The 72,089-nt window shown below is 37.0% G+C and overlaps 1 protein-coding gene across 4 annotated transcripts; it reads left to right on the forward strand.

Moving 5' to 3' along the window:
* The first annotated feature begins 2,394 nt into the window (after positions 1–2,394).
* IDE (insulin degrading enzyme) lies at positions 2,395–55,226 on the forward strand. 4 transcript variants are annotated; one of them, XM_065746720.1, is made up of 25 exons: positions 2,395–2,457; positions 11,440–11,624; positions 12,960–13,167; positions 14,062–14,231; positions 18,087–18,209; positions 20,733–20,845; positions 21,223–21,385; positions 22,024–22,116; positions 22,641–22,732; positions 23,337–23,417; positions 25,591–25,694; positions 30,936–31,038; positions 31,995–32,117; positions 34,207–34,289; positions 37,696–37,840; positions 40,400–40,510; positions 41,899–42,019; positions 43,901–43,992; positions 44,765–44,876; positions 45,899–46,066; positions 48,686–48,958; positions 51,038–51,099; positions 51,846–51,918; positions 53,792–53,859; positions 54,714–55,226. In XM_065746720.1, exons 2-25 carry the CDS (start codon positions 11,465–11,467, stop codon positions 54,807–54,809), a joined length of 2,937 nt encoding a protein of 978 aa, XP_065602792.1. In that variant the 5' UTR covers positions 2,395–2,457; positions 11,440–11,464; the 3' UTR covers positions 54,810–55,226. The 4 variants fall into 4 exon arrangements, with proteins under 4 accessions (XP_065602792.1, XP_065602790.1, XP_065602791.1 ...); XM_065746718.1 differs by lacking the exon at positions 2,395–2,457 and adding an exon at positions 2,574–2,801; XM_065746719.1 differs by lacking the exons at positions 2,395–2,457; positions 37,696–37,840 and adding exons at positions 2,574–2,801; positions 38,385–38,529.
* Positions 55,227–72,089: the final 16,863 nt, after the last annotated feature.

A 72,089-nucleotide genomic window follows, 5' to 3' on the forward strand; every position in this document is an offset into this window, starting at 1 on the left:
GAACCTTTATGGAGATCAAACAATGAAATGGTGGGTGGTGCTCTTTAGCATCTCCACCAGTGTAGATTTTTATGAAGTAGAAAAATAAACTTCTATTAGAAACATAACACGATTGCATTTGGAGTTTAACACTTGTTGCTTCAGTTTTCAACAGAAATAGAAAATTGTTATTTTGCCACATATCCTGAAGACAAATCTTCCTCTATTGGCTTCTTAATGGGAATTTCTGAATAATTTCCACAGTGACTTCAAACCTTAAGTCTAATTGATCTTTTTGACAACAGCTTTTTTTTCCCCTCTATAGCAGATAAGGAAATCAGCACCAGTTGCCTTTAAGCAATTGAGGTCCTATAGGGAAAAAAATTAAACAGCTGGGCTACATTGAAAAAGTTCTTTATTTTGGTAATGGTGTTATATTAAAAATACTTTAAAAACATGCAAAATATATAAAAAAATTTGGATGAGAGTGGTTTCTGGCTATTATATAATTAACTACTCTGTTTCAGTTTATAAGTATATTCCAATAAATATCAGTGCAATAGCACAGCCTCTAAACAAGCTTAGAGGGAGTTCAGTCAGTGAAACAGATGTAAAGTACAGTAGATGTGAGCTTTATTGTGCTTGACACATGAAGATGTGATCTTTCATCATCACAGCTGCACGAGCAGAAGCCCTCACTCTAGACGCAACTACTCCCAGAAGACCACAGTTCTGACAACGTAGTGTGCATACACAGCTTAGGCAAGATGTACAGGGAAAGGTAGTATTTACCAATACCTACTAACACAGCTGAAATAAGCAGGGCACATTAAGGTAGAAAACTCTTTCAGGACCTGAAAAAGGAAAAAACTGCTTGTATGCTTTTGTAGCTTTCACATGATAGGTTGTATCAGCTATCTGGAACTTGTAATAGCAAAAGAGGCGGAAGCATTTCTTCTGCTCCAAATCCCGACTTTTTAATCCCGTGGTTGCTTCAGGAAGAAAGCAGATCTATCATTAAGAGGCAATCACTAGGCAGAGTAAGCCTTCTGCTTGACACAGAAGTATTAACCATTCTCATTCACTGGCAGTGGTTACAGGACAGAATTAAGTCTAAAGATCTCATCACTTACCATTACTACATCCTTACCTTCTCTTTCACATACACTAAGAAATGGGAAAAAAACAACCAGATTACCTCAAACTAGAATCTCATGAGGACAACATTACACTTCATTTTTGCATGATGTACCATGTTGTGTTAAAACTAGGTTCCCACGCAATTCTAAATCCAATCAGTTAATTTAGGCAAAGACTACTGCTTTGCTCTAACCAGGCTTAGTTAACTTGTGAGACATTTCTGCATCTAAACTAAGACCACAGTGTGGGTGTGCTCGATACAGACATGACTACTTTAAATTAGGAAGTTCAGGTACAGACAGGAGCGTCTCTATAGCAGCTCAGACTTCAATGAGAACCAGCAGCTGAATGTCTATCCAAACTCCCTGACACATTTTGCTGACCATATGGAGTACCATGCTGTCATCCTAAGCAGCTAATGTTACCAAAGCCGACAGGTTTAAAGCTGTTATATACATACATCTTCAGTCCCACCTCTGGATACAGGAATAACCTGAGTTCCTGGGCTCTGAACAACAGCAGGGTCCTGAGAAGTGCTTCCAGCTGTGACCTGCCACCTGCAAAGAAGGTGGGGAGAAGTACATGGACTAAAACTGGGCACTACATGTAACAACTTGAGATATTTCTCAGTAATTTTAAGTTTTGAGACTTTGGACAGAGGAAACAAGCTACATATGAAAAAAAGAACACAAACAGGTGTTGTGGGGATTTTTTTTTTTAATTTTCTTCTCTTAAAAATGAATTAAAGCAGCCAGCCACAACCATAGCCTTCCCACTGGCAAGTATACCAACAAGAGGACAAAATATTTCGCCAGAAAGCCGAAGGCCCACCGTCACAGCGGGAGCTTAGGCACCGCAAGCACTCGGATCTCCCGAAGCAGGGCACAGCGGGGCCCGGCGCCGCATCGCTCACGGGCGGCGAGCGGAGGCCACGCGTCTCCCCCAGGACAGCTCCCAAACCTTAATTCTTCTCCCTGCGGGCAGGGAGGGTTTAGACACCCGCTCCGCGACAAGAACTGAAATCTCAGCCATTCAGGGCGGCACCAAACTCAAATTAAGAGGCATCCAATTACCTTTTGTCTCGGCTTTCGCCAGCAGGGAAGCGGCCGGGCCCCGCGCGGTCCTTTGAGGCGGCGAGGCGCTCCCGCTGCCCTTCGCGCCGTCCGCCTCCGCCGGGCGCGGCTCGGGGGCCCACCCGCCGCGACGAGTGTCGCCCCGGCTCCCCGCCCAAACACCCACCCCCTCCGCCGCCTCCGCCTCCTCCCAGAGGCCCCCCGCCCCCTCCCCAACCGCAGCCCCCGCCCCGCCGGCAGCAGAGGCAGTCCGACGCGCCCCCAGGTACGGGCCTCGCGAGGCCCGAAGCGGTGGAATCGACCCCGCCGGGCGAGGAGGGCGGACGGGACCCCGAGGGCGCCGGGGAGGGATTGGCCGGGCGGGGAGGGGAGGCGGGCGGAGAAGATGGCGCCGCCGCCGACCGTACCGCTGAGCTGAGCTGAGCTGAGCTGAGCAGCGACGCGTGCTGAGCGGGGCCGGGCCGGGCGGCGAGGAGAGGCCGGGCACGGGCGGCGGGGCCGGGATATGCGGCAGCGGCTGCTCCCTGAGCTGAGGCGGGCTCTGCTGAGCTGCGCGCGTCCCCAGGCCGCCTCGGCCTCGCAGTTCACCCCTCAGCGCGGCTTTCTCGGGTACGGTGTGCGCGTGCGAGGCGGGGGAGCGGGGCGGAGGGGACGGCGCTGCGTGAAGGAGTGGAGGTCCGTCCGCGTCGCCGGGGACACGTTGTGCGGCCGGGCCGGGCCGGGGACACGTTGTGCGGCCGCAGCAGCCCTGCCTCTGTGGGCAGGGAGGGCGGCCGGGAACGCGGGGCTTTGGAGGAGCCGTGAAGGGAGCGCGGGCGAGCGGCCTGCGTGAGCCCTGCACTGTGCCACCGGTACCGGGTCTGCTGCCCCCGTGGGGCTTTCCTTTGCATGCCGGGTGGGCTTCCTGGTGGTGGTGGTGGTGGTTGTTGTTCGGTCTTTATTTTCCTTTAAAAAAGGAGTTCTAATGTTGCTTTACTTGCCCTGTCCTCCTAAAGCATAAACATCCCAAATGGGGTGAAAATACATTGCTCCGAGTTGCCCGAAGTTGACAGGAAGGAGAAGGCAACTTTGTTTTCTTCCTTCTGTAAGTGCTGCCCTGATGTTACCCTGATGGCCAAAACTATATTTAGCGGTGCAGAAGTAAGATGGCAAAGTAGCTTTTCTTTTCCTTAGGAAAACAAAGGGCTTATGATGACTCATGCTGTCAACTGCTTGTGTGGCACAATTTGGGTGCACCGTTATTGTTTGTAATTGCTGTGTGCACCACGGCGTGAACATACAGTGTGTGTTGGCTGTTGTGGAGGTAATTCACAATGCATGTTTTGAGCCAGTGCTTTTCTGAGGATGTAGTTCCTTCTGGGTTACTTAGAGCATCTGAATGTATGCTTGGACTTTGTTATGTGTGAGTAGGCCTGTTATGTTTTCATGCTGCCTGCAAGTATGAATTAATCATCCATTTAATTGTAAATTAGGATCTACGTAAATAATAAGGAAATGTGAGGGGGCAGAGGAGGCCTAGGACTTCATATAGATTTTATTTTTTTTAGATGGAGAACGTGTGAAACTTAGGAGTCTAGTAACAGATATAATTTAATAATTGAGTATCACGGCTCATTTCCATGTTAGACTTCCTTATCTCTTCTAATCTCTCACGCAACATTGAAGCTAGAGCAGCTAATTTCAACAGAAGAGCAAATTATACCGGTGTTGGTATGTCCCTACAAGTGTCTTTACGTGTGTGTATGACTAGCTAAGTCTCTACGTTCAGGGTTTATCAGGAGTGTCAGTGTTATTCCTTATATTGCATATGACCACAAAAGGGACTCCTTGCTCAGCTTCCTCCAGAGCTCCAGAGAAAGATAGATTGAAGGGGGGAAAAAGTTTCCTTACCTCTAGTGTTTCACTGAGCTGAAAGGTGTTAGTGCATGGTTAGGGGTCACTGCAGGTTGCTCACTGAAGTCATTTACTAAAAATACTGTGAGAGCATTTGGGAAATCATAGAATCCTTCGAGTTGGAAGGGACCTTTACAGGTCATCTAGTCCAACTCCCCTGCAATGAACAGGGACACCACAGCTAGATCAGATTGCCCAGGGCCTGATCCAGCTTTGTCTTGGAAGTCTCCAGGGATGGGGCATCCGCCACATCTCTGGGCAACCTGTTCCAGTGCCTCAGCACCCTCACTGTAAAATACTTTTTCCTTACATTTAACCTAAATATACTCTCTTTAAGCTTGAATATTGGTTTGATTTTTCTAATGTATTATTTCTTTTGTATTGGATGTTTTCATAATGTTGGTCTTTTTAACAAGATAGCAAAAAGGACACTTAGTAACAAGAATGTCTGGAGAGGAATTCATTTAACTATACTGTGCCTACTATTACATATTTGGATACGTGTGGTCTGTAAATGAGTATCATTATGTTCTTGGCTACTCAAGTCAATGAGCTGATTAACTATATCGATGATGCAGGGCTGTATATTCGTGGTCAGGTGATTTTTGTTGAAGCTTGTTCAAAAGTTGATTCACTGTTGCTCTCTATTTAGAAGGCCTGACCTTCTGCAAGTTGTTTTTAGAATGAGTCAGAACTGTATCTTGCCTGAACAACTGAAATGGAAAAAATTGCTCTAAGTTGAAGATTTACTCACAGTGTAACTTGGATTGAATTGTCTAAAATCATAAAAGACAGAACAAAAATAGGTAAACAGTCTGGAATTCCTTTGCTGAAACACACCACAGCACACTGCTCATTGTTACAGCTCTGTTGGTTCTGTTAAAGCTCTAGTGTTAAATAAGCAGTTGTTTTTAACGGGGATTAGAGTACTGTTAATGACACCAAATCCCAAAGTTCTTTGTGGTTTTGTTGGTAGAACAGTTTTTCTTGCCAGTTCTCATATCTTTCCATGTACTTGTGTTGTGCAGTGTAACTAAAGTTTTAGTCTCGTCTATTTTTTTTTTTTGCTTCAGACCTCACAAGTTTTTGAGTTTGAGGGTTTGAGACAGATGGTAGCATGAAGTGTTAGGTGAGTTGGCTTTACAGACAGTCTTGGACAATCTGATGTGTTAGTTGCTGACAAAAGTATGGAATACGCATCCCAATTCATTCTAGAATAAAGCACAGTGGTCTCTCCCATGGCATCCAGTTCTGTGTGTTTTCTGGCACATGCAAGGCTATGCTAACACTGCTACTGCCCTGTAGCTGTGGACCAAGCCCTGTGGTGGGGAGGGGGGGAATGCTGGGGAAGTGTCAGAGCAGGAGGAAGGGCAAAGGGGAACCCTTCTGGCTTGCAGGGATTTGATGCATAATGCAATGAAATGAATTCATATGAATGTTTCTGAAGGAAGTGGGAAGATACACTTAAGAAAAAAAAATTGTTATTCTTTATTGCTATGTCTGAAAGCAGATTGTGTAACATTCTGCCTTTTTGTTTAACTTTTTTTTTTAAACTTTGGAAACTGTAAAATGTTCAAGCGAAGGAATATAATTTTAAGGCACAGAGTTAGCTTTGTGTTATCTTGATCCCATCCTGTTTGACCAAGCCGAGGCTGTTGAAATCAAACATAGTATTTTGCTGTTCCAGTTGCTCCATTAGGGCTGAATCTTACAGGTGAAACTATCATGGTTGTTGATTTTGCCAAGTTCACAATGTGCTATCATCTTATAAATGCTACTAGTAATTGTGTCCAGTTTTACAGTCCCACTGGCAGTGAAAGCTGTAGCAGTCTGAGCCTTATGGATGTAATCTAGAAGCTGCAGAAGCTGGACCTTTCTGGGAAGGAGAGTAAAGAAGGCAGTATCTGTCCTGGCCACTCTCATTTTCTGAGTTGGTTCCAGATGTGGCAAAAAGCTGGAGACTGAGGTTCTGAAAATGCTTTCCTTGTAGCTAGACTTCAGAATTTCTTCAAAATGAACTACTTAACAATGCCTTATAAATTTTCCTCATCCTCAGACTTGCCTGATTTGGCATGATTAGTTATTTTTAAGAACTTGGGAGCACTGATTAAGTCATGGTTTATCTACTTATGCAGTCTGTTTGTGTGTGCAATCAGATTTATTCAGATCAGCATCAGGAACGTGTTGGAATCTGAGAAAGATTCTGTAGTTCTTGACAAGTAAATTCACAGCAGATTGCTGCTGTGGGTTATGGATGTTGAATCATACCAACTGCTTTAATTTCTTAGTGTGTAAAAGAAGGCTTACTAGGTTTGGCTTCTTTTGAACTGTGTAACCTGACAGAGTTACAGTGAGGGTTCTGAAGCATCCTTTATTATGGTAATGGTCAGCTGAGAAGATCTAATTATGTTTGTTGAGATTACTTGCTTTCTGCTGGAATTTTTTATTATATTGGTAGATATTAAAGTATATATATACATATATATATGTACCTTAACGAAAACAGCAGAATGATTTTTAGAGAAAAAACAAAACTGTCCTGATTACAGTTTAGTTTAAAAAATAACTTTAATTGTGGCGTACAGGTGAATCTGTAAGTTGAGAGAGCAGGTCAGTTACTAGTTGGTTTACTGCTCATGTCACTGTTATGAACATAAGGTTGTCAGTGCTGTTAAATGCTGCTGCTATCATGAGGATGGGCAGACATGAAAGGAGAAGGGGTAAAGATCTGTGGAAGAATGGAGATTTATTTTATAATTGCAAGGCAGTCGCTAGCTTGTAACTGAAGAATGTTCATGGAATTCTCCACAGTGCTCAATTCACTGATAAGAATTCACTGCAGGCAAAGTGAGAAAACACGGGGAGTTCTCTTGGCTGTAGTTCTGCAGCCCCAGGCCTCCTGCTGAGGCACTCAGCTCTTCTTTTGCTCCAGGCATTGCCAGCTGAAGAAATCTTTGTGTAAGTCACTAAGGACACTAAACCATGAGGATTAGTAGGTAGAACAGAGGTTTGGGCTCAACAAAGATTTCCCTCTGGTAAGTGGTAGGCAGTGAAGTTTGGAATTAAAAAAAAATTAATATATATATAAAAGTGGATGTACAAATAAAATATGGAACTTCAAGCAGATAAAACATGAATTTGACTGTTACTGCTGTCAGGGTGGAGTTAGAATGCTTGTGTTGCAGTTAGGTAGCATATCAAGTGTAATCAAAACACATGAAATGTGTACTGAAGACCAGGAGCAATGCAGATTTTAGTATATACAAGTGCAAATGTACAGTGAATGTGTTGAAGCTCCCACAGACGTGCATGAAAGAAATTAAGGTTTGGTTGTAAGAAAGTTTCAGGGAACCCCCAAGTTTAAAATCAACTGATGTATGTTGAAAATAAGCATGGAAATCTGTAGTGGTGTTGGCTGTCCTTCATCTGGTTACTTGAAGCCGATGAAGCGTTTATAGCCATGTGTCTGGCTCAGACCTCCCTACCAACGTTTGACTTAAAACATGTGCAGCCTGTTATGACAACAAATCTGAAAAGCGCTTTGGAGTTTGTGCTTTCAGGGTCATATTTTTATTAGTTAGTTACATTCATGCAATGAAGGTTGCTCTCAGGAGTTTCTGTTAATTGGTTTTCAAATATGGTCTTTAATTGTTCAAACACTGAGCTTAGGCTTGACTATGGTGGTTGATTTTTAATTACAATGAGTTTACTAAAATAACTTAGACTAAAATAAGTAGGCAGAATCAGGTATCACTTAATATATCCCACTCCCACTCTGTTGTACTCTGCAGCTGGAAGCTGGCATCCCCGGGGAGCCTCGCTGGGTTTGTGGGACTGCCTGCCTACAACTCATTACAAAAATGGACCCTAAAGAATAGAATACAACTTTACTCCAAACTGCTGTGATGCCTGTTTTGACTTAGACTTTCCTTGTACAAGTGAAGTTGTTTTGATGAGAAGGAAGAATGTCAAAAATTTCCCAGTCATTGAATAGGAACGCAGCTAGTTTGAGGATGAATTTCTTTCCCACTGAATGTCGGCATCCTCCCGTGCTTGCTGTGATGATAGCATAGCGAGTAGATACAGTGCCAGTATTTTAGGACATGCCCTCAGCATGACTTCAGGAATTAAGCTGTTTCTCAAATAAACTAGAAATAAGTAAACAGAAATATATTTTTCTTTTTTTTCTGTTGTCAAAAAGCGGTTGCAAATGAATGGAGCTTACAGCTCACTTAAGAAAATGCCACTGTATAAATATTCTGCCTTAATCTGCATTTTCTTTTCTAGCTATCATGTTATAGTTGTATAGCACCAGAAGGATAGTGCTTTAGCTAGAAGGTATTGGATCTGTATATTTTGTTTTCTTTTGGCACACTGCCTTCCAAATATGATGTGTGGTTCATCTGCTCTTGCTCTCTTGCCTCCATGTGAGTTGTCCACTAGCACAGTTTATGTAGTTTACAAGGAAGTAATTCTGGCTTAATCATGAGAACTTTTGAAGCTAAAGGTTCATAGGTTCATAAGGTTGGAAAGGACCTACAAGATCATCTAGTCCAACCATCCTCCTATCACTGTCCCTACCCAACTACTAAATCAAATCCCTTAGCACCTCATCTAAACGCTTCTTGAACAGCGCTAGGGATGGTGCCTCAGCCACCTCCCTAGGCAGGCCATTCCAGTGCCTGACCACTCTTTCAGAGAAAAAATGTTTCCTCAGGTCTAATCTAAATCTTCCCCGGCGCAACTTGTGGCCATTCCCTCTCGTCCTGTCGTTATTTATCAGGGAGAAGAGGCCCACCCCCTCCTCACCACAACCCCCCTTCAGGAAGTGGTAGAGTGCAATAAGGTCTCCTCTGAGCCTCCTCTTCTCCAGACTGAACAATCCCAGCTCCCTCAGCCGCTCCTCATAAGACTTGTGCTCCAGACCCCTCACCAGTTTTGTTGCCCTTCTCTGAACACGCTCCAGGGCCTCAATGTCCTTGTTGTAGTGAGGGGCCCAAAACTGAACACAGTACTCGAGGTGCGGCCGTACCAGAGCTGAGTACAGGGGGATGATCACCTCCCTGCTCCTGCTGGCTACGCTATTTCTAATACAGGCCAGGATGCTGTTGGCCTTCTTGGCCACCTGGGCACACTGCCGGCTCATGTTAAGCCATGCATCAACCAACACCCCCAGGTCCTTTTCCTCTCTACATTCTTCAAGCCATTCAAGCCATAAAGAGAGTGTTGCATTCACAGTGCCCGTGTAAATAACAGTCAGGAGATACAAGATTAAGTCCTTAGTTTGAAGGCTTAATCACTTGATCTTTTGAGAACTGTAGTTTTTCTGTTCTGAAATTTGACTGCTGAACTGGAGATAGCCCTGAAGGAGGAACAAGCGGGGAATGATCATAAAGTGAGGTGGTGTGCAGCTTCACAAGGCATCAGGTGAAGATTGTAAGGTTCCACGGAAGCTGTGTAATTTGATGAATCACGTTGGGATGATGAGTCATTTGAGCAATCAACATTCTGTGACTCAATGAGATGGTAGAGAATTAAAGAGGTACCACGTGACAAGGAAACTGTGTAGCATATCAAACCTCCCAGATTGGAAATTTCATAGTATTGCTTCATCTTCTGTTTATTAACTGGTATGTTAATGAGGCAGAATGCTTTAACTGAAAGCCAGCTGCTAGTTGTTTGTTAGCAGAGGTGAAATTGGGAGAAAAAGAAATGACTTTGTTCTCCTGTATGCTTATGTTTGTCAGTCCAGTAGAACAGTGTAGGAGTGAAACAGAATTAAGAACAGTTTAGTTACTTCCATCTATAAAATGTAGTGTCAATTCTCCCTTTATAACTTTTGTTCAATGTTTAAATGTAATAGAGTATTTCTACTTCATACTCTGAACTTTGAACAAGGAGATGTTTGTATGTTGGGCATGTGCCTTGTGTGTGTGCTGTTGATGCAAAGAAACAGAAGTTTCCATGCTTTGAGTATTCTCTGGTTGTGAAAGACAGCTGCACCCTAGATACAGGGTTAAGCTAGTAAATGAATGACAGATTTAAATTAGAGTGCAGGCATTTAATTTCAGCATCCAAGTTGGGGGTTAGCTATTACATTTGACTGTACTTTTTTTTTTTTTTTCTTTTGAAGTATGGTTTGAGAACCCTGTTTTCCTAGTGGAAGTATTTCCTCTGAAATGTGCCTTGCAGCATGTTTACAGGTGCTATTCTGTATTGTTCATTATTGGCTCTTGCTTGAGTATTCAGATTCTGATTATTCCTTGATGCTTTCTATGTTCTAGGTTTTTTTAACCTGGATTTTAATTCTTGTTAGTTGCTGTGATTTCTTTCAGTCTATTTGAAGATTACAAATAGTCTTTTTACTTCCAAAAATTTTTCCAAGATCTAATGCCTGCTCTGCACTTTGCTTTCTGATGATGCATCTCCCAGTGTTTATATGTATCTCCTTCCCCCTAAATCCTTCCCTGTAACATCTTTGCTGCAGGTTAAATCTTCATTTTCTTTTTGTGAAACGCTTTCTTTTCCCAGCTATTACTGGAGGCATTATGCTTAGAAACTTTCTATCCTTAATGTGTAGTTAGTAACCAACTCTTTATCAGCTACATTGTCTCCCACGCTGGCACTGTGCTGGCTCGAGTCAGATACTTTTTAGACCATCAATAAAGTCATCAGGACAGTAGCTGCCAGGATCCTTCCCTTTTGAAAGGTGCATGATTTTATCATCCTACTCTTTTTTTTTTTTTTTTATTTAGAATTTTAAACCATGAATAAAATATATAATTAGGTTCAGTTTTTCCTTCTATACCACCTGGTAACATTGGGTATGCAGTTGGTTTGATTCCACAAGTTAGTTACAATGACTGGATTATTGTAACAACCTATTGAAAGCAGTACATTCCTTCATGTACTGCACCCTATATAGTCTAAAAGCTTGCATCTAGTCTTAAAATTGGGGTAGTTTCTTAATCAGTATAACATGAAAATGGAAGAAGTACTGTAAAACCCTTTGTCACAAATGTGGTAATGCCAGAACTATACAAACATTTCTCATGGCTCATGTGTGTTGTGGAGGGGCGTTAGGTACAGGTATATACCACCTTATTTTATTCTGCTTGCCTCAAAGCATTAGTCTCCCATTTCCTTATTAGTGGGTGGAATGGCTTTTTCTGCTGGTTTGCTTTAGCATTCAGTCCAGCACTTCCTATCCTTTTAGGCCAATTTTATGAGTTTTGTGCAGAACTAAACTCCTTGCTGTCTCTATCACCCACCGCGTATTCTCTAACGTAATTGTTAATCTATGAACAGGTCTTAAGTAAAAACAGTAAGTAAAATCTCTTTTATTTTCCTTAAGTCTTCAGAAGGAGACAAATAACAAAATGAGCAATCGTGCTATTAAGAGAATAACAAATGAAATTATCAAATCACCTGAGGATAAGCGAGAATATCGTGGACTGGAATTGGCAAATGGCATTAAAGCACTTCTCATTAGTGACCCCACCACGGATAAGTCTTCAGCAGCGCTCGATGTGCACATAGGTATCTAATGCAATTTGTGTTCATTAAATATTTATTGTATCATTAAAATCCTTTAAGTTGTGTATGTTAATTGCAAATAAACTGGCAAGAATAACGTCTAATTGGTAGCCTGGTCTTTTGCTGTAATTTGGAGCTTAATTCTTTGACAAGTTAAGTTGAAAATTGTGAGAGTTAATTGAATTCTCTTGGTATACTGTGTTTACTCAAGTGTAGAAATATGTCTTTTAATGAGTAAGTTTCATGTTATGAAAGCTGTTTTGTAAGCAGGAAAGGGGCGGGTGTGAGTACAATTATTTCAGATGGCTCCATCTGTCACATCAGACTTCTTTTTTTCTTGTTAAACTGTTGATGAGTTGAGGTGAGAAGGTGCTGTAGTGCTGGAGGAGGTGGGGAGGCACGCCCTAACTGCAGTGATGCTTAAGTTGTGAACAGAAATGGAAGGGGAAGATGGTATCTCTGAAGCTGTGGAAGCTTTCTCTTTTATTGGAGATAAACATACTTCTACAGTGTGATGCATGCGCATATTACCTAAGCATCTTTACTCATCCTCTTGCAGTATTTACAATTGGGAGCTTTCTGCCATTGATGTTAGGATAGAAGTAGCAGAGTAACTTTGTAAACTTCTAGCACAAATCATTGCCTAGTTCAGAAGATCCCAAATCTGGTTTTCTTGGATACTATGACAGTAGTAATCCACTATGTCCTGTTCCTGCACGTGTCTCTGACATAATCAGATGTCTCTGTTGTCTTCACCTCTGTTCACCCATTGCACATTGTTGTAAGGTCCACAGCAGGATTGGCAGATTCAAACTTCCCACTTCTGCCTTGCATTTCAGGAAGCCTTTGTTGTCATTTAATGTCTGCCTTCTCACTTCCTAGCTGACTGCCAATAGCTGCTTGTGTCCTGGAAATTAATCACAGGTTATTACTCATCCTGTAAACCACAGGAGAAACACCTCCTTAATTGTGGCTGTCAATTGCTGCCTTTTAATGCAATGCAGTTATTAAAATCATACTATAGGAGACAGAACACTGTGATCTGCCAGGTCTATGCAGATTATGAATCACGAGCTTCAATTTAATCTTATTTCTTTGAAAAGCATCCAATGCAGACTGATCCGGGTAGGCAATTTGAGACACTAATTGGTTCAGTTACTCATTTTAAATTTCCTTTTTTAAGATAGATTTTAGTTGACTGTAGCTGCCAAGTATCTACTTAAAACTACAGAATTTGTATAATTGACTTAGGCAACATACTGTGATAGGAAGAACTTTAAAAGACTGAAAGTTTTATTATTACTTTTTATCAATGTTTTTATGACTTTCCTTTTGCAGGGTCTTTGTCTGATCCACCCAACATTGCTGGACTTAGTCATTTTTGTGAACATATGCTGTTTCTGGGAACCAAGAAATACCCAAAAGAGAATGAATATAGTCAGTTTCTTAGTGAGCATGCAGGGAGCTCCAATGCTTTCACCAGTGGAGAGCATACAAACTATTACTTTGATGTGTCACATGAACATCTAGAAGGTGCATTGGACAGGTAAACACACTTCTATTTAAATTATTGCTGCTGTTTGAAATGACGTAAGAGTTCTTTGTCATAGTTTTATCACTATGTTATTAAAAGGTTGAGAGCATTGTCTTTTGTTAAAACTGATACTGGTTGACTTCAATTTAAAAAAAATTTGTTCTTTTTTTTTTCTCCAGCTAGCAGACTTCTTCACCAAGGGAGAATTTTTAAAGTCCAGTGGTTGTATTTATACTGAATATTTTAAAAAATGTGAGACACAGAATGTGATCATGAGCTTATGCATTATGCAAATACTTTAATTGTATGATCGAATGCTTTGCATGCCTCAAACCTCACTTCTTTGATAACGTAAATATGAAGGCTAGAAATAAAATTGGATGTATTTAGTAAAGGGAAATGTCTGAAGCCTCTGCTTTTTGTGGGAGAGATGAGAATTAGAAGGGCACGTAGTCAGTGAGATGAAGAATGGATTTTTCCCTTTGTGGGATCCCTTGCTAATGCCAGAGAATTCTTGTGTTGATGATCAAGTTGTTCACACTCATCATTAAGACTGAGAAATTTGCTCTCTTGGTCTCAAGGTTTGTTCCTTGTCTCCTCGATATCTGACAAAATTGATTTGATTCACAAGATTAAGAATGTCTTGCAGCTAAACTTCTGTACTGTAGAAGTTTTCAATGTATGATTTGTGATTTAAGGTTGATTCTTACTGCATAAAGTAGTGTGTGTTGTAGTTTGCATTCATAGGTAAAGAAATGGAGAACTAATGAATCAGTGTCAAAACTGTTACGGAATTTGGGAATTCTGCACTAAAAAGTAATCGGTTATTTTCAGGAGGGATACTTTGTATCGTAAATAAATGTAATGGAAAGTACTTTTGACTTGATTTGAACATTTTCTATTTAGATTTGCCCAGTTTTTCCTGTGCCCTTTGTTTGATGAAAGCTGCAAAGATAGGGAAGTGAATGCTGTTGATTCTGAGCATGAAAAGAACCTGATGAATGATGCTTGGAGGTTGTTTCAATTGGAGAAGGCTACTGGGAATCCCAATCATCCCTTCAGTAAATTTGGAACAGGTTTGTTGGAAAATTATTATTCGCCCATTGGAGTTGTGTAGTGTATGCAGTGTTGTTGTTTATATGAAGTTGATTAAGACTGGATTGAAACAATTCTGTTTTTTTCTGCTCCATACATGTTTATTGTGGTGCTTTATTACATTTTCCATGTGGTAGACCAAACCAAGCTAGACAAAAGCATGCAAAACAAGAGTGATACAAGACTTGCTTGACAGTGACAAGGCATTCTTTATGATTTTGGTAATTACTGCAGTGGATGCTGTTTTCCAGTGATTTGATTTGTAAGTCTTTGTGCATGGCAGTGTGAATAGACTGAGTTTAAGTTGTTGTTAGTCGCATTCTTTTTGCTAAGTAGTATTCTGTTAAGACTGGTAAAATCAGAAAGATTAGCTAAGTCACTTGACAGTTACTGAATAAGAACATGAAAAGAAAGTATGAAGCATAAAATGCAGCAGCAAATGTCTGGGTAAATTATTATTGGACAAATCCCAATCCTGTGGCTGATGGTGTTTTTCAGTCTTGATTAATCACAGAATGCTCAGTAATGAAAACTCAAAAACCTCAATTTAAAAAGCATTAAAGTAACAGAACATGGTTACTGTTAAAACCAAAGCTATTTGGCGCTTTGGCAAAGTTTAATTGGAGTTTTCACTGAAGTTATTTTATACATGAGTTGCGGGTTTATGTTGAAGCTGTCATAGTACCATTAGTTTGGGCATTACACTATTAACAGTGAATGTTTTTTGTGGCTGGGTTCATTTGCTGAGTGAAGAGTTGATGAAATATCTACAGTAGGGAGCTCAGAGAGCAGGTAATTAACTGTTAGGACTGGCTCCTTCCTTTGTCTTAAGAAAAATATTTTTACACTTGATGAAGGATATAGTTGAAGGGCTGGTAGCCAGCTGCTACAAGAGTGTATCGTGCTCTGTTTTCCAATGAGGAGAGGCTGTTTTAAACAGGAGGAGTTTAAACTGTATTCCCCAAACAAATGAATTGGAAAGCAAGCCTTGGAAATTTCAGGCGAGTATCCAAAGTACATTCTGTAATCTCAGAGGGGTGGAATTTGGCCTTCCTGAATCAGCAAATAAAGTTTTCGCTTTTACTTAAGAATTTTTTTTTTCATTTCTACGCAGCTCTCAGAAAATATTATTAGGCATTGCAGAAATATTTATTTACAGTTTAGGAAGATTTTGTAGCTGAAAAGGGAAATGTTTGCATAGGGAGAATACTTGAGGTTTGCTCAAATTCAGTAGGGCATAATCTTCATGTAAATCTGACTCAGCAGAACTTGCACCCAACTTTGATTTTTATTTACTCAGAGTTGCCAGATACAGTTCTCATGATAACTACAGTTGACATCCTTGTTTCCTGTTGGCTAGCTGAGCTGTTAGCTGGTCTAGCAGAATACAGGAATGACCCCATTTGATGCTTTGAATCACAGCTTATTGCTGCAGAGCCCCTTTTGGCAGTGACTTTACGTTACTCTGTCTATACAGAGAAAAAAAAATACACCTTAATTCTTAAGTTTATTTATTCCTTTGTCCACATATCCCCTTTATCTATCTCTGAGTAACTGCTTGTAACAGTAATTCCTCAATGGTGTCCTGTTCTTCCCACTTCTGTATTGTCCATTTTCCTACCTCTACAAGATGTCTTCTGACTGTTGCCTCTTAACTTACTCTGGTACTCTTAATAGAACAGTTATTAAGCTTAAGTTTTATATCTTTCATTTTAATTTGACCTTTCTATTAATTCTGGAGCTGTCTAAAACTTCTGTGTTTCTGTTGTCTTTAGGCTCAGATCTGTAAAATCTGATAAGCTGATGTAGCTTAAAAGATGGGAAAGAATATAAACAAACTGTTTTAAATATAATACCCTAAATATCCCCTTAAATTAGGATTCCTTGCTTTTACTCACTTCTATGTATAAACACTTGACTTCAGGGCTGATACTTCTTCCACAGTTTTGGATTCTTTGACTAACAGAATGGCTTACATGGCATCGGCCTTGCAGGCACCAGATGAGTTTCAGTTCTCTTTGGGGGAAGGAGAAAAAGCTAGCAGTGTTCATTGGTAGGGCTTTAAGTTGGATTTGAAGGGGGAAGGTGGCAGTAGCTAGCCTACCGATGTTAAGGTGTGGGATAGCATAACTAAGTTTGAGGGACAGGGTGGCCCTCAACTTGCTGCCCTGACATATACTGGCAATTCTGCAGCAAACTTCAAATCCTGTGACGATGAGACAGGGGACCACTGAGGCACAAGGAGAAAGGCAACAGAGAAACTCAAGGGAAAATACTTCAAAGAAGTTAAGAATTTATCCTCCAAGAAGTTATCCTGCCCAACTGATTTGTCTCTACATCAATACACGCAGCTTGGGAAACTAGCAGGAGGAACTGAAAGCCACTGTGCCACTAGAAAACCACAGTGCAGTTCCTGTCACTGAAACCTGGTGGGATGATTTCCACGACTGGAGCGTGGCTATCAATAATGGCTAAAAGCTGTTCAGAAGGGAACTGTGTGGCTAGTGTCTGCTGCTAACCATCTGATCAACTGGAGTCTGTTGATGAAATCTTCCTTCAGCTACAGGAGATGTTGCAATCACAGAGGCTCTCATTCTACTGGGGGACTTCAACTACCTTGACATCTGCTGGAAATGTAGCATGTGAGATGTAGGCAATCCAGGAGGCTCCTGGAATGTATCAGGGATAATTTCCAGAGCAGAGTAATAGCCTCACCACGGGGATGCAATGCTGGACCTGTTGCTCACCAGCACAAGTGAACTGATTAGTGATATCAGGATTGGAGGTTGCCTGGGCACATGAAGGTGGAGTTCAAAATCTCGAGGGATGTTGGACAGACAAAGAGAAAAATCAGGAAGCTTAATCATCGGAAAGCCAAATTCCAGCTCTTTAGGGAGTTAGTGAACAAAACTTTCTGGGAATCTGTCCTCTAGACAAGGGAGCAGAGCATATCTGGCAAGTCCTTCCTGACTTTCTATGATAGTGTAAATGCATCAGTAGACAAGGGAAGAGCTGCAGATGTCACCTGTCTAGTATTCAGTGAGGCTTTTAACACTGTCTCCTGCAATCACTCTCTCCAAATTAGAAAGATTTGGATTTGTTGGGTGAACAGTTCAATGGGTAAGGAACTGGTTGTGAGATAGTGCCTGGGGAGCGATGATCAATGGCTGGATATCCAGATGGAGATCAGTGACGAGTGGTGTCAAGGGTCATTATTGGCACTGACGCTCTTTAATGTCTTCATCAATGACATCAACATTTGGATTGAATGTGCACCATCAGCAAGTTTGTGGATGACACCAAGCAACAGTTCAGTGCTGGGGAAGCAGAAGCTGAACAGTCACAATTTACAAACCATGTTTTAAATCAGTAATCAGTTATTTATTTTTTAATTAAAATATTAGTCTATAATTTTTGTCATGCTGTGCCACAAGTAATTTCATACAGTGATTCCTTTGAAAGGTGTGTGTATGCAGGTGTAAAATCTGCTCAAGTTGTGTGAAAGAAGAGCTTTTTCCTTCTGAATTAAAGCCGAGGCTTACTAGCATTGCTTTGAAATAACTATTCAAATTAAAATATTAATTTGGAAGTCTGATAAATTCTTAGATTCTTGAGGATGACATGGAGAATGGAAGTGTTCATAACAATGTTTTCCACAACTTTCTACAGTATAGAATCAATTTACTTTATGCTCAATGTTTATTTTTTAAATTGACTGTCAATCAAGACAAAAACAGATTCATTCATTTATATTTTTCTTTTTTTTGTAAATTTGTAAAGCATGAGTGTACCTGTGATCAGCAAGCTGTATTGCTAGATTTTATTTTATGTTACAGGGAATAAACTCACTCTGGAAACTAGACCAACCAAAGAAGGAATAGACGTAAGACAAGAGTTACTGAAGTTTCATTCTACATATTATTCATCAAATTTAATGGCTATTTGTGTCTTAGGAAGAGGTGAGAGCTCAAAAGTGTTGTTGTTTTTTCTTGTTGGTTGAATAAGATTTTAAATGTGTTTATGTTCATAAAAAAGTAAAATTTTAAAATCTACAAAAAGGGAAAAAATTAAGCTTGTACAGAATGATAAAACGTTGTTATATTTAGCAACATCTCCAAAGCAACTTGCAGTGTTGTAAATGTAAGTGTTCATAAGCTTACAGTACAAAAACTAAGCTGGAAGTTGTCAGTCTGTTATTGAATCATCAGTTGCTGTCATATGCTTGCTTTTTGAAGACTGACACCTCAGATATTGGGAGGGCTTTTGATACTGTTTTCATATTTTAAACTTGTACATAGTTCCACTCCAAAAATTTCTGCTTTGTTAAAGGATAAACCTCATCTAACATGAAAAGCCTTTACTTCTCTTTACTTATTTTCCTTAAACAGAGACATTTCTTTTCTCAGTTATTTGTTCAAGCATCAGAATTATGCAATTGCTTTCCAGGAGGCCTTGTATCTTACAGATTGTTTTATTTGTTGTTGTTTTGTTTTGTTCTTTTTCTTTTGAGGTCTTCTAGAATCAGAGTTGAAAACTGATAAGTTCCAGATTCTTCCTTATTTAATTTTTTTTGCTTACAGGGAGATCCACACATAAAAATCAAGCTGCAGAAAACAAACATCGTTAACACAATTCCATAAATTCTTTTCTAAAACACCTTGCTGTCAATGTAGCAGAGCTACTAATTGATACATCAGTAAATAGTTGGAAATGCTCTAACATTAAAAAAAAAAAAAGTTGCTCACTGCAGGTCCTCTGTGATCTCACTGTTGTGCATTCTGAAGTAGATGCACTTGTAAAGCACTGTGCAGCCTAGTAATTCTAATTTTACCCTCCCCTTTTATATATGATGTGCCTCAGTGGAAAGTGGTGAGAGAATCAGAATATTTCTCATAAATACTAGTAAATATTCTGAACAAAAATTTGCTGAGATTTTAAACCGCGTTTCATTATTAAAATATTTGATTGTTTTAAAATTCATTCAGCAAAAATAAAATCTAATCAAAAGCAAAATTCTCATATTATTCATGGAACAACTTCACTGTAGCAGTTTCCATGTAGGCTCTTAAATTCTTACCTTTTCAGTAAGAATTACCCTAGCAACTGGAAATCTGTCCTAAAGAAAATTATCAGTGTAGCTGTGAAGCTTAATGATTGTGCTCTTTTCTGCCTGTATTGAGGTGGCATTTTTCTTTTTTCTTGTGTTACGTAAACTTAAGTAGGAAAACTTTGATTCAGACTTCTTATATTTGATGTAGCTGAATTGTTTACTTACTAATTGCTAAGGAAGCTAATCCATTAACTAGAAATGTTATTGTGAAGTTGTTTGTTGGCTAAAGAGAAAGAAGTTGTCCTGTTGACCTCACAATTTTGTTTTGATATAAATGTTTTTGAAGATTTACCATTAAGAATTAAGTGAGGTAGCATGAGTGTGACTGGTTTTCTAGTAAAGGAAGCCTGGAACTTCTTGGGTTGTTTTTTTTTGTTTTTGTTTATTTTGTTTTGTTGTTGTTGTTTTATTTTATTATTATTTTTTAAGACTTACCGTATTGGTTTTAAGTCAGAGAAGGCCTTAACAGTATCTATCAAATCTTATGCCCAATATTATTTTGAACTGTAGGTAATTTCTTCAATACTTTTATTATTTTTTTACCCACATTGCAAAAAAAAAAAAAAAAAAAAAAAAAAAAGTGGGTCTTTAGCAAAAGTATGTGGTCACAGAATCTCTCTGTGAGTGACTGCTTTGGTTTGATTGCTGTTGAAGAATGAAGGATCTTATTCTTACTGTGAGAAGTGCTCCAAAATGCCTCGGTTTTAAGCAGGCAGGTATTTTGAGGGTAGTTCTTCATCTGTATCTGTATAGATGTACTTGGGAGGTATTTGTATTTGGCATTTTTGCATAATACGTTCTTTCCACGAATGGTCTTTCTACCATTTTTGGAGATTAGTACAGTCACAGTCAGCAACTAGATTGGATGTAAAAGTGGAAATGTTTGAACATTTCTTAAACAAACCTATGACATTAGGGGTCACTGAGCATACGTGACCCTCAGTGTGTGTGAAGCACCGGAGGTAGGCTGAGGATGAAGAACATAAGATTTTTGTCAAATCTGCTGAAACGTACACAAAATTTAGCAACTGTATTTCTATGTTCCTTAGGCTTTTTGTGGAATGTGTATTTTTTAAGGCTCAGCATCTGATTTATTTCTTCTTTTGCTGTGCCTTTGATTTAGATTCATCAATTCATTTTACAGATGTTTTTTGTTCTAGCAGGATGTTGAAGCCCTTAATAAGCATGGTGATTGTAACATATTGTGTTTCCAAACTGTAGTGTTATATGCTTCCTTTCTAAATTGAATAACCATCACATCATTAAAACTACTTTTCTGTATAATCTGTATCTTCTCTAGAGAATATGAAAAATCTAAATTAGATAGAAACAAGATAATGGTTATGTGTTTTCTAATATTTCTTTATTATAGAATCCTTGGATGAGCTGACTAACCTAGTTGTGAAGTTATTTTCTGAAGTAGAGAATAAAAATGTTCCTATACCAGAATTTCCTGAACATCCTTTCCAAGAAGAACATCTCAGGGTCAGTACAGAGATGCATCTTTTGGTGGGGAGTATATACCTTAAGTGATACTTCTCATGTTACAGTACTACATTGTATACTTCACTACTTCTATATCTGTCTCTATTTCTTTTCTTGTTATTTCACCTACTTGTTCATGAATGTATTTTATATAGTTTGTAGTAAAGATTGTATGTTTGGTTGCAGTGGTTGGGATAGTCCATTTGTGTGTTTGTAACATGAATGGCTCAAGTGTTGCTGTGGTTCTTACATACCTTTGCTTTCAACCTAATATTGTTTTTATGTGTGTGAAGGGGACATGATTTTTACTACTGAAATGAATAAATGAGATTGAGTGAATGTCTGTTTATGGCTCTCCTTTTTAATTTCATCTTCAGCAACTTTACAAAGTGGTGCCTATTAAGGACATCAGAAATCTTTATGTCACATTTCCTATACCAGACCTTCAGAAATACTATAAGTCAAATCCTGGTCATTACCTTGGTCATCTGATTGGGCATGAAGGCCCAGGGAGTCTTTTATCAGAGCTTAAAGCCAAAGGTAAGTCCTTCGAATGTAAAGAATTTAAAATTGAGTTCATGTTTTTGAAGACTTTAAAAAAAAAAGTTTCACATAAATTTGACCTTTATATGTTAATTATATGTTAAATTTGAAGTCTCCAGCTATTTGAGTAATTTGAGTTGTAAATCATTTTTCCCTCTACATTCTTGTTTCCATGGTGGGTAAAAATGAATAAATAACAAACACCCTGGGTATGGAAGCTACTACTTCTTGCAATCTGCTTCATCCAGCCCTGCTTAGAGACATATGAATGTTGAAATACTGTTTCGTCTCTTTTCTGTCACTGACTTAGGGGCTACTGTCAGCTCTCTTAATGTCTGGAAGAGTAGAAGAGTGTACCTTAATGTTGTTTGTTATATTACTGTGTTCCAAACATAAATAAATTGCCTGGTGATCAGTTGATTTTTGAATTCGTTGCGTCACAAGATCAGATGGGTCAGAGGGTTAACTTACTCTTTTGCTACAGATGTTCAGATAGGCAAGGGGGACATGTGTAAAGTATCAAGGTGTCGCAAAAAAGGAAGAAAAAAGAAAAGTTTTGCTGCCAAAGCATTTGAAGTGAGGTATAATTCTTTACAGGTTTGCTTATGCAATTCATTTTCTCTTTGGTTTCATAGGATGGGTGTATACTCTTGTTGGAGGACAGAAGGAAGGTGCTAGAGGTTTCATGTTTTTCATTATTAATGTGGACTTGACAGAGGAAGGACTTTGTAAGTGAAGCCACTATGTCTGCATTTCACGTTAGTCTTGATCCTGATGGGTTTGTTTTTGTCTCCAGAGAGACTAATTATATTTATAGCTTGAGAGATAAACCCAGAATAACCAGTTACTTTAATATATTAAATCCTGTCACTATATTCACTTCTTACGTTGGATAAAGAGTGTTAACTTATTTGAGGCAGCATTGAAATATTTCATTAAGTGTTTAAAAGTACTTTAGAAGAAAAACTGTTAATATCTTTGTGTGCTACTTACTCATAGTATATGAAATCATATTATAATAATTTTTATTATGCAGCATGTTCAAAGCAGTTCTCAGAATTAGTTTGAGACCTGAACAATTCATGTCTGTAAATAATCACAGTAACTTTTTCATTGGGGTTGTTCACATACTCAAATATCTTGGTGTATTAGATGTAATTCAGAATACAGTCTTTCTTATTTCTTTTCATATATAAATATATACATACATTTGTAGAATTGAGCCAATCATTAAGTTTTTTTTCCTTTCCAGTGCATGTTGAAGACATTATTTTGCACATGTTTCAATATATTCAAAAACTACGTACAGAAGGACCTCAAGAATGGGTTTTCCAAGAGTGCAAGGTACAGGGATTGGTACTTGTAAAAACACTACCACTGCTTTTTTCTATTTATTTGATGGTAACTAGAATCAGAACTCTTAGCTGTGCAAATAGGCTTTAGTAGTTTCATGATGAATAAATTTTATAATTTCAAAGGCGTGTTTTCTGTAACATGACACAAATACAAATACACTGAGAATACATCTTTAATGTAAATGTGAAATGCACTTCCAGTGCTATGAAGTAACGTTGCATGATAGCATAATGGAAGTTGAAGAAGAAATAGCTTACCGTGTCTGTATTTTGCACTGGAACATGATTGGCTGTATCAAATTTGGGATGTTTCATATAATCAAGAGATCTGAATACATGAGCTATGGGACAGATCTCTTACTATGAATGTAACTTAAGAACTACTTATCTTTTTCAGCACAGAGCTTCTTGGAAGTAAGGTTTTATAGTGCTCAATGTTGTGTGACTGTCTGAAATTGATCATGAGATTTATGCAACTTTAGTATTATTCCTTGTCTTATGTGCCTGTCTCAGAATGAATGCTACTACAAAATTAATGAAAAAATAGTCTTTAATTGTTGTTTAAGTACATTTTTTCTTGCATTGTTTCCTAGGATCTAAATGCTGTGGCATTCAGATTTAAAGATAAAGAACGACCACGAGGTTATACATCAAAGCTTGGAGGAATGTTGCATGTAGGTGATACTTTTGCTTGCTTTTTAAGAATCTTGTATTTTGGACAATACATTAATCATGTAGGAGTATGTTTAACCGTGCTCCAGATTAATACAGGCATTTGCAATGGCCCTTTGTACTTTCTGAGTTTAGGAAGTGAATATGCTACATAGCTCTTACCACTGATACTCAGTAAGTTGCGTTTTCTTCACACACTACCATTTTATACTTCTGTACTTGGTAGAAGTGATACTACAACTGGAGTTGCTATTTGATTTGCTTCAGTGTTTCTTAACACACAGGTTCTTTATCATTCTCTGCCTACCTGACAGCTAAATGTTCTCTAGAGAAATAAAATTTTATTGGAAAGCTAAGAACTGTTCTAAATGCTTCTATACCTAACAGTGTTGAAATACTGCAGTAAGCAGAAGTGTTAAGATAGGAAATTAAAAATATTTTGACTCTTTTAGTGCTTTTATATATTGGTACTGAAAGGATCATCATGTAGCTTATACATGATCTTTATACTTAGAAAATTTACTCCCTTTATTTTGCACTGAAGTAATATGTAGCGTTTTCTGTTCAGCAAAACTCATTGTACAACTTATGTGGATTGCAGCTGATCTGCGTTGCACATCTATTATCTACATGTACACAGAGGCATTTTTTGTTTCTTTGCAATTCCTGTATACGCTTCTATAGTTTTCATTTGTAACATCTAAAATATTAGTCTTTGATTTTAGAATTGTCTTTCTGTTTACTAAAAGCATTAAGCAACTCATCACAGGTGAATATTTAAAAAAGCTCTTGTTTCAGATGCCATTTGTAGATTTTTCTTTTAGATGCATAAAATCTCTTTAAGAAGTGAACTTTTTCTATCTCTTGAACAGTCTTTCAGTGGTTTGGATTTGTTGGATAATTCCTGATCACAGTTACTGTCTTGAAAAATCAGATCAGGAAGTTGTCAGCAGTATTCCAAAGATCAGAGTATCAAATCAGGACAGTGTTTTTTCTTTAGAAATTCTTTGCAGTACGAATGGTAACTTTGATTCTGATATTAGTTGCTTAAACACAAATAGATAAATAACTTTTCTGCTTTCTTCTGAGTCCTACTAAATTTATTTTACAAAATAACCAAGCTAGGACTATTGCTTGGTGATTTTTTTTTTAGTGCTTATATATGCAAAGTGTTTTTCATTTAAAAAAAACAACAAAACCGAACCAAATATACAGAACCTATGTAAGTTAGCCTAAGCAACTTATGTAATATCATAAGTTGCTATATGTTTGTCAAAAGGATTAAAATGAGCAAGAATTTCTATGCAAAGAACATTTGTGCTTGTATAAGGAGTCACCACAGAAGTCTTCTGTCTAATTACATTTCCTGTTTGTCTTGTAAGCTTGATGTTTTCCACATAGTTGTTCTCTGGCTTGCTATGCTCATTTTAATTTTTATTTTTTTGTATTCCTAACTGTATCATTTTTAAGATTTCATTTAAATTTGATTGTTGCATGTAGATGAATTTAGGTCAGAACATGATGTGTTCCTAAAATAAAACAGAATTTCTGAAAAGAAATCACAGAACGGCTGAGATTAGAAGGGGTGTCTGGAGATAATCTTGTCATTTAATTCTAATACTAGAATTAAAACTGAGTAAATGAATATTATACTTATAGATATATGAAATTACTCTCCTTTAAATTACAGTTATAAAAATTTGAATTCTTATGGCATTCTAAGAAAATCAGAGCGGTTTTTTTGATTGTTTGTTTGCTTGCTTCGTTATGTTTCACTTTCCCAAACGCACTGGTTACTTGTGCTCTTCGATGTTTAAAAATATCCTCCAGGGGTCAGCATTTTCCATGTTATTTTTACTTTAGTTCAAAACAGTATTTAAAGATAGGTGACTTTTTATATTGAAACATGCGATATTTGAAGAGAGAAATCTAGTAGTATGCAGTGTGTAAGATTAACATAGTATTGGAAAAATATGATCTGCATAATCAGAGTGCTGCTCTATCTTGTTTAGTTTGAAGAGTGATTTAAATAGGTCTATGCATTTCCATTCTGAAAGCTTGAAGTTGGTACAGGTTTAGTTACCACAGATTTACACTTTTAATGGTGTTTACAAAACTGTGCTTTTTTTATGCTTAGTTTTTAATTCATCTATGTATTTATTCTTTGTTTTTTAGTATTACCCTATAGAAGAAGTATTGGCTGCTGAATATTTGCTTGAAGAATTCAGGCCTGATTTAATAGAGATGGTATTGGATAAATTGAGGCCAGAAAACATTCGGTAAGTTAAAATGCCATAACTTGTATTTTAACCTGAGTATTATAAGGAAGGCAATGAACTAATGGAAATACAAATTCTTAGGTGTCTCTTACAGCTCCAAAGTAAATGTCAATTTAAAAGAGACATCTGTTCTGTGTGTTAAGGAGCTTTTTTTCTGCTCCCCATTGAAAATAACCAACTGTCCTGTTCAGACAAAACCATCTTTTTGTTTTTTCCTATACAAGGTGTCTTCCTCAGAGTGAAATTGTTTTTAAGAGGATAATTACTCAGAATAGCTCAACTGTTACTGAGGAAAAAGCTTAGTAAAAGTTAACCTGCATCACTTAAATAAGATGTCAGTGCCACATATGTCTATGCTTGATCTACCAATGCAGTTGGATGAATGCAGTGCATGAATGTAAGCTGCTGTATGGTACAGAGAAAAAATAGTCTTAAAATAAGCATCTAAAATTTATTTCCTGTGAATTTCTTTATGCCTCAGCTTGCTGTCCGTGAAAATAATGTCTCTTGGGATATTTTAAAATATGAAATTAGTTGCTGTAACACTGAGTGCTTGGAAAATAAAATTTCAATAATTCTGCTCATTTAGAGAGAAGGATCTGAATTTTGGAAAGAGTAAGTCAGGTCATGCGTGGAGTGAAACAGACAAAATATCAATTAATTGCTTCTCAGTTGGCTGTTCTGTAATGTTTAAATTTTTATGTGGATAGATTTATATATGTTTGACTTAATAAAATCTAGTTACTGGAAAGGGAGAGAGAATATCAAGTCTCCATGGGCAATAACTATACTAGCACTTCAGAGCCTGATCTCTTTTTGTTTGTTTAGTTTGCAGTTTAGCTACAATAAGTTGTTGCAACTTGGCTTTGCTTATCATTCTGTATGTCAGTGTTGTAGTATTTGAACACCTGTTAGAGTGTTTATAAAAACAAATCTGGTTTTTAAAAAATATTTTAATGTATTTTTGAATGTGCTTTCTATACAATTTTTGAAGTGATCTATGTAGAAGGACAGTGTGGCACACATTCATATATGTCAAACTCCTGTGTATTCATTTAGTTTATGCTGCAAATTGGTTTGCTTTTTAAAAATAGTATATTTGAAAATATTGGATAATCTAGAATTGAATTATCTGTATTTGCAGGTGTCATGAGGTTCTCCTGTTTCTAGGGGTATGCTGGAAATGATAAAATAAATGGAACTGCCTGTGTCAGTGACAGTAGTTGCCATAGTAATTAATGCCCTTTAAAGAAGCACCTATATCTCTGTATGTGGGTGTGCATCAACTTGTAATGTGTGTGGGATACTACAAATGAAGCTGTAATATTTGGAGAGTGTATTTTGAACAAGCAAAACTTAAAAGAAAATATGCAGCTTTCCTTTTCAATTGTATTAAATACTTATATTTTGAATGGATTTTCACATTCATGCAAATTCCTGAAAATTAGATAAAAAAGCTTACTGTAGTACAAAGACTGCTTTTACTATGTAATGGGAAATACTGTCATTGTGACACACCTATTCTTAAAGCTTAACCAGAATTTCCATACAAATTTGACCTTCTAGTTGTTTTTAGAATTTTTGCTTTGTATAAATTGTCTTTCAGTGGTTTTCATGTAATGGATTTATTATTTGCTTTTCATCATCTTTTTGGGATTTTCCTGCATTAAGGATTTTTCTTGGCATATCTTTATTGGGGTAGCTGTATTCACAGTTAGAGACTACTGTTCAGTGCCTTTGAAAGAAAATAAAGTTCAGATTTTTGACCATGTTATTTTCTAACAAATTTAGTTTTTAAAAAGCATGGAAAGATACCCATACTCACAGATGGTAGCAAATATCCATATGCTCTTCTGTTTGACTAAGCCATAACAGGAAATTTTTATATTCTCCTGCCCCCACGCACTACTTGTTGCATTTAGTAGTTGAATTTCCCCAAGAGAGAGACCTTTTTAAGAACCAAATATCATTTTTACTTGCTCAAACTGCGTTGGGTTTTGACAACCATCTGTGAAGGTGAAGATAAGTCATGTGTCACAATCTTAGCTGAAAAATATAATTTTCCTGTTGTTTCCAATACAGTTTTTTCCCTTATCATCTGCAGTATAAATATTCTTATTAAAAGTTAAAAAGTTAGTGACTCATCAGGTTAAGCAGCTAAAGAACATTTTCATCTGGATCGTAAATGGTTTATTTTTCTTTCTTGATATCTGAAGAGCAGCATTAGCAGTATCCGAGAGCGAAATAAAATAAAATGAATGCCAGAAGTGTTGATAGAGAAATTTCTAGGGGCCTGAATTTCACAGTGAACAAATAGTTGTTTCAGCATACTTGCTGATATTCACCCATGCTGATAAACAAGTTAGAAATATTCTATGTATGTCAGGGTTTGGGTTTTTTGTTTGTTTGCATTGTATTTAAATTTAATTCATGTAATTTAAACGTTGAAAATCATAATGTGTTCACTTATTTCCCATCATAAACCACTGTGTTTGTAGAGACACTGCACGTGACTGAGTAACTGTGAACTAGAATAGTTCACGTGTTCGAGAGAGTACAAAGAGGAGGAAATTGCATTGTAGCTTCAACTGTGTTCCTTTTTCATGAGCGGCTCAGTTGTACTTGTTTATTGTGAACTGCTCATAACATACTTAATCTAAAGGTTGCCTATTTTGAATTTTGGTGTACTTCAGCACTGTCTTAAACCACATGGGTGTTCATTGTTCAACATATTTGTCACATCACAGGGAACTTCAAAGATGCATCGTGATGCATTTAAATAATTGCACAGCATTGCATTTCTACCTGTGGTGCTTCTTTCTCCCTTTTCTTTTTCCTTCCTGCTACTCCTTGCTGTAGGTGCTTGTTTTAGGTTGAGTTACAAGCGCATCAAATGCTTTTAGGTTTGTTTTATGTAGTTATGGGCTTTTTATTTTTGAGAGCTCAGAATGTAACTATTTATGCTAGTGGTGACTCAGGGTATAGGGAGAGCAGGAGGATCCCATGAAGCAGAAAAAGCTGACTGCCACAATTTCATTATTCTTAGCTCTTTGAAGCAGCAATTGTATGGGTGCTTATATTGTTACTCCCTCTTATCCTTCTCCAGGTTACTGATGCTCAAGCAGTAGTATAAAAAGACGTTTGTGTATTGTGGCACACCTTTGTCTAGCTGCTCAATCCTCATCTTTATTGGAATTTTATCGGAATAATTTTTTAGCTTGAGACTTTGTTTTTGTTTTAGGATAGGAGAAAAAGGACTGGTAGGTAGCTATGAAATTTTAATAGACATTGTTTTTTTACAGTCTCCTAGCAACTTTGTCTATACGAGTTAGAGCTTTTGCTCACCAGCTGTCCAAGTTAAAATGCAAAACATAGAATGAATATTCCTATGGCTCATTTTTATGTAAACAAGGATCTCTGTAATGGATTTCACCTTGTTGACTGCGGTGGTGTCTGCTGTTCTGCAAGAGTCAATATACTCTGGAACTGAAGTGCTTAGATCTTTGCTGGGTGTTTTTAAAAAAGAAACAATACCAAGTAAAAAAAGATATAAAAATAAGATAAATGGTATAACATGCAAACACTTAAACTGTCATAATATGAAGTTGCAATAAAAATATTAACCAGTTCTATTGATGTATGCAATGAGAGATGAAATATATCTTTCTAAGAAGAATGTCCAGGTTTGGATATCTCAGGAGTGTTGAAAAAAAGCAGGAGGTATTCTGTATTTGTGTCTGTTCACATACTCATGCTAATCATGTGGCTACCCTGAGGAAATGATCTGTATCCGTGAAATCCTTGAGATCTGATTACTTCTGTTCAGTGTATCTGCTTCAAAATAAGCAGCACAAGTCCTGCTTCAGTTCTCAGATCTGTTGCTAGAGAATGGTTTTAAATCTCACATCATTCTGGGATGCATTTCCTATTTAAATGCGTCTGATATTAGCTATTGTCTAGTGACTTTTTACCCCACTGTCATCCTGCTGCTTGAAATGCAGAGAACAGGTTAAATTACAATAATTTGAAAATCTTGCTAATGGAGGAATCATGAACTTAATACAGCAGGATTCTTCAACCTTGTTGGATCATTTAGTCGTTCACGTGTGTGCATTAGGTGAATAAGGAGGGCTAAGGAGATAAACACTTACAATATTAACATTCTACGTATTTAAACTTTTTGATGTACTGCAAAGTTCATCCCAGAGGAATTCTCCAGTAGAACATTTATAAAGTACTGTAGTTTGAGCTATGTCCATATGCCTGTTTTGATTTCTGCCCCTCTCTGCCATACTTGTTAAAAATCCATAACAGAATGTTCCTAGCCTGTGGATACTGTGCTATAAAAGAACACTTGTATATGTTTTGACGCTTTAGCATGTGTTTTAGCCATCTGCACAATATTCAACAGAGTTTGTTACTGTGCAATCCAGTATCTAGTGATCATTAAATGTATGTTGGAGATAATTATGTTACTTTTGCTGGCCATCTCAGAATTCTGTGTATTTCTGTTGAGTACTCTTTTATGTTGTTGTAGGATGCTTAAAAGAATTTGAAGAGGGTGTTGCTGTTTGATACCTATTTTGAAGACTGTGGAAAAAATACCTATACGTTTGCAGTTTTCTTCATTCTGGACTTGTGTGTTTATTCTCTGGGTTTCTAACTGAGTGTAATCCTGTAGTATTGATTGTATAATATGTTGACTTTTATCTTCATAAACAAGCAAAACCAGTGTCAATTTAAAATGAGATTGATACAAAAGGAAGGAAAATTGCAACTTAATCAGAATATGAATGGGAACTACAGTAATATAATCTAAAATCCTGGGTATGGAATAAAATTTCTGTAGTCAAGTGTTTCCACTTAACCTGAGTTTTGATATAGGTGGTATGAAAAACACCATTAGTCACTTATTCTTTCTGTAGAAGATCTCAAGTACTGCTTTCCTTGTTTTCTGGAACAAGGACAAAGCATAAGAAACAGAAATAGATCACAACAATTGTGTACAACTCTAGGTTGTAACACTTGAGGAAAGAATGGGGAAATTTATTTATGCAGACAGTTACAGAGTGTAGTGCAGTGTATTTATCATCACTATCTAAATGTGCTCTGTAATTGTCCAGGGGCCATTTCCACAAATAAATGCATTCAAATGATGGAACAGAAATAGTGCTCTAAATAATTTCTCACAGTTTTTCCCAGACACATTCATGCCAAAGTGCTTTGTCTCTTTGTTTTCAGAGTTGCAATAGTGTCCAAGTCTTTTGAAGGAAAAACTGATCGAACAGAGGACTGGTATGGAACACAATACAAGCAAGAAGCAATTTCTGATGAAGTTATTAAGGCACGTTAAAACATTTAATGTATTCCACTATCTCCAAGCAAAAGACAGTGGTAAATCTTAGTCTAATTTTCCCTTTAGAGGAAGGAAAAAAGCTGAAATCTGCTCTGTATAGTGCAAAAAATATGCAAAGAGTATGTTTAATGTTATTAGAACTAAGAATTTTTACGTTGCTCTTCACATTTATATTTATTACATAGAGCAAACTCATTTAATGGTCTTAAACTATATGCAGAGAATGTTACACAGTTTTTCTATAAAAAGTCCATAATATGCAGTGGCTACTTCTAAATTTTAAAAACGTGATGCTTACACCTCTGGGTCTATTAAATGTTGAACTATTCTGTTAAGAAAGGAACGTTTTTACAACTGTTATAAGTAACTGTGTTTCTGAAATTGATTTTTGCAACTTACAATATGAGCGTATTAATTGAACTTATAAAAATCAAAGCTCTAGCAAAGAGGGTGAGCAAATCCTTATTGTGTCTTGTTATTTAGTTATTACTTATTTTAAAAGATAGGATTAAATATACTCTATACTGGACCTGCCTAACATGCTTTGAGCAGACAGTGCTTGGGAACATCTCACTTCATTTAGCTTGTCCATACCTATGCTATTGATTACAGTTTTTGCTTATGCATTTAGTGTGTTGCCTTCACTTAGAGTTTGTAGTAGCAGAAAAGATGAGGCACAGGACTAGAAACTATAAAAAATGTTTTTTATCTTTTGTTACCCTCCTAATGAGGACTTCATCCTACTGACCTGATCCCCTAGATTTTTGTCTTTCCCTGTTGTATTTTCACACAAGTTAGTGGAATGTGTTCCCGACTCTTCTGTTACAAGAAAAAAGCAATAAATATGTTTAGAAGATGTATGCATACATACAGCATTTATGTATGTTATATATATTAATTAAGCAGAGATTCTGCTTAGCCTCGTTGTCTTTTTATTTATCTAGAAATGGCAAAATGCTGACCTGAATGGGAAATTCAAGCTTCCAATGAAGAATGAGTTCATTCCTACTAACTTTGAGATTTTACCACTGGAAAAAGATGCCACACAGTACCCTGCCCTTGTCAAGGTAAGGTATCTGTTCTGTTTGCTAGCTAATCTTCTGGGAAGTTAGCAGTTAAATTAGCAGTGTACTTTTAAAATAGAGGTTATACTGTATTCCAGAAAGTAATAGACAAAGCAGGAAAGAAATCTAAGTATCGCTAGACGATAGAAAGTCAGTTCACACTAAACTTGGGATTATGGCTACTATGAAAATGAATCTTCAAACAAGTTGAACTTTTCTGTCCTTTTGAAAGTGTGTTAACAGTTAATAGAAATAATATTAAAACTGTTTATCCAGCAGAAGGTTGACTACCCATCTTGTATTTTTTGAGCAGTGTTCAGTAAATTGAGGGTACAGACAAGGCTATCAGTTTGTAACTGTGCATGAAGAAAGCTTGCGATTGCATGGAGACAGAAAGATGTAAACATAAACAAATATCAGTCTCCAGTCTCCTGGAAGCATCATGGAATAATCTCAGTTTGTTTAGAAAATCTCAGTATTTGAAAAATTAAAAATTATTTCATGCTACTAACATGTACTTGTCTTTGCTAATTATGCTCATCTCTGCTCTGGGCTTAGTTGGAGGATAAATAGGAAAAGCCTCTTCAGTTATGTGTTGTGCTTCAACTTGAATACTAAATTAATTCAGGAACACTTTTTTGCGCATTAGGTTAATATAAGTCTGCTTTAGAGCGAAGACATCCTTCAGGAAAACATATTTGTTCTGCACAGGGCACTTTAGGCATATACTTGAAGCACTATTATTAACAGAGGAGGACTTTGAGCTTATGTTAATGTTCTTCCTGAACTGAAACCCTAAACCTCAGCAGGGACAAATACTACAGCTCTAGTAAGTAGCACTAATTGGTTTGCTACAGAAACTTGATGGTCCTTCAGTGTCTCTGTAGCAACTAGGCAATTGATTTGCACAAAAGCTTTGCTTTCATTACTTTAGAAATGTATTTGCTGTTGGTTTCTTCCTTTGCCTTTAGAGTACGTTCTCAGAGGCAGTGTTTTTAACCTTCTGTACTTGATAAAATAACTGTTACGTATATTTTGCCTACATCTCTGATTTTGTCACCAGCTGTATGTCTGTGCTGTTTTCCTTCTGTGGGCCCTGGCATTTGTCTGATCCCATAGCAAATCATTACAAGAACCGGATCAGCAGAGATACACTATTGCATTGAGTCTCCAGCACTGTAGTCAGTTTGATTCTGTCCTTGCTGTGTTCTAAATTGTGTAATAGAGTAATGGTCATTTAATAGAAAAAAAAACCTGTCAGAGAGACAAGCTGTAATCTGACTGCTTAGTACGAGTAGAATATTATGTGCTGTGCTGTAATGTACAAGACTCAGTTCTTTGATGTAAAAAGGAGAAGGAAAATACCATGGCAGATCTCTGAGAAGCAAAGAACATCTGCTCAAAAATATGAGAAAGACATATTTTTATACTTAAAAAAAAAAAAGTTTTCATGTTGCAATTATAGAAAAGATGTTGGGGAGATGAGAATAGAACAGACAGGGTATATTTATTTCATAATGTTAGTGGGAGAAAAAAAGAATAGGGGAAGTTGTTCTGAGTAGTTTTTCTAATAGGATATTACTCTAAATGTTTTTGGTGATAGATCTTGTTTGCATCTAGTTTAACTTTTAAAATACGTCAGTTTTTTATTACCAGTGTTACTTTAAAGCAATGTGCTGTGAGTTAACCATTTTTACTGAGAGCATTAAATCTCCAATTATACTGTTTGTCTAAATCATGCATCAGTGCGCTGCTGTAATCTGCTTGGTGCTGTTCCTATGGTGGCACATCTTAATGTCCATCGCAGCAGACAGTTCTCTTTGAGCATTCATGCTCTGGAGGAGTTGTTCCCGTGATGACCATAGGCTCATACACAATGTTGTAGCTGTATAACTGCATGTGAATGTGCATTATGGTTAAGAAGAGAGCCTCAATGGAGAGTGATGGATGTCTACACAAATTGACATAGCTGAAATGTGAATTAAAGGAGACAACACTAACATTTGAAGTAATTGACGTTTAAAATAATTATTCAATGTTAGAACTTAGAAATGTTAGAAGTTAGGTGACTTAATGTCTTTTCTTCTCGCAGGACACTGCTATGAGCAAACTGTGGTTCAAGCAAGATGACAAATTTTTTTTGCCAAAGGCTTGTCTCAACTTTGAGTTTTTCAGGTATGCGATGTTAAATATTTATCAGAAAGTTATTTCAGAAAATTTCTTTGTTGCAAATCTGCATTTCTGCGATAAAAACTTTCATTCTGTACTGTGGCTTTAAAGTGATTGCTCTTATTTGGTGTATTGTGCAGTGAGAGTGAGATAGCAAGAAGGCTCATGTGTGTTATGCAGCAGCTGAGTAGCAAGCAGTTGGAGTTACTCCATATGTATTAAAAGGAAAGATTTATCTAACAGTGCTTTAGAAGAAATTTTACTTGCTGTACCTAAAAATACATCTGCTAATAACACTGTATTGCATATTGCTATACAACTTTTTAAGAATGGCTATGGTTGTTTTTTTTGCATTAATGACTAAATGAGAAACGTTCAAAGGTAATTTTCTTTCTAAAATAATATTCTGCTATTTTTTTAATATTCAAATTCTGTTTTCACTCACATAATGCTGTCCAGTATAAGATTCTAAGTGTTTATCATTGTAGGATTTTGTTTAATTTACACCAGTAACTATTTGTTGGGATGAACACCTCTGCATTATTAGCGAATGCATGATTCTTACCTCAGTATGCATGATTGAGTGCTGTAATGTTTATTCTGGTCTTGCATTTTTTTTTAATTAACACAAAAACAACGTAGCTTCTTAGTGTTCTGGATCATTGGGAGTAATAATTTCTAACTTTTGAATTTAATATACAAGTTTACTGCTGTCTTCACAGTATAGCAATTTCGGTGTTGGATTTTAAAAGGTGAAAATAATTTCAGGATCTTTCCTCCTTTGGCCAGGATATTGATATTTCTGGAGCTGCTATTATATGGGCTCTGATAGATTCTCATAGACGAGCTCAACTCCTTCTTCAGAGTGACTGCTAATTTTTTTCCTACATGACCTTGGAAAAATTTTATACTGAGGAGTTTTTCAGTGTCAGAACTAGTGCTGGGTACTAGTTAGGAAAAATGGGTTGTGTAGGCCTTTCTTCTTTCATTCTACTTCTAGAAATTACAGCACAAATATTATGACTATTTTGACTTTAACGTGTCAGGGCGTGGAAGACCAAAATGGTGTATGCTTGTATCTTATTCAGGGAATGACAGATGCAATATTTTGCCTCTTTTGTTAATATCTGCTGGGTTTCAATGGACTGTATTTGGCCAAAATCCCAAATAGAATTTTACTGATGGAAGCTGAGTTTGTATATTTTTTACAAATTTTAAATGAGTTGTGAAGGATTCAATTTCTAAAGCAATTTTTGACAGATTAGAAGATAGTAACAAATTTTATATAGAGCATGCAAGGGTATAAGTATGTGCACATATGCATGGTATGGTGACAGCTTTTTCCAGTTAGACTTGTACTTTTGTCTCACACCACAGACTGCTTCAATAGGGTATGAAAAACAAGGGAGATTTCTGCTCCCTGTCAGCCCTGATTATCACAGATCGTTGGAAGAATTCCTGACTCAGATGTTCTAACAACAACTGCTATGTAGATTTTTATAAGATGATGGTGACTTCTCCCTCACATGTATAAATCCATTAGGGACTGTCTGAATATGTGAATCTCTTGAATTTGCCATGTTTGAAAACTGAAAAACCTAAGGTAGGGGGCACTATGCAAGGCTTGTATTAAAGAAACAAAACAGTAAAATCCTCTGACATGGGAATTACTGCCCGGCTTAAAGGAGGATAAAAAGCTTTTGCTTTCATATGAATTATGACCTAAGAACTCAGTGAGTACCCCTTTTTAAAAAGATGCAAAACAGCATTATGTGCAATTGCTTTGAAAACCTTCTAAAGGTTATAACCCCTGCGCATCGTTTCTCCTGTTTTAGAGAGGTGGACGTTAAAATACAATGCTAATTATATTTAACCTATTTAAGCACTTGTGCCTCCTTCCAGTTTAAGAAAAATTTTAAGTAATTTGAGTGCCTTTGTTTAAAAGCAGTGTCTAATAAGGTGACCTTCTATCAACACTTCGCTGTTGATATGGATTATGTCACAAGCAGCTTGATGGAACAGGAAAAAGACTGAGATTTTTTTCAATCTTGTGATGGCATTTTTTTTATTCCTTGAGTCCAGTAAAAAAAATGGGTAGACCAAGAATAAGCATTTGTTTATAAAGTTATCAGTAAAAAAAGAAACAAACACTACGAGAACAGTGTTATAATTCTTTTCTGGCTATTCTTTTTCACTGAACAGCTGGCTATTTAGTAGTTTTCATTTTTTTGAAATTCCTTGCTGGCCTTGGCCAACTAATGGAAAAGAATATAATGAGTTTGTAGGAGGATATAACATGGGATTGACCTACATCCTGCTTTGAATTCAATCTTAATTAAAAAAAAAAAAAAATCTATATTGGATTTGCATTACTGGTCACAGAAAAATTGCTCAATTTGGAAAACTCATTTTAGGGAGAAAGCAAACAGCAGAGTCCTGTTTTTCTACTGACATTTACTTAAGTTATTGAAGCCCTACCCCAGAATAATTAACACAGTGTTAGTAAAACAGCATATCCTGCATCTTAGAGTTATCAGCAGGTACATGTTGGTGATGTGATGTTTTCACTTCATTTCATTAATACTGGTGTACACTGTCAAATACCCAGTCCTGATAGCTATTGGTCTTTGATAATGCAAGTTTATTTTTGAGAACTTGGTCATGAATAAATATGTACTTCAGAAACATAAGAAATAAATATGTGACAAATAAGTTGTATTGACTTTGCAAATCTTTAAACAACTCAGGTATTTAACAAACATCAGTACTGTTGAAATATGGCTTGAGTCTATGAGTTGCATTAGTTACTGAGAAATTTGCAACAGTAGTGTATGTGATCAGATTCTACTGAGTCAAAAGTAGAACTTTGTATGGGTGTTGATCTTAACAAGATATCACAAAGAATTATTGTGATGAGAAAGTGGGTATGCAAAACTTCTTTCCTGAGTTGAGATTCGCGTGTGCTGCTAATTGCTAATGTCTTAATTTCTGTAATAACTACTTTATTTTCTGCTAAAAATGTTAATATTAAAAGTGTTAATCAAATTAATGTTCAGCATGTAGGTTTTCATTTTGGTCTGTTAAATAATCTTATTCATTCAGGTTGTGTTTATTTTACTCGTGGTGAGTTCTGACACTCAGCAAAACAATTATAACGTATCTTGATTTATCAGCACAAGTAAAGGAATATTTCTGGAATCTTCAAGGTATTTAGCATCACTCAGATCATAAGTGAGCTAAGTAGATATTTTCAGGCATATTCATATTTGGCTTCAAAATAGGAAACCTTCACAATGGGATCCCTCAGCATATTTGCAGTAAATATTTCGTCCTTCAGATCAAATTTAAAAGGCCAAAAGGAAATGAGAAGTAATTTTAAACTGCATGTTTTACTTTCAACACTTTCTTCCAGCCCATTTGCTTACGTGGATCCCTTGCATTGTAACATGGCCTATTTGTACCTTGAACTACTCAAAGACTCCCTCAACGAGTATGCATATGCAGCAGAACTAGCTGGCTTGAACTATGATCTCCAAAATACCATCTATGGGATGTATGTAAGTACCCAAATCAAGGAAAAGATTAGAGACTTAAAATGACTTCCACTCATCAACATTTTTATATTGATTTGGTGGAAGGACTTTTATTTTAAAAACAGCTTTTTCCATTGTGGGTCTAAGGCTGTTACTCCTTTTGATCTTAATTATTAACCATCCTTTATTTGAATTTTAAGTTGAATTTTGTTCAAAGTCGACAACGATCTTTCCATTCATATTAAGGAAATTTTCTTCTTTCTTTTTGTCATTCATGAAATGAATCAGTTATAAGATTTCTTCCTCCATTTAAAAGAAATAAAAAAGCAACCTAATGCAAGCTTATATTTTTATTTCAGTTTGCCAGATATCTCCTAAAAACTTTCTGACTTATGGGGTAGAAGACCCCTTTTTTATACTATTAAATGAATGATACACTTTAGCTTTCCTTTTCAACAACTACTGGTCATGAGGCTGCATATACATACTCTTCAGTCATGTTTCTTCATCCATTACTTTGTCACTGCTTGAGGTATCAAAGCATTTCTTTTGTTTTTCTTTTTGTTAGTCGCTACATTTATGCTGATCCTCTCCATTGCAACATGACATACCTGTTTATCAGGTTGTTGAAGGATGATTTAAAAGAGTATACATATGCAGCACGCCTCTCAGGTTTGGTCTATGGCATTGCATCAGGAATGAATGCAATACTTGTAAGTAAGAAACACAGGAGGAAATGAAGCAGCTTGTGAACCGTTGAGCTTGGAGAAAACATTTGACTTCTGCATTTCTAAATGAGATGGTTAATGTTTTTTTCCCTGGCGTATATATCATGAATTAAAGGCAAAGCAAGACAATGCATTTTAATCAGTGCTAAATGACCTCTTTGAGATTGCAGTGTCTTGAGTACACGTGTGCAGTGCAGCTGTTGCATTCTAGTTCACATTTTTACTTGCTTGCATGGTAATCTATGTAATACTACTGCTAGTTTCTATATGAAAATATTAAGGTTTCTGTTGAATTAATGTTAGCTTTACAGATTCTGTCATAATCCTCTAATTCTGCTGTAGTGAGCTGTGGAAATGGATGGTGCATGTGCTCATTAGAATTCAGTGCTGGACATTTTTGGCTTTTCTTTAATGTGCATTTTTATTGTGGGTTTTATAATGTATTTTCAAGAGCTGACTATATTTACTTGAGAAATAATGATGATAAGTGACTATTTCTTATTTTTCTTCACCTATGAGATTTATGGAAGGAGGTTTAGTCTCTCTTGATGTTCTATTAAGAATTTTGTTGACCATCATTTATATAACAAAATTTATTTTGAAATTTAATATATTAATTTCAAAATCATCTTTGTAAGAGTATATTGTCTTTGTATTTTCTGTATGAAAAATATACCATGTTTTTATCCCTGCAATTTCTTTTTTAGTCAACGCAAATCTAATATCTCATTTCATGGTAGCATTCACTTAAACTTCAAACACGATTATCTGTTCTCAGTCTCAAAGCTCACTGATGCTTCCATGGTCAGGGGGTGGTTAATTTTTCTTCATTTTTAGTCATAGTTTGGAATTATGGAGTTATTTTAAATATTAGATTTTTTTTTTGGCAGGGACTTTTTATTCCTCTTCTGTAAAGACTATATTTTAAAATACTAAGATCAGTTACTCTATTTTGGTATCAGGGAATTTCCAATATTTTCTATCTCATGAGAGGTCTTTGTATTCCATATGTGTATCTGTACCGTGTTGATAACTTTAAGCAAAGGTTAGATACTGCACTAAGAATAATCACCTACATTTTTATAAAACAGGGTTCTCATGCTAATCTAGGATGCCAACCTTTTGCCATAAACCCATTTATGATAGCATTTTCTTCAAATTAATTGTTTACATGTGTTTCTTTAACTGCAGAAGAAAAGCTTCTTCCTCGTGGAAAGCAGGAATTGACCAGTTCTATCCTGATAACGATACTGCACTTATCCAATTAAACTTCCTTTCCTACATACCACATTTTGATTTTTTTAACCTAAAAGGCTTTCTGTAAGGCAGAAGTATCTATACCTTGATGAAAACATACAGTAATTTTTTTAACGACCTAACTTGTGTATGTTTTCTAGAAAATGTGTATGATCAGATCTATAGCTCAGCACTATTGTTTACTGCCAACAACTATGCAATTTATAGTACCTCCTTTCTAGGGCTACTGCTTACTTCCACTTATGTAAAATGTCTCGCATAAAAATTTAATCCTGTTTCATGTCTGTATGTAAACTGGGGACAATTTCAGAAAGCTGTAAGTCTAGTTTCATTACCAACATCCAAAACCTTGAGTAAAACCATTTCAGTACTCTGAGCTTGTTGTTTACTAACTGAACTCACTCAGTACTTATAAATATTAAGGATCTTTTATTCTGAGAACAACTTGGTTACGTTAATCTAGTTTTACATGGATTCTCTGCATTCATAACTCTTGGGCAAATACACAAGATTTTATTGTTCATCGAGTCATGTGAGATTTGGTAGTTTTCCTTTTTTATGTTATGCATTTAAAGCTAATTATGCACTTTTTCCATAGCTCTCTGTGAAAGGTTATAATGACAAGCAACATATCTTGCTCAAGAAGATCATTGAGAAAATGGCTACTTTTGAGATTGATGAAAAAAGATTTGAAATTATCAAGGAAGCGGTAAGCTACGTGAAAGATTTATACCTTAGAATAATCTAATGTTTGACTTGAAGTGTAATCTTGAGGGCTAATTATCCATCCAAAATTAAATTATGTCTTGCTGGGACTTTGGAAGCTTTTTTCTTTTGTCATTTTTTTTTTTTTTTTGTATCTGTGAGTTTCCCAGTGTCTCTGAATTATATTCCTAGGTTAAAATAACCCTTGCATCTACTTTCACTCAGTTTTTCTTACAACTGGCTAAGAGATTGCAGCCTGCCTTGGCAAGAGTAGAAATCAAAGAGGAGGAAAAAATAAAATCACTTATATTGTTTTACAATTTAGAAAGTCTTCAATGGGATCTAGACATGGGATCTCTATGTATGGAATATAAATTAGAAGGTTTTAACTGGGTGTGACAAATGTAAAGGTAAAACAACTCCACCCCCAGAAAAAAAAGCCATGAACCCAGAGGTCTGTGAATGATCTGTTAGGGGTAATGTGAATGATCTGTTAGGGTCTGTGAATGATCTGTTAGGATCTTTTAGTTTGAGATGTTTCTTTCTGTCCTTATGCTTCACTTAAACTTTGTGTCTGTATGTATGAGTGTTTTGTTGTTTTGTAGTCTTCACTGCACAGACCATTTGTTTGTATAAAATAAGGACAGATTAGAGAGCTAACAGCTTTTTTCTGTTCAGAACAGAAAGGGATGCGTACTCAACAACTTCATGATTGCTCTTTCTCACCCATGTGTTCTGAAATGAGCTACTTTTCTCCTGTAATATGTAAGATGTACTAATTAAAACCAGATTTCAACTTGCTGAAACTGTTAGTTTGCACATTCAATTCTTCTCACAGAGAAAAAAGGTTCTATTTGTTTTGCAAAGGTGCAACTGGACTAGTGAAGTTTCTTTGGAGCGACTCACTGATTATTCTTTCATAATTCTTTTATCCAAGCCAAGAATTCAAAGAATTTCCCAGATGAAACTGCATTTTCCCTAGGCTGAAATGGTAGAAAGCAAGTAGGAGAAAATAATTTTAGCTTCTAATTTCTTTTTTTTCTATTAGACAGTCATCATAAAATGTTATGTTTCCCACTTACATCAACTTCATCTGGATACTTATTTAGGGTTAGTCTGCAACAATTTAGCTTCCAGTCATTAATGTTATGGAGAAATTTGCTTTCATTCTAGTATAAACAGTGTTTATGGTATCTACTTAATATGTAGCTTCATGACATTACCTTATTACTAAAATGACTTAGCAAAGTTTTAAAATTGGTTTAACAGGCAAAAGAAAGTTCTTGACATTAAAAATGTGCTTATTTGATGATATGCCAAGATGAAAGCACAGTTAATATTTAATGTATAGGAATGGAGCTCTGTAATTTGAACTTAATTGCTTTATTTCAGTACATGAGGTCACTTAACAACTTCAGGGCTGAACAGCCTCACCAGCATGCAATGTATTATCTTCGACTCCTGATGACAGAAGTTGCTTGGACCAAAGATGAATTAAAAGAAGCTCTTGATGGTAATTTTCTCCTAATTTTAAAGGTTTTTTGTTTGTTTGCTTGTTTTTTGTTTTAATTTTCTCCTTATGGAAGATGTCCTCCAGTTTCTTGAAAGTTGAATAGGCCATACAAAGGGCTGTACAAAGGTACAGGCTCAGTTTGATCTGGCTCTGCCATTAATCTGGTATAAATTCTTGCCAGTGCTAGGGTAGCTCATTGCCTTTGTAGGTATGAGCCTGAGTATGGCATAAAGAACACTAAGCACTAAGTTCATTTGGACTCCAGGTGACAGCTTGCAGGCACACTGGAATGTGTAATCTGTGCTGTACTTCCCAACATGTTTCCAGTTTTGTAACTAATAATAAAAAATAAATTTAGATAGGAAAGAGTAAAGAAGATTATGATTGTTAATAAAGAAAAAGTTTTGGGGAGAAGACAATTACAAATAAAGATATTTAATTGATTTCAATATTAGCTGAATAACCCTTACCTGTGTCTTATTGTGTTATAATAAAAGGCTGTTATTGGGATGGTTTGCAAAATATTTTGTAATATCTCCTTGAAATACAGTGAGATGTTCTTTTCAAGAAGAATATCTGTTTTTGGTATTTATTTGAGGGGTGGATTCGGAATAGACGTTCATATTTATCAGACTAGCACGTACCATTCTGTTTGAAGTTCTGATGCTTAACATTGCTTCATTAGGTGCCTGAAGCCAGCTGCACAAAGGTGCATGAGTTTTTCCACAGGATTGCTCCAAGACAGAAATGCAAATGTTTAGCTGTATTGTCTCTTGAATGATTGCAGGCTTCTTAGAGATCACAAGGTCCATGCGAAAGCTAATGCCAGTTTTCATGGCAGTGAGTTCAGCTTAATGATTGTTGAATTTCATATCCAAACAGATATTGTTCCTTTTCTAAGTTGTCTTTATAAAATTAATTTTACTCCATTCAGCATAAGAAGGGTTAAACATTGAATGCTGGAATGGAATGCTGTCTGCTCAGCACTGCAGGAAATCTGCTTGAAATACAGGGAATTCACATGTGATTTTATTTTCCTCACAACCTCTCTCCTTCAAAGCAACTCATCTTTTTTTGTCTGTAGAACTGTTTATTAATAGTGCAAAGTGAGATTAGGGTTATGCAACCATAAAAGAACCATGTGCTCTTCTGAAGGTTTTGTAATGGACATTTAAGATAAAAAGATGTAGGGGTTCATGTAGAGTTGGTGAATTAACAATGTATTTGTCGACTTCAGAAAGAGCATCTCATTCACTCATCAGTTCTCTCTCTCGTATTCCATTCATTCTGTATGTTATTGTACTTTGATTTCTATATGAAAATTACTTTACAAAGGTAGGTTAACTAGAATGCGTATGTGTGTATATTCTGGGATATACTGCAAAAAAAATTTTTTGTGTGTATTGCTTATTACAAGGATAGCATTAAAACACTATTTCAGATGAATTTTTTTAGTCAAGATGGTAAAAGTACAGCATTTTTCTCAAGTGTTATGAATTACATTTTTCTTGTTTAGTTAATAGCTTAGGCTTTATTTTGGATCACCACCTAAACGACAGCTACTATTTTCCCTAGAGAATGAATGTTTGCTTGAGATGATTGGAAAGAAGACTTCAGAGAGCTCTTTTTTCTTCTCTTTTTGGAATCTGGGTCAGACGATACGTGAATTCTAAGCAAAGCAAGCTATATGATGAGCACTGCTATTCAGACCTGGAAGCTTTCCAGTGTTGCTTTTATAAGGAGCAATTCAGTTTCTATTTATTTATTTATTTATTTATTACAGCAATGACTTTTTCCTCCTCTAAGATACATACCATATCTAGTAATGTTAGGTACTTTTTAATGTAGAAACTGATTTAACTGTCCTTATATCTATTCTAGATGTCACTCTTCCTCGCCTCAAGGCCTTTATAGCTCAGCTGTTGTCACGGTTACACATTGAAGCTCTTCTCCATGGCAATATAACAAAACAGGTTGGTGTGATACTTTCTTTAATAACACAGTTTTTATTTAAAAGTAGCATTAAAAATGAAAGGCTGTTTGAACGTTCTGAGATGTTAAAGCAGCTTTGTCAAATGTGATTACACAATTTGACTTCGTACATTTATATCTTTATGGGGCTATCATGGTGTCATTTTTTCCATTTTAGATTTATTAGGCTGAGTGCTCCCCTTGTATTGCTCTTGGGAATTTAATAAAGCACAGCATATGATCTAAATATTTTAAAGTCTGTGTTGCATGTTATTGCTGTAATGTGATCAAGCTGCATAGAGAATGATGTGCTGTACATCCTGCTATTCTACCTATAAGTATCAGGCTAACTAACAAAGCTTCAGGAATCCATGATTCTGCTAAGTGAAATGCTTTGTACAAACCTGAGCAGGAGTGTTAGTCCATATAGCTCATAGCTCTTAGTTGTGTCTTAAGGAGTGAAAAACAGAAAATGTTTGTTTTGTCTTATATAAAAAGTTACAGTTGTACTTGTATAGGAGATTTAACCAAATAGCTGAAAGTGTGTACAAAACCCAATGCCTTTCTTATATGTAAAACATACACATTTTTGCAGTACTTCTCTCCAGATGTTATCATAGTAGCTCTGTGGGTTTTTTTACCAGCAGATGTTAGAAAGCACTGCTAGTGTCGACTGAAAGCACTTAGTTAATAACAAGGAAATAAACAAAGCTTTTTTTCCTTCCTCATTTTTACCTACTTGTATATGGAAGTCAGTTATGTTTTCTCTTCAAGGCTGCACTAGGAATTATGCAAATGGTTGAGGACACTCTTATTGAGCACGCTCACACGAAGCCACTCCTTCCCAGTCAGCTAGTGAGGTACAGAGAAGTGCAACTCCCTGACAGTAAGTTAAATGATTTACTTACAAATTTTTGTTGCACGTTAAATCAAGGTCCTTGGTCTGCTAATGGCATTTTACGATGAATAATATTCTGTTGCTTGGAGTTTGTTTCAAAATCAGATTTATTTCAAATTATTTTATACTGCAAATGTAGCAGATTCTGATGTGATTTTGTTATGTAAGTAAAATTATACACACATATTTTTTTTTTTCTGGTATATTTAATTTCATTTTTAATCCATGTGCGTAATTTGGCCTTCAGTCCTAATTAACTCTGCATGCTTGGTGGAAATAAGATCTGTCACTTTCTCTGCTACACATAATGTACATATTTGAATAAGCATCATTCTTTGAGCACTTTTGGTGTTAACTGAATATAGAGTGAAGGATTGTCCAAAAAACTGTTTATACAGAAAAATAAAAGCTATTACACAAGTATATATTTTTTATTTCTGATTTCTTTTCTTTTGGTTTTATGGTGCTTTTATGATTTTACTTCTGTTGAGTGAAAGATCTTACATTTAAGGAATGAGCTTCAAGGAATTCTTGGGAGCTATACAGGAATGATGACATTCTTGGCTATGCAGCCAGAATCAATTACCCATAGCTGATCAGCAGCCTGTGGAAGCAACCATATAGTGGAAGAAACTGTTGTTATTGAATACTGAATTATTTTTCATGTTCTTTATGACAGATTGTTTGGAAACTACATTCAATGCAATGCAGAATTGCATTCCAGTTCCAAAAGTACTTGCTTGTGAAACAGCAAGCTTCACGTTACTTTCTGATGTGCTCAAGCTCATTTTGATGTGTTAAAATAATCCTTTCTTGGCCTGTTTCATGAAAAGTGTGCATGATGATCTGTTTGTGGAAATTCTGCATTGAAAGTCTTAAACCATTTATGTTAATTCCATTTCACAGGTGATAGACCATTTTTTAATACTGGACAATAAAAATGTATGCTTTTTAAGTAAACTATCTGTTTACTTATAAAACAGTTAGGCTACGGTTTCTTTGTCTTTTAGGAGGATGGTTTGTGTATCAACAGAGAAATGAAGTACATAACAATTGTGGCATTGAAATATATTACCAGACAGATATGCAGAGCACTTCTGAGAATATGTTTTTGGAGCTCTTTTGTCAAATTATCTCAGAACCATGCTTCAATACTCTGCGCACTAAGGAACAATTAGGTAAGCATAGTGATTATTGTCTGTATAGACCCAGGCATGCATATTCATACACTTGCATGAGACATGATGAGGTGTTCTTTCCCTATTCAGTGAATGCCATTTAAAGGACACATGGTAAATGCAAATCATTTTAACTGCTGATGACTCAAAGGAATGTTACTGTTTCATGCATTCTGAACTGAGAGTAACTGAGAATAAAAGCCTAACTTTTAGGATAAGTCTTAAATATCTGAAATCATTCCTAGTTTAAAAAACAAAACCAAAACAACAACAACAACAAAAACCACCTGTGGAGAATTTATTTATTTTTTTACCAGAAGGAGAAAAGATCACTTCCTAAATTTTAGATCTTAAAGAATCCAAGTGCACTTGAGGATTCACAACCTCTAGCTTAGGAATACAGCTGTGTGGGTAATGGTAAGTTGCAATACTAATGTCCTAAATGCATTTCAAGCATGTTAAGAATACAGCTGCTCACTAGGAAAAGCAAATAATCATTACCTGAACCAGTAAGACTAAAAACTGGTCAGGCTATTCCATATTGGGTAACAGGGAGAGACAAAGAGTCACCTAACAGTTTAGAGGACTGAAATATTAATTAGTACCATTAGTGGATTTTTTGTTTGTTTGTTTTGATTGTTTATTTTTCAAAGATGAAAGGCAGAGGGATGTCTCAGGATAATGACTGAATGGAAAAAAGAACACTGGTACCATTACAGTTTTATGAATTACCAGGGAGATCAGGCAAGATTAGACTTCTTATGAGCTGTTAGATGATCTCCCACATCAGATCAATCTAGACATCTCTTGAAAATAGGGCAGGACCCAGGTGGTTTTGCTAGTTTTTGGAATGTGTTGGTGGCAGATTTCTTACAGAAGTTGGATTTAACTGTTAACAGGAGGTGGAAGAAATCAGTGAGGAAGAACTCTGTGCCTATGTCAGTACAGAAACCAGTATGGTATGATTGCCAAATGAGAGAGAGTTCACAAGACTTAGGAGGGAAGGCAGCAGAAATACCAGCAAAAAATCAGTAAACTCAATTAAATTGTTAGTAAGATCTCTGTGACAGTTAAGGGAGAAAGAGTTTCGAGTTACCAGTATGTTAAACAGGAGAGAAAGTAACTGTGGGACTCATTCAGTAAATACTTCAGCAGTGTAAGAAAGACAAAGGAAGGGTAAAGCAGTAGTTTTTTAAAGAGTTCAAGTGTGATTAATTTTGTTTCTAAAGCAACATACTGGATACGTGGAACTAGAAATCCTGTAACTGAGAATTTCAAATTGTAAGTGTGGTACTGGAAAAACACAACAGATAAGTGCTATACATTTTGGAAATAAAAGGGAAGAGCAAGAAAATTATAGATCTGTCAGCTTCACTGTGATTCCTGGAATGCTGTCAAACCAGTTGTAAACTCATAGAAGATGGCAGGAGCAACTACTAGGCAAAGTCATGTCAAAGTAACCATTTTATTTATTTAATAAATAAATTTATATTATAAATTAATATAATTTATAAATTTATATTATAAATTATTCAATGCATTGGATTAGTAATGATGCTGTTGTGGGTCTCATCTTGACTGTATGAAGGATGTGCAACATTCTTAAACAAACTAGAGAGAGCATGTAAACTGAAAAGCTTCATGTTTGGATGGAAAGTTGTGACCAGGAAATTAATAAGAATGGTTCTCTATTGTCATCCAGTGTTATTTAGTATTTTCAATGCTCTCAATAATTGAAGAGTTTAGGCTTACTAAATCTTCACATTACTAAGATGGGAGAAGATGCTTGTGTGTGGGAAGACAGAATTGGAATTCAAACTTAGTTTGTGACATTTTGGAAACACAGCTTGAATACAGATAAGATGCAATTTGGTAGGATCAGTTTGGCAGGAGTAATCAACAGTACAGACACAGGATAGAAAACAACTGGCAGTTATGTAGCAGTTATGTAGAAAACAATCACTAGGGTACTGTAGATCAGATGTAGAACATATATGGGCAGTGTCAAGCTGGTGTCTCTGGCATAGATAAAGAAGAGCTTCCAAGATTAGTACACAATATTTCTTTTCTCTTCAGATAAGGATTGTGAAATACTATGCCCAGTTTTGACACAAAGAATCAAGGAATGATTGAAGAGCTATAAAACAACATCTACAAGACTGAAATGTGACAGATTTGTTACAAAAAGGGGAGTAAGACTGAAGAAAGACTCATATAAGCTAAAGCTGCAAGAAGAAATTAGAGGAATGGTTTCTTTATATCGAATTGTTAAGATAGAAGAAATAGTGCAAAGTAAATTCAGATTAGACTTCATGGGGAAAAAAAAAAGCAAGTTCCTAGTGTTGAGTCTAATCAAGCACTTGATTTTTGATTACCTAATACTGATGACAGAATTTCTTTTGTTCTTTGCTTCCTTTCTTCTTCACCTCTCCCCTGAACCAATGCTTACCTCAACAAAATAGAGATGTTTTTAAAAAGTAGTGTATTTTGAATATCTGCATTATTTCATCCATAATGCAGAATTAGACACTTCATCCCTATCAAAACTGACATGTTTGGCATACTTAATGCTTGAACAAGGGATTTCTTTAAATCTGTTACTGTTCTTGTTTTGCCAAGGTTACATTGTGTTCAGTGGTCCACGTCGGGCAAATGGCATACAAGGTCTACGATTTATTATCCAATCTGAAAAGCCACCACATTATTTAGAAAGCAGAGTTGAAGCGTTCTTAAAGACTATGGAGAAATGCATAGAAGATATGACAGAAGAGGCCTTCCAAAAACACATCCAAGCTTTAGCAATTCGTCGTCTAGACAAACCAAAGAAGCTGTCTGCAGAATGTGCTAAATACTGGGGAGAAATAATTTCTCAGCAGTATAACTTTGACAGAGGTAAGAAAGGTTACAGTTCCCCATTTGATATTGTAGAAGCTTAAATTTCTTCCTGTGATGTTCAGACACCTGTTTACATACATACCTAAAATTTGACTTGGATGCTTCAAGTGCGTTTTGACATTCCTGACAGTATAGACATTAATACGAATCCTATTTACATAGTGCAGCTCTGTTCTGAAGGTGTGATAACATGGCAGTGGCAACAGCAGACTTCTTAACCAACACGTGACCTGTCTCAACTTAGAGTAGGCAGAGTAGAAACATGAATTATTTTTTTTAAGCCGTGATGCTTGGATGATTATAAGCTTGTAGAAGATTGATTGAAATCCAGCTTCTACTGTTCTTACTGAGAATGACAGTTATTTACAGTGATAGCATAATACTGTGATCCTACGTGCTGTTTAAGTTGTATTTTCCCTTTTTTGTCAGTGTTGGAAAATTTAAAATCCAGAATACCTAGGTATATAGACAATATTCTGAGTTAGCTTTTATTTTGTATCATTGAATGCCATATTTTGAAACAAAGCTAATTTGATTTTCTACAATAAAGACCTGTGGCTTTTTTTCTAAAAGGTAATGGATAGGAATTTTAAATCTAGTTTTTATTTAGTTCACTATTTACTTTCTAAAAAGTTTTTTATGAAGAAGGAAAAATCTATACTGAAATGGTTTTGTTTTTTAAAGTTAAGAAACTAATGTACAGATTTAGATGTAGATCAGCCTTTCATCACATTTTCATGTCTCAGCTCTTAAAGCTATAATTTTCCATCTCCCATGCATAATATGCTGCCTACATAAGACTCACTCTGTATCGTGACTTCTCTTTTGCTTTATGTGCAGAGTATCAGCCTTTCTTAGCAAGTAGCCTTTTTTTTTTTTGTAGACTAACTGAACTGTTACAATAATGAAAAATTTCAAGTTGTTTTCTAGCTTAGTTTTGAGGGAGTGAGAGCTACTGACAAGATTTCATGGCTGAGTTTATGGACTGGTGTGAAAACTTAAGCCCTTGAGTACTTTTTTGTGTTTGATGAAACAATTTATTTTTTATCTGCTTTAAGTCTTGCTGTTTTTACCATACTTGGATCCATCTTCTCTCTATGTAATTTCTTATTGCTAACTATAGCTATATCTTTCAGATCTAAATTCTGCTAAACTCACTATTCCCCTTGAGTTTCATCTTCCCCTTCTGTCCTCTGGGAATATGATTTCATTAAATGATTCTGATTTGACAAATCTAGTCACTTGAGAAATGTGTATTTCAGCCTTGAGTGAAAAAGATTTTTTTGCTTTAATGTTTTTATTATTACTTCTACTGTTCTACATCAGATTTTAGAATATGGTCTCCAAGTATGTAATTTTCCAAATTATTTTGATGATTTTTGATGATTTTTTTCCTCCCTTTAGAACTTTACATGAACTACTTTCAATATGCTTCACCAACTTATGTTGGTGAACATGTTCTTTTACACACATTTCTTTCTTGACCTTCCTGCTAATCCTAAGAAATGCAGGCACACCTACAATATAAACACTTATGCTTAAGAGTGATACTAAATCATTAGTTTTATTACAACTGATATTACATTATTAGTATATTACACCTGAATTTATATAATGTGATGTAGCTACTGAGACACACTTGTCATCAAATACCTGAATGGTGATTATTCCATAATATGATGTAGACAGTCACTGTTCTTCACTTTCATTTAAAAAAAAAATCATGCTATCTTTCCGAACTGTTAATAAAAACTGTCTGCATTAGAAATATGTAACACTGATTTGAAGATCAACATAGAGAAGTGGGCACGTTTTTAGCTACTGAATAAGATACAGTGCAATCAGTATTCTTCAAACATGCACTTTTTTTAGTAAGTCCAATCACAATGGACATCAGTTGAAGTATAATTTTCTCCCAAGCTTCCACTGACACAGTGGTACAAGTGTTAGCTTTTGAGTTAAGAATGAAAAGCATACCATTCACGGTTAATTGCAGGAAAGAATAAATGCTTGGAATAAGTGTGCTAATGACCAGCTGTCATTTGCAGACTTGTTCTAATTTTTACTATTGTGCAGATAACATTGAAGTGGCGTATCTCAAGACCCTGACCAAGGATGATATCATACAGTTCTACAAGGTAAGTTAGTCATGTAGTTGAAATACCATTTGGAAAGAGATGTCATTCAAAATTGTTTTGCTTTTGTAATCTATCTGTGTTTATCCATTTCACTACCAGGGTCATTCTTGTGTTATCTTCTATTTGTATTTGAGATTCAGTCTTACTGCTTTCAACTGGTTACTACTTCAGTGACCCAGTGAACCCTAATATGTGTTTTTCACAGTATGATGGCATGGGTGAAGATACAGCAAACATAAACTTAGAAAATGGAATTTCAGTAGCTTGATAACTTCAGCAAGTATGCATGTTCTCTGTTTGTGGGAATCGATACTTTTTAATTTACATTAATGGTCAGTAAATGATTAACAAATATTTCAGAGCAGAAATAATTCTAGCTTGGTGAGGTAGTCCTGCTGAGTTTAATAATTGTGTTCAGCGTGATGTACTTTTGGAAGGCTGCTAAGGTTTTAGGTGGTATTCCTGATACTGTGATAGTTTATAGCTGAATTTGTTACTTGTTTTTGTTGGTTGGTTTTTGTTTGGATGGTTTGAGTCCCAAGCAGTACATGAATTTTGTAAGCAACTTGATTCTAAAATGATTTGGGGTATGGGTTACCTTTAATAATGTTTTAAGGGCCATCTCAAAATTCACCCTTATGTGAATTAAATTAAAATGTAAATGCTGTCATTTTTTTACAGTTTTATAAATACAATCTCTGAGTGATACTTTCCACGACTGAAATAATTGATGTTTTTTACTGTAGGTGTTGTTGGCAATTGATGCTCCCAGAAGACACAAGGTTTCAGTTCATGTCCTTGCAAGGGAAATGGATTCCTGTAAGTACTGTGCTGAATATAGTATTAAATCAATTTGTGTTCAAGCAAGTCATAGTTAAAAATACTCTTGTCGTATTATATAAACGTTCTTCAAGAAGAAATCCAGCTTCAGAGATTACATACCTTGCAGAGGAAAATGTATTTCTTCTTTAGATTTTCTTCACATAGTTGCTTCAAATTTTCTAGTTGACATTTGTGGCCAAGTTCTTCAGACATTCTAAAGTTTTTTTGGTATCGTTAAGTAGAATTTCTTTACAAAATAAAATATTTTTAAGTACACCTAAAACCCCAAAGTTAGAATTTTCAGTTATCAATAAAATGATTGCTTTTCTTACGATCAGGAAATGTCCTCAATGCACTCAAATAAAACGTAACCCTCCAGGATTGCCAAATGTTGCATTTAGTGTAACTTGAGAAAGTCTGTTTAGGTTTTATTTTCAAAAAGTCTGGATTATCTATGCATTGTATGCTCTGCTACTCTATTTTAGAATTCCAGAAGGAAAAGATTAATAGTGTTTCCAGTTAATAGACAATGAACAAATATACAAAGAGGAAAAACTTACATTGTTCTGTGCTAATTCTTTACCAGTTCATACTAGAATTAAATGCTGGCATGCATACCAAGGGTGTTGGAGATTTGTCTGTGGAATGGAAGGAAGCAGATAGCTGGGTGCCTCTTGTGAAACTCCTTCCAGTATCAGAATGATTTTTATGATACCACAGAAACCATAATTCTTCAGCTGAGTAATGAAGACTTGTTCCAAAATATCTTTCCTGGCTAATCATTGTTAGCTAAATAGAATTAGCTCTAATACTGTGACAAACTTTAGAAAACTTTCTAAAAATAAAGTAACTGTATTGCCAAGTGGTTTATTATTTGCTTGGAATGGTATCTTCCTGTGCCAAAAGGAGCATGGGAGGAAGCCTAATAGCTAGTTAACTCTTGCATAACTCTTGATTATAGCAAGGTATAGCCTTCTCTACATGTATTCCCCTACTTCTAAGGCATTTAGTCTGACAAGTGGCCTCTTTTTTTCTGCCATGAAAGAGAAATTGGGACTTTGATTCATTTCCTTTGAGTCCAAATTAACAATCTTGGGAAAAAGTGCAACTGCTGAAGAGGGTAACATGAAGGAGGCTAAAAAGATTCCTAGAGAGCACCCTTCCTCTTGGAGGCAGATACCATTTCCACAGAGAATAGTCAGAAGCAGTAGAGATGTAGGAGTTTAGGATGATGGAACTTTCTGAACTCCCAGCGTAAAGATTAGGGGTTGAAACGTTAGTTTGAAAATTGAGGAAGAGAGAGTTAAGGAACCGCACAGCATTAATACGTGGGACAGGTTGATTGTATGTAGTAAGTTTGTGGGGGACTGGTGTAGGTAGATTGTGCTTGGGGACAGGTGGGGAAGACTTGGGGTTGCTAAAGAGGATTTGGTATGTGGAGTAATCTCCATGCCTCCATAAATATGTCCTACTGAAAGATTCTCTTTGGAACACAGATGTGCTGTTATTGCATATATCACTGGCATTTAATACTGCTCACATAATTTTTACTGAAAAATAGCTATAAGTATTTATTGTTCAGTAGATTAGCACTTTTTATTTCTGCATTCTCTGCACGTGTAAGCAAAATAAAAAAAAAAAAGCACTGCCTCAGCATATGTTCTCAAGTAAAATCAAGGATTAATCTGCTTGCATTTCTAAAGATAATTATGCACAATTAAGCAAAATCTTCAGAAAATCTTATTTAGAGATATCTGGAAATTACTGTCCTGTGTTTTATGTCTCTATGTCTTGAAAGATAAAGCAATCTGCTGTATGAAAGGCACTGAGTGACTTATGGTTCTAAATTAATGTTGATGGTATTAAATAGGCCCTGTTGTTGGAGAATTTCCATGCCAAAATGATGTGAACTTGGCACCAGCACCACCACTACCACAGGTAAAAACAACACAAAATCCCAGGCTTTATTAAAGAAAGTTTAGAGTTCTTGAATAAGGTTACAGGGAGAGAGTACAGACTTCTTGACGTTTATACTTTTTCAGGCTGTTTTGTTTTTGTTCATTTTTTAGCTTTTTTTTTTACATGTGCATGGTTGTCTTTAATAACGACAGGTTTTTTCTTTTTTTTTTAAGCAGTCTGTGCTATTAACTTTGTTCCTTCTGTTCCACTGAAATGAAAATTAATATAAGTAGGTAGCTGTACTGAGTATCTGTTCATACAAGTATTACAGAGGCACAGTGTTGCTGTGTGAGTAGATGTGATAGCACTGGGCCATTCCTGGACCTCAAATGAAATTGCTTGAAGAAAAGTGTTTGTCCCAATAAGTAATTATTTTTGCAGTGCGGTTGCAGATCTGTGCTGTTCTTATGCAGTGCTTATGGGTGAGATAGTCATCACGGTGGAAATTCCTGTATGAATTAAATATGGGTGTGTTTGTTGTTTTGACTTTAAAAGTGACTTTATTACAGCAACTACAAATAATAGCTTTTATAATTGCTTTTATTTTTACAGACTTAACTCTACATTTTCTAGAATACCTGATGGTAATTAATAGTGCAATTACAGTTATTGTTTTAAATTATTTAGAGTAGGTATTAAACCATTCATTTCAGAAGTAATACCACTTTACTTGGGAAAATTCTGTAGTTATGAAATGTTGAACCATAAGTACTGCTTAAAAGGAAAGAAGAAAGATGTATATATTTCTGTAGTTGTAGAATAGTTGTGGGGAATTTCTCACTCTTGTGGTTAAAGATAATTGAGCAGACTTTCTTGCATACGCTTCTTTGCAGCCAAGTGTCATTGAAAACATGACAGAGTTCAAGCGCAGTCTGCCACTCTTTCCACTGGTGAAACCACATATCAATTTCATGGCTGCAAAACTGTGAAGAACCCCAATGGATGAAGAAATGCAAATGATCAGTACTGGTGTGGTTTCAGGGGACTTCATGATGAGCAAAATTATTAAAGACTGTTAGCATAAATGGTTCTGTCCATTATGAAAGTCCCAAATTCCTTCTTGGTTCATTTGACATTAGATGTGTGTTAGGCATAGAGAGTATAGAAAAATCAGTTGTGGTCATGTGTCGTTTATATTACAGACAACCTGTTGAAAACCAAAATCAACTGAAAGAGTAATAATAATAATAAAAAAACAACAACTTGTAGATGCAGTATATTTTTGAAATAATGTACCCCCTTCAGATTTTAATTTTGATAAAGTAAGCTTCTGGATTAAACAATTGCTTGAAATATCCTCGTTATTCCTGAAAAACAATCAACAACATTTAGTAGCCCAAAAATAATCTTCCTGGGAACTGGAGGGGGGTGAAAAAAGAATGGGATGGGGTCAACGATTTTTCTTCAAATAGTGTTCCACATTTTTTGAAGTGCTGTGTTGAATGTGACTTTTAAAATTGATCCTTAATGCAATCAGCATAACATGTCTTCTATTTAAGTTTGGTGAAAACCAGAGGAGGGGAGGAAAAAGAGAAGCTGATAACTTAGTAAGTGGAAGAATTGTCTTAATGAAAATAACTGAAGATATGGACATGATTTTAATCTTTATATACAAATTTGGGGACGTTTTATATTAAAACTCGTGAAATGCTGGAAACACTTTAATAGTCCAACTTTTATTATCAGAAGTGTTGTCCTAGTCTCATCTTGGTAATATCAATATCCTCCTCAGCCTTTTCAGTGTTATTCTGAATTGTTTCCATGTGATGTATAAGATACTTCATTTGGTGTCATTTTTTGTTTTCAGTTGTGCATAACGTGAGTTCTTCACCAGTACAATTTGCCTTTCTTGTCATTAGGTCTCAGTCAAGTGCTTATGCTTAAAGCTATTTGTGCTAGTGAGTTAGTTCTTGACTGCAGAACAGATGTCAAAATATGGGCCCTGTAAGGAAATCAGACTCATTATTTTTATATGGCTCTGTGGGTCCTTTTTTGTCCTTCAAGAAGGCATTTGAGATGGGGCAGTGCTGGCATAGCAGTACCAGGTTGGCAGTAGTCGTGGCATTGTGTGCAGTTCAGGTTACATCACAAAACGTTTCTTCCTACTCCTTTTAAGAAGATTCTGTGAAACCCAGGGATCAAGAATTATGCTGAAATATTTGTATAGATGTTCCATAACTTAGTAAAATGTTAATACAGTGTCCAATCTTCACTAAGTCTACCGACATCCGCAGTAGTCTTCCACTTGAGACATCAAATTAGAATAAACTCCCCAAATAGAAAAAAGATAAGGGAACGTCTTACTAATTTCTCTTACATGGTAATGCATAAAATTGATTGTAATTATTCAGACAGGAGAGAGGATGCAAAGTACTGAAAATGTAAAATCTGTTCATAGTAAGCCCTTGCTATCAGAGGTGTTAGTGAGAGTTTGCCTCCTACCAGAACCAAAAGTCAAGGCCCTGATATTAAATGTGTGTCATGTACGTGTACATCAGAATCCTGGAATATTCAGGAGCGGTGTTCTTGTTGTGCAGTCAGTGTAGTAACACTGGCTTTGAAGGCAGTTAAATGAATGCTTTCCAGGGTTAAGGGCTTTAAGTTTTGTTTATTTGACTGTGCACTAGCTGAATAAAATACAGAGTATTTAAGTTGTTTTTAAGGCTAACAGGATATGTTTCAAGATCTCTTCAATAAACTGATGATAGTTTGTGATGTAACCTGTTGCTGGGAAAGTCCACTAGCATTTTTTTGTAGCCTAAAGTGAGAAAACAATCAGCCATGGTCTAAGCAAAAACAGCACAGGTATCTTTGTTCACCACATTTTTCATGGATCCTCCACCTAAAATGGACTCTTTACTCTTATGTTTTGCTTTTGTTTATAGTTTTCTTTTGGTAAAAGTATTTGTATTATATATATTAAAACTTTTGACAACATATTATAAGAATATATATTTTGGGATTTAGTGGTATTTAAACATACCATTCTTATGGTGAATAAAATCAAATTGCTTCTGTCAAGTGTAATAAAAAAACCAAAACAGATATATATAGTAATGGAAGTACTATGAACTCTTAACAAATTATAGAAATAAATTGGAATGGCCATGTACTTAGCACAAGCTCACAAATCACATTTTCCACAGGAAAAGATGTGGAATTGTCAAGTTCTGTGACTAGATGTGGAAACACATGTAGTTTTCGAACATCTCTTAAATGCTTTTAAGTGTTCTCCAGCATTTTACAGTTTCTGAGTTTGATATAGCAGTAAATTTTGAAAAACTCAGGCATACTAGTGGGTTCATCTTAATGGATCCAAAGCTGCAGTGTCTACAAGCAATAAAAAACTACCTAGGATACACTGTAATTCAATTTTAGTGCTTGTTAATTAGTTTATGTAAGAAACCATAAATTATTATTACATAACTGTAATTTTTGCAAGTGCTATTTTAAGCAGTTGATGTGGAATTGGGTGCATGTGACACAGCCAGTATGACAGAGTGCTAGAGTTATTCTGTTTACAATAAACAATCTGAATTTAACGTTTGGAGTTCTTAATTTCTTTTCTTTTTTTCTTTTTTCTTTCTTTTTTTTTCCTTTTTTTTTTCTTTGTATACTGGTAATGTTACAGCTGTCATTCTTTAATGTTTTTACTATACATTATGGTGCAGTTTTGCAGTTTCTTGGACTGGTTAGGCTGAATAGCATTGCTGGAGAACTGTTCTTGTTCACTTGTAGGGAGTTTCAAGTTTTCCCCACATGTCATCCCTCCTTTAAGGCAGATCACCTACACTGCACTCTGAGTATAAGAACTTTATAATATGAAGGTAGAAATATTTCCATAAGATTAGATTTTAATAATTGAAATTATAAACACAGAGCATCACTGCATTTAATCTTGGCTGGTGCAGATTTTGTTGCTTTTGAAAATCTATATTATTACATCATCTTGTTTTATGCACAGGACTACGAGCACAAAGTTACAGAGTGTGTTAGAAAAACAAATAGTGTGAATTCTGAATTCTGACAGCACAGAGACACAAGTCAGCGTGCACTTCTGCTATTCTGATAGGGCTCCTTGAAGAAATGTCTGATAGCTAGCAAGGCAGGTGTTTTTGTCCTTGGCTTTGGAAGGAATGGCTGGTAATTTCCACTCGACTAAAATGCTTGCAAACCACCTGGAAAAAATAATTTGCCCCTAAAATTATGGCTCTTGAACTACACTGTTATTGTTACAGTACAAATTGGTACAAATCTTAAAACATTAGCCTTATCTTTTCCAAAAAAAGCCAAACCCAAGCTGTCCAAATATAGTTAGACTGTCATATTTAGCCATTAAACAAAAATCTTGAGCTTTTTCAGACCATTGTTCAGGTGTGTTGATGCAAACGACCCCTGTCGATAATGTATTCATTTTATTGCACTCAAAAGTAATCACAATGTGTGGAGATATCATTACATAGCTTTTGAACTTCATTTTTTATTTCTAGCTCTTGTTTTAATACAAGACCAGTAGGATCTTAGTCTAGCTTCTCTCTACATGTAGCTAGTTAGTGTGCTTTCCTTGTAGCTCCACTATGAAGTGAAAAGTTCTGTCTTTATTCATACACCTTTCCACGTTTTTTCAGTCACTGACCATTGAACTCATATGGTCAACTACAATTACATCTGGATCCTTTCCTTGAGCTGATAGCTAATTTGGTATTCACATCCAATTCTTGAAATACTTTCTTTTTTTTTTTTTAATTTATTTTAATATTATAGCTGCATGCGACACAATACAGGGTACATCTTTACTATTTTAAGGAAGAAGAGCTCAGACAACTTTCTGATTTTTCATGTTTTTTTATAAAGAAGCCTTGCCTATGTCGTTTCTGCTAAAGCATTTCAGAGTCTACATACTGTTCAAAAGTTGTAGTGTATGCTCTTAGTAGAATTTAATTTCAGCAACGTGTGAAACCTGAATTTCAAAAGGAAAGAAGCAAGTGTGGTTAAGGCCAGAGAGATAGTAACAGGAAATGTCACAAACCAGTTTAATTGAGCTCAAGCATATAAACAGAGTTTTAAGATTTAAAATATTTATGGCTGCTTAAATTAATATTTTAAGGCACACCAGCAATGTGAACTATCACTGAAAGTGAAATGTTAAGGGATGTTGACACCACTGTGCTGAGCATTTGCTGCTGTTAACTTTTGGCATCCTTTTTTTTTTTTGTCATGCAATGCAAAATTCAGAATAGATTTCTTTACTATTTATGCAAGGAGAAAGAGGTACACACTTCTGTGTAGACTTCAGTCAACACTCTGTGTTGAGTGAGGAAGTAACCAGGATAGACGGTGGGAAAGTCCTGTGGGAAGGATCCAAGTTCAAATCCTGCATCTTTCTGAGGGTTTAACACCATTCTGTGTTAGAGATGCTTCATTCTGCTTCAGGTTTACATTACGGCTTTTCACTGCCTGCCCAGCTTCTCTTTCAAGAAGGGAGTGAGGAATTGTGCTTCTGTAGTGACAGCCACTCTGTCGTGTAGGATATCACAGACAGGTAAACTTCACTGGAGCAGCAGCTGGAGCTCAGGACCCCTTCCAGCCCTCCCCTCCACTGTGCATCAAAGTGGGTGTCCCATGGTAAGCGTGGACTCAATGTGTGTGTGTGTTTTTCCTTTGCAAAATTAGAACAGTTTCAACAGAGGAGTCGGAGTCCCCTGGCTGCACTGCTGGTCTCCAGGAAGGTGAGAATTATGGCCTAGAGAAAATGGGCATTGTTAAGGCTGAGTCATCTGAGGGCATGTGCAAAAATGGCATTTTGAGAAATCTGATAATCTGTGTGTGCACAAATGTTAACAACACCTGAGTATTGGCGTTAAAGATGTCAGTTTTTGATATGTGCCTTTCAGAGGGCTTGGCTTTTAAAAATGTGCCATGTAGCTATTGAAGTGATAAGCTTCGCAAGGCAGCGTTGGAGTTGGTTAAAATGCCAAAAACATGTAAGCATTTCTTAGAACTAGCACTGAAAAATATCTTACTTGGTATTTTAGAACTTGATGGGGAATGAAGTAAATTTAGCCAGACAGGTTTCAACCCAAAGGTTCAGCCTTCAGTTTCAATGTGTTTTTTGATTTGTGTGTGTGTAAAGTGAGGGGGAATGATGGTAGATCAGTACCTGCCAGTGCCACCGAGACCGTTAGCTATCTAAGGGTTTGGTGCTCCCCACCTTTATCTCTTTGTCATTCTCATGACTTTTAGCCTTCTGATACTCGTATTCCAAGCCTTCAGCAGCACTGAAAAGAAAGCATTTCTTAGGAACACTTACTGCAAATGATGTTCTGTGTCTCAACTGTGAAATACCAGTGCCATTCCCTGGTACATATCTGTTAAGGGTGAAGTTTCAGGAATCTGAAAAAATCTGTACATGTAATTCCCCAGTTCACAGATTCGATTGATATTTCCAGATGAAATTGTCTGCAGCATTACAAGTATTGTAGGAACACAGGCATCTGTACTTATAACTGGATCTGGCATCTCCACAAGCTGATTTAGTTCTCATGCTCCTTGTGTCATCTCCTAAGGCAGATGCCTGCTGTTCATGGTGTGTTAGGTCTTGACCCAGGTGAGAGGACCGGGGTACTCCCATTGTCATGCCAGCCACAAATGTCATCAGTGTCCCTTTAGCACTGCCACGCACTGAGTGCAGGCTGCATGCATCTTATGGAATATTTTCTCATCATTTGAATTCGTCTTCTAATCATGGCAAGCTTTATCCATAACATGGTGCAAAGATGGCATCTACAGGATGTCTTGGCCTGGAGAGCCACATGACTGGCTACTGAAGCTCAGCACAGTGGGAGACTTAACCAAGTATTTCAGAAAAAAATTGAAAACAGGTGCTACTCAACCATAACAGGAGGCTGTTCTGCTGTTGTATGCACAATATGCTTTGATTGCTGTAAGTAATCGAATAAAAATGTACCTTATACACAGCCTTTTTTCTGGAAGGCGTATTTGAGTGGAATAGCATGTAGACTTTGTGTAACTTGAAGAATACGTATATGAAGAATGTTTGTAGTTCTGATTTTCCACTTGAATTAAATGTCAAACATAATTAGTTTTAAGATGATGTAAATGTTAAAATTCAAAAGATTGTATTAAGCTTAGCATATACAAAATGTAAGAGTGATGTTGGGTGCTTTCTCGCAGTGAGCTACTCAATAAAAATAACGTTGAAATGGAAGATAGTGCATATAAGTTGAAAGCTGCTAGTTGCATGCCATTTTACTCTTCTTGTCTAATGATCATGTCTATCTGTCATCACTGTGTGTGGATTATAAATTCCTGTGGAAAGGCTTTGTGTGTTAATGTCTGTAAACTACCAATGCACAAGTGTATAGCTAATCATTTTTATTAGGCTTTTTAAGTGTGGAGTGACTAAGAGTTAATATGGTAAGTTTTTCAGGACAACTTGCAGTGTCTGAAAAGCTTAAGTTTCTTGGAGATTTGGAAGCAACAGAATAAAAAATAGCAGAATCTCATAAATTTTACTAATTACGTTCTCTACTAAAAGACAGAAAAAGCAGTTGAGATAATTTGGAGATTCAACCCTAACAAAGAGCTCAAGCTAACCAGACAACTGGAGTAAATGTGATGCCCTGGGGCATTTTGATAGTTAGCCCTAGATTATAACATAAGTATACTTTATATTCTGGCATAATCCCTGACAAGTCACTTAACATAATCTTTAATATTTTTGAAAAGTTTAACAGGCCTGGAATTTTTTTAACATTAAGTTTTTGAGATCCAGGTTTAGGGTCTCAGCCTTCTATTGAAAAGGTATTGAATAGAGTCCTATAGTTTCATGCTTTGAACCAAACTGTAAATTTAGCTAATGGTCCCACAAAACTGGAGTTCCCCGCTGTTCTCCAGGAGCCACTGCACATCAACCATGGATAATCTTAAAATTCAAGATAATGTTTATCTAAATTTGTAAAAATCTGTATTAGCTACACCTGTAATGTTATTAATGTATCACCTTTTTCTTAAGCTAAGGAAAATAATGTTTGTGGAAAGATTTATATACTGATTGCCCAGTAGCTCAGGGGGAGGTAACTGTTCAAACAAAAAGGTTGTGGGGGGGAGTATAGAATCCAAACTGGAATACAGAATCCAAACCGGGTATAGGTTTGTGTGTATATAATTAAATAGGATTGTGAGGAACAGCACAGTCAGGGTCAGGAAGCTTAAACTATTTTTACATGTTCTGTTGGTAATTCTGGACTCAGTGAAAGCACTGAGGTGCCCTCGGATGACTCCATAGATGTATTGGCATCAATGTGCACGGTCCTGACAGTTTGTTACTGCAGGAGAGAAGAGACTGCACAGCTGGGAGGCACATAATGAGGATGGATAGTACTGCAGGATCCACAGACCAAAAGCAGCTCTTTGCTATTAAAAACAAAACAAAGCAAAACAACCCTTCATTTGTAATGTTGTTTTCTTGTTCTGAAAGTACATGAGTGGCAGAAGGCATCAAGAGAGGAGGGTAGTCCCATTTTTGTTGACCCTTTGCAATCTCACGTGCTCTGTTCTTGAACAGCAACTACATGCAACTGTCTCCTTACTCAACAGATCTTTTCACTTACTTTAACACTAAATGTTGCAACCTCTTTCTTGTTAGAAATGAAGTTCCATGGTATCTCAAGTTTTCTTACAGTGTGCTATTTAGTGCCATTTCCAACCAGGTTCCTTTATCTCAGGTAGGGATAGGCCTATTTATTTGAAAATTATGTGTTGCATCTAGCCCCTAATCTTTGGATTAAGCAAACCAGCAGAACTAGGTGTGTTATTTATGATGATGCAAGAAAGTAACAGATGGTAAATAATGAATTTTTGCTCCCTTGCTAAGCCTGTATAGCTGGCACTTAATACTTTTTAACCTAGAAAGCCGAGTAGAAGCAATGTAATTGACAGTAGATGTTGAACTCTGTAGTGTTATCTTTACAATATTAAGAGCGGGATTGTATGTTTAATTTGAAGAGGGATGTTCAGATTCATGCTGTATCTTAAATAATTACTTCCTGTTGTTTGGCCAGGTTGGGATAACAGAAGACCAGACAAGGAAGAATTAATTAAGTTTTACCTCTTTTGAAGTGTAAAGAAAATTTGCTATGCAAAAAAATCGAATGTCTTAGTTTAATTCTTAGAAAGTGACAAGTTTTTTTAGGCAGTTATATTTTATTCGTAATGCGAAGTTTAATTTTCATTGTTAAGAGAAGAGCATGTGCTTCAGAATCCAAATGTCAGCATAAAGATGTGCCGTGAGGACAAGCTCTCATGGTGTCTTTCCTTCACACTGTAATGGAAGTTCTTGGTGCTATGATACAACATTTGCTGTTGTTCCCTATAATAATGTGAAGCGTTGTGCACCTCATCTTTATGCATGGAAATGATTTTCTCCTTTCTGATGAGGAAAATCCTATTTGTTTGAATCAAAGGATAAAAACAAAGAGAACGTCAACTGCTTAACCTGGAAAAAAAAATAAATAAACACATAAATTGTTCAGGTGCGTCTCGTTTTGCTTTGTTATAAGCAGCAACACTGCGTCTGCGTTCGTCTTCACACAGCTGGCGCCTCGCTGGATGGAGGGCAGTCCTGGCGGAGCCCGGGGCCGCGGAACCGCCGCATTCCCCCTCAGGCGCGCGCCGCGCCGCTTCCCGCCTCTCCGCCGCCCTCACGCGGAAGGCGCTAAGCCGCTGTGGCCGGGCCCTGCCCTGCTCCCGCCTCCTCGTCCTGACCGCCTCCACACTGCAGTCCTCCCTGCCTCCTCATTTTCGTTCCCTGTTTCGAAGTTTTAGACTATGGGAGACCTGCCGCATCACCTCATTAAGTGATAAACTATGACGGAAGAAATCTTACGTAGTTATTCCCTGCGGGTCGCGTGCTCAGCGTGCCAGCACGGAGCTTAAAGCTTGACAAGGATCTTGGCAACTGGAAACACGGTCTTACTCAAAGAAATGTCAGGCAGCCTGCTAGTGGTAGCAGCCTTCAGGTGGAGGAGGAAACCTTTCCTTGCAAGGCGGTAACTTAGGGCTGCTTTACCCCCTTACCCGTGAACAGCAGGCTTCCCCTGAGTCATGCTCACCGCTGGCCGAGTGTCCATGGGCTGCAGCTGGCTCCCATGGCTCTCATACATCTGCTTGGAGAGCTGCTTTATTCTGTTTTCTCTAATTCTGTCACAGAGAGCAAAAGCTCATTGAACTGGTTTAACTTAAGTATGAAGCAATGTGGTTGAAGAAGATAGAAAATAGAGCACAGGCTTTCATTCAGCTGATCGGTATCTCAGGGCTTGTTCTGTCTTTCTTAAAAGACAGGTTTTTTTCTGGCTTGGAGAAAAACGACATAAATGATACACGGGCAAGAAGTGCAAACACTCTGGCAGATGAGCAAACCGTACTCTTCAGAGCGGTAAGGTTGCAAAGAACATTGCAGAGAAAATGCATGCTTTTGGCTTGAGAGATGTCCTGTGCATCAAAAACACACCCCTCTGAAGGCTGCTCTGAACTTCTGAGCTTTCAGTTGAGTAATTGCTGTGAGATTTGAAACATTCTGAATTATTTAAATTTCCATTCATTGCAATTGAATAACATTGCATTTGGTGATTTCAAATGTTGCTGAATTAATTATCACATTTTGTTAAGCTCCCTTTTGTCTTCCCTTTGTCCTTTTTTTTAAATTTCAAAGACCTCAGCTAATGCAGAAGGCGAATCGCCTCGGTACAGAGAAGAGATGAGTCACAGCTTGAATGGCCTTAGACCTACTTCTGTCTATTAACCACCATGATGCAAGTTTGAAGCGATGTTACTTGCATATTAAAGAGCAAGCCTAGGAAAGCTACAGCTTCCTTTTTAAGCTCTGTTCTTCTGACCCTCTCTGTGGCAGCCTTTCATGGTTAAAAGTCAGATTCAGATACACACAGCTGTAATAAATTACCTAAATCTAGCAACAAAGAGAAGGGTGAATTCATGTAGGCAAAGGGGCCAGACTGAAGGTGAGCTTTATGAGATGGCTGTGGCCATATATCCTTGTTTATTAGCGATAGCAGTTTGAATAATGGCATTAGCCCCGAATTTACATCCCACATATGATTTAAAAATACCAAAGTGAAAGCTGTACCCAGACAGCTGCATGCATCAGGGCTGCCATGGACTCATGTTCCCCTGCCCAGTGCCAGCACCCCGAGCAGGACTGGTGTCACTAGCCCCCGCTTCTGCCAGCTGGACACACCCTGAGCACTGCACTTTTTTGTCAGAGCTGGTTCCAACGTTGATGCCTCATGCCATGGGCAGTAATAAAGCCTGTGATCTGTCTCGTCTCCAAAAAGCAAACCAAACACGCTGCCCATATTAACAGAAGAAAGACCTGCAGCTATAACTTTGAGAATGTATGATGGGAAAAGAAATTACACTCTTTCTGATAATAAGCCTGTCAAAGCCTTTTAAGATGCTGCGTGATGGTCTGTAACTTTTCAAATTCCAGCTAAAGGCAACTTCCTCCCTTGCCTGAATCCAATAGCTTATTTTTGTGTCATCCCTCCAACTCTAGTTTTCTCTGTCATGCTCTATTGCAAGCTATATATAGGAACAGAGCAACTGTCAGCTTGGAAAAGTACATGGCTCCTTATGTACTCAGCGTGGGTTAGAAGGCTGTTAGAAGGTCGCTGTCCCGACGTGGGTAGCAGTATACCCATACATGAAAGGAGAAAAGATGCATGCCTTCCAGTTTTTTTCCATCTTCCATTCTTGTAATGAAAGTCTAACTTCAGGATATTGCATTCACTTTCTGGTTTAGGCATGCCATGTTATGTACTAACACCATCAATACACTGAACAAATGCTTTTTTACTCAGACTTCCATTGCCTAATGTTACAGTTGATGATTGATTTTAGATTATAAGAGAATTATTCTTCCAGTATAAATCCTCCCGAGACGGTGGTTTTCATTTAAATGGGCGAATGAGTTTGCTTTATTTCTGCATTCTTGTCTGCTCTTTACTGCACTGGAACAAAATTTATTTCTTAATGGATCAGACAAATGGCTCTTGCATATTTTTATGTATCCTTCTATATGCTTTTCATTAACTCCAAACATCTTTTAATGAGAGAGCAAATCATAGGCTAGACAGTAATCATTTCCTACAAATCACCTGTCCTTGACAGAATAAGGCATGCTTACGATTTATTCACCAGTGTTTGGTGGCAACCACTTCACGGTATGACAGAATGCCAGTTTTTATGAGTAATGTCCAATGATAAGCAGTTATTTAGGCAGGACTCCAAAGAACACGATACGGAAGTTTTAAACAAAAAGTAAGTTTATATTTCGGGCTTAGATTAAAAGGCTGAGGCTGGAACTGAGATCAGCAGCAAACATCTCCATCAGTGCATGCTCATCAGCTTGATGCTTGCAGGTGACAAAAAGTCCCAGCTCAACAGCAGATGCCCACACGAAAGAAAGAAGCAATCTTCCCCCATGATTCAGTTCCCAGACTAACCACCACCTGCCAGCTTTTGTGAGAAGTTATCCTTGGAACACTGCATCTGCATTGTGTCTGCCAACCTCAAGGCTTAGCATGGGACAGAAACATCCTGAATTTAGCAGAAGTACCAATTCAGATAAGTACAGGCTCAGCTGTTGCTAAATTGGCAATTATGAGATAGTCTCTGATCCCTGCCATCGTCAGCACTGGAAGTTTTGTCTCAGTTCAGCGAGAATTCTGTTTTGTAAGCTCTCATTTGTCTTCTGTTTGACAGCTTCGAGCTGTACTGATGAACCGCTGTCAATGAGACCTCCAACCACCAGAGGCATAGCAAAGGATTAGCCAAAATCTGCAATTCCTACATAGCTGGAAAACGCAGAGATGAATTATAAAAGGGCTGGACCAGAATATGAGATCATCTTCTCAAATACTACATGTGTTCAGGATTACAAATCCACGTCTATCTATCTTTATCTCTGACCTTTAAGAGTAAATTTTCAGCATAACCACAACTATTGGCAGGAGCAGGAGAGGCAGGAAAATAACACCAAGCGATGGCAGGTACTGACTTTTTACCTGCTGCAGGGCCAAGCGAGTTCTGCTTCCAGATAATACAGAACTGTACAATTCCAGCATCTGCTCAAGGCTTATACTGCAACCACGGCTGTGATATAAAATCTGTTCTTTCTGCCAAGCAGTTGGTATGCTTTCAGAATCCTGCCACAATTCTCTCATCTTCGTGTTTTGCTGTTTATAAGACTCTGAGGCTAGCCTGACCTCTGTGAAACTGTTGTACTGTGGTCTGGCTGCATTTTGGTGTCAGAGCCTTATCATGTACCACTAAAGCTACAGCGTGGTTTAATAATATGGTATCTGCTGGGAAAAAGTGTGCATGAAGCTCATCCAATAGCACAGACTATAGTCTCAACCCCATCCTCCCTGAGGCAAGTAGCAGGTCAGCTGTCTGCATTTAGGCTCCACTTTCACTGTATGGCAGTGGCAGAGGGCACCTCGTGCCTCTTTGTCTTTGACTCTAGGGCAGGATTTGGATTTTAGGGCCTTTGGTACGCCCGAGGAGAACTGACTTGGCTCTAATCCCAGAGGAAGTGAGAGGTACTGTTCTGCCAGGCTGGCTGCAGTGCAGCCTCATTACTTTCAGGTCAGCTCAGAGCTCTGTAGTTCCCTGCTGTCCCAAGAACAGACTGAATGCAGGTATGCAACAAGCCGATGAGATCCCTTCCTGTATATATCATTAAATAACAGCTCTGTCCCAATAGCCATGAACCTACTGAGCTGGGAGCCTTCTCGCCCTGGCTGAGCTGTCAGCAGCAAAGGTGGGCAAAGGGATGGGGGCACTGCTGTACAACCCAGCACAAAGGCAGGAGCATCAGTGCCTCACCAGAATGAGCAGCCGTGTCCAAGGCAGGAAGGGGCAAAGTGCAGTACAGCTTGCACATCCATGGCTCATGGTGGCACAAAGTTGCGGTATATGTATCCTCTCACCCAGCAAAGACAGTGAGCTAGCTGTGTAACCACACATTCTATCTTTAAGAACACCTAGCTGGGAGAAATTTGTCAAGTATGTTGAAGAAACCCCATTCCTGGGTTGGGATTGGCAGTTTATGGTGTCAAGTGATTGTCAGGGAATCTGTAGGACTTCAGAGACTTAAAAATCAGATCGTGCAGATGGAAGTGACCTTGCAGTCCCTGCCTGTTCCATCCCTCACACTTCAGTGACCACATGACTTTGTTTCAGCATTACCATTTCTCTAAGAGGTAAGTATTTCTGCACATCCTCTCGCTTGCCAGCATTCACTGCTGTATTATCTCCAAGCAGATGAGACCCTGTGCATGAACAGAACACCACTCAAAGGGCCAAATGGCTGACACAGTCAGCTGCCACTCCAGGGTCTGTTTGGTTTGGTATCAGGACTGAACAACAGGGATGCATGCATGGGAGCAGTGGTTACAAACTGATTAGATGTTTCCATTTTTAATGCCGATGATACTTAAAAAAAACAAAACCAAAAAACAACAGATGCAGTACCCATGACATAGCACCCACTTCAGCTGTTATGGAGTACCAGAATTTAATCATTGCACACTCTCCCCAGCCTTCTGCTTCCTCATGTTTTGGACAGAAGGATATCAAGTCATGTGACTGTATTTTGATGGTGCTACTGTTCCTTTAATCAATTAGTGAAGAGACTTGACTTTCAGAAAAAAAGGCTGTTACAGAGAAGAGATATTCTGAGGCCATCTAATTACATCTCAGAAGTGCAATAATAAGGAAAGAAGCTGCTCTGGGAATACAGGAAATGTGAGGATGCAAAAATACACCACTCAGTTTTACAATCTGCTTACCATGTGCTATGTAATTGCAGCGCATATTTGATTTATACTAATTACATTTCAGTGGGTTTATTTGCTTTCTGACTGGAACAGAACTACCACATCATGAATTCAGCTTGCTTATGCCTTTTGTGCAACATATCACAAGCCTCCTTCTTTTAAAAACAGAATATAAACAAAACAAACTATAAACCAGCATCAAAGCTGCACATCATGGCTGATGAATGCACTTAGTTTCTCTTTGTCATGTTCACTTGTATGCAAACAGATTTCAAAATTGGCTCACTAGATGCTATTCATAATATATTTTAGGTGCAAGAAAAGAATTATATGGCTTCTCAGCTGATGATTATGCAGCTGCCAAAAGTGATGAAATGAAATCTCATGCTCTGCTTTCTAAAACATTTTGATAATTTGGTCCTGAGAAATACTCCAGATGCAACTAATTATCCTAACGAAGTTCCTAAAGCTGCCTGTCAGACAGACTGCTGGAGGTGTCCAACTTGTTCTAAATACTGATTTTATTTTCCTTTAACTCTTCATAGGTGGATGCTACCCATGGTCCTATCAGTGAAGAGAGAGGAAGGAAAACACTGTAAGGCTTATGCAATTTAACTGCTGGGGCAACAAGGACAAATAGAATAACCAGGGCAAATGCATTCTGCTAGTTAGTTTTAAGTTGGAAAATAAGTACTTCCTTCTGCAACACTTAAGTGCCAGCTACAACGAGTTAAGTAAAGTTCATTAATACCTACACAGCCCTTTTCTGATTTTCTTGTTCCTTAGCTATAGATAAGGACAATATAATGTCTCTGGGCTACTGACTTAAGTGTTACATACAGGGATTCCAACACACAGCAGATGTGATTTAGCTAAGCTAGAACTGAAGTGCTTTGATCAGGAGTTAGAGAAGAACACTGACTGCCTGTAATCAGCTACTCTGAATCTATCTGAAATAGCAGAAGACCTGAGGGAGTAAGAAAAGCATTTTTTAAAAGAAAGCAAAACAACAAGCATCCATAGTTTTGAAATTGCTTGTGAATGTAATTATTAGTGTTTATTTGCATTTTCATTCATCTTCAAAATAAGATGGGCAAGTGAGCCCTGGTAATGAGTAAGAGGGTATGTAACTTAAAACACAGCACAATATTACACCTGCCATGAGAGGCTGTACCTGGTAACGGGGAAAGGCTAGGAAGGCTAGCTACAGCCTTTAATTTACATGAAGTAAAAAGCACTTCCATTTTTACAGTACCTTAACATTTAACAACACTCGGAGGGGGGAGGGGGGGGAGAGGGGGAGTAGAGAATCCTACAGTTAAAGTACACTATTTTTTCCCTCCCCCAACAAAGCCTCAGGCAGAATGAAAAGCCATACCCTCATGTTCAAAAGGCACTAAAGAACCTAAGAAAAATCTAAAACACTGGATGAAATTCAGACCGAGTTATCCTTACACATGAGCAACAGTTTTCTGTTGTTTCTATTCAACTTTTTATCGATTGCCTCTCTCTCTGCAGAGAAAATAACGGCAAGTGTGCCAGTTGTGAGAAATGCCACTAACATTCATAGCTCAGTACTGAAGGACTTAGGTCCGAGTCTGTTTTGTTAAGTCAAAAAAGCATTTTTTTCCTACATCTAGAAATGATGCTCTGGTTCTTATTCCTTCAGTTCCCTTTCTCCAAAAGGGAGTACCTTCTGTTCCATAGAACTTCTGCAGCTCCGCTCATCCAGAGGGAGTTGTTACAGTATGTATTTAACCAACCTCTGTCTTAAGAAACCAAATCCCTAAGGTTGAAAAGCAAATATTCTGGAGAAGTAGGACTGTACTCCTGCACTGCACTCCTGTTATTTGAAACAGAATAATGCACACAATGTGTGCAAGTAACACCTCACACTATCACTTGTAACAAACTCAATTATCTGTGGGTTCTTAGCAAGGGAGGTAAGGTGGTAGAGATTTTCTTCTTCAAATTAGTCAAATGCTTCTGAACCAAATATAATTCTGCTGGAGGAGGAAAAAGCCTCAATTACGAACAAAAATTGAGAAACGTTTGATTCCGGGCTATCTTAACTATCTTCTGAGCATCAGAAGTGTCTGGAAAACTAGTATCAGAAGGCTCTTCCAGAGGTACATCAAGTATTAGCTTCTTGATCCGTGGCAAAGAAATGACAGCTACAAAATTACACATAGGGTAAATTAATGTGTTCCTTTATTGGCTTCTGTTAGCTGCAGCAAAATGTTACTGAAGAGAACAACTAAGAAAAAATACAAAACAGTATGCCATGCATACTGCATCACCAATATTGCTCTGTAGGTGGAAATAAAGTTGCATAATTTTATTTTTTTAAATAAACAAAGCACTTCCTATAGAGGCCCTCTGCTTAGGCAATTGCTTTGCCATGGCTTAGTCATCCAGCATTAAATGAGGTGCCTGCAAGATATGTTTTGACAGGTGCTGCTGAGCTGTTTAGTTGAGGCAGTTTCAAGTCATGTCTGCTATTTGCTTTCACTGGTTCCAGAATGGAATTTTTCTAAACTACTTAGTGTGGTACAAGCAGAAATAATCCTATGTGCTCATGATACACAGAGGTGCAAAAGCAATTAAATAAACCAAACATAGGAGTAAATAACAGGCAAGAACAAAGAGGCCAGAGACCTTTAAACTTCAAAGTAAAGGGGCCACAATCTAATGGATATGACTGGTCCCTGTTTACATAATATTTCTTAACACGATATTTTTTCCCCACTTGTAGTATTTTCTTTGCACACATCTTTAGACTTGCACTTTTGGGGAGCAAGCTATGTTTCTCAAGCTCATGAACAAGCCCTTGAAATAAATTAGTAAAGTCTACCTTTATGTTGTATAAATTAGTAAAGCAGAAAGAACCTAAATAGTTGAAAATCTGGGCAAACTCTGGCACAGGTATTTCTAGTTCTGGAGCTCACTCCATTAGAGGAACCTGCTAGACCTCAGCGAAGAGAAGTCTAGGCATCAGTCTACAAGAATTGAGACAACTAAAATCTGATTTCCCCAGATTATGCTGGAATGCACTGAAATAGGTTTTTTTCCCCCCAAACCACAGCATGTGAGACTAGAGGAGAGGATGTCCCATTTTTAATCAACAGAGTTAGAATATGGCAGTTTGGATACAGCTGCCACTGTAAACATTACGCAACTGAAATTTTAGTCAAACTGAATGGTGCCATCAAAAATGGGTAATTCTGTAGTCAACAATACCTCCACACACCTTCAAACACAGAACTATTCTAAATGCCTCCCTGGAGAGAGGCCTCAAATAGCAACATGGTCAGATCCCTCACTGATAAG

This window comes from Cyrtonyx montezumae, unplaced genomic scaffold (genome assembly GCF_038088225.1).
Source record: "Cyrtonyx montezumae isolate F1298 unplaced genomic scaffold, pur_monq_1.0 scaffold_4, whole genome shotgun sequence".
NCBI classification, from domain to species: Eukaryota; Metazoa; Chordata; class Aves; order Galliformes; family Odontophoridae; genus Cyrtonyx; species Cyrtonyx montezumae.

Bases quoted from the DNA above. Each gene is read 5' to 3' on its own strand.
- IDE (XM_065746718.1), top strand. From the start codon at position 2,698: ATGCGGCAGCGGCTGCTCCCTGAGCTGAGGCGGGCTCTGCTGAGCTGC. The intron at 23,418-25,590 runs GTAGGTGATACT...TTTGTTTTTTAG, and splicing joins AGCTTGGAGGAATGTTGCAT to TATTACCCTATAGAAGAAGT. The intron at 44,877-45,898 runs GTAAGTTAAATG...TTTGTCTTTTAG, and splicing joins AGAAGTGCAACTCCCTGACA to GAGGATGGTTTGTGTATCAA.